The following is a 72089-nucleotide window of genomic DNA, read 5'->3' on the forward strand; positions in this document are numbered from 1 at the left end:
GCTGTTCTCCCCATTGCAACATTCCAGTGAATCCCAGATCCAACCTTTGGATCAGCAGAAAGTTTGAGAGCAAGGAGGATTTATTTGGGGTTTTGGATTTGTACAGTTCACCTATCCTAGAGTGATCCAACCTTCCCCCTATTGAACTCAATGGGATGCTTTCCATTCACTTCACTAAAACTTAAAGCAGCCCAAAGGTCTTTAAGATAAGATACAATGGGAGAGTTTCCAAAGCATCTAATGGATTTAGAAGCACAAGACCCACTGAAGGGCAGTGGGAGTTGGGTTCCTAAATAGCTTGGGCACTTTTAAAAATCTTCCTTATATTTATTTCCAAGAAAGAATACACAGGCTGGGAGGAAAAGAAAATGCACATGCGGATGCATTTAACAGCACGTCTAATAAGATTCCCCCTGCACCCAATAACAAGATTTCTCACACTGTTATCCCATTCTAGTCCAGAGGAAGATGCAAAGCATACGTGCCATCGTATATCTATTTCCAGAGTATATATGGAAAGCTGACCCACTTCACACATATAATAATATAGTCCCCAGTTCTGCAGTCTGACACACCTGACCACACTGACTTCCATGAGGCTCAATATTGGCACTAGGGTCTATACTAGAGCAGATATTTGTAGGAATAAGGTGTTAGTTCACATTTCTATAGTATCTCTTCTCTGAGGCTCTCATAGTACTTTCCAAGCTGTAGTGAATCAGGCACTATGACTTAGGTAAATATTATTATGCCCCTTTTACATCTGGGAAAGCTAAGGCACAGAGAGGTTAAGTAACTTGTCTGTGGCCACAAAGAAATTCAGTGGCAGAGCCTGGAATGGTACCCAGGAGTCTTGATTCCCAATCTTCTGCTCTTACTACTAGCCCATGCTGCTGCCAACCCCTTCCACCAGCCTATTTAGAGGAGACAGTCCATATCCATTTTTTTAGCAAAATATTTATGTTGCATTCTTTTACAGCGCTCTCCTGTTCCACTGGATTTCAATGGCGTTCAAAGGTGCATTCCTTTTTCCTACTTGTGCGCATGCTTGGCTAGTTATAGCTGTCAGATGTTGGCATGTGTAGGCATACAATAATAAATTAGTGTGCAAGGCTCAACACTCCAAGATCAATCACACTCATGAGGGATTATTTAGCTTTATTAAAGTAGGTAGAACTAGGAGAAATAGGGTGACATAAAAAAGAGTTCATTTAGGCTGAATATCAAGAAAAACTTCCCAACAGGGAGATAATGATCTCTCAAGGGGAATGGTGGCTACCCTGTTTCTTGGAACATTTAAAACTAGGGTGGGGGTACGGCATCCTAGTCAACTAGCATGCATGTATTAGTCAATGTACATTAGTGGCTGATCCTGCACCAGCAGGAAACAGAATTGGATCCTTACTCTACGGGTACGTCTACACTATGGGACTATTCCGAATTTGCATAAACCATTTTTGTAAAACAGATTGTATAAAATCGAGTGCGCGCGGCCACACCAAACACATTAAATCGGTGGTGTGCGTCCACGGTCCGAGGCTAGCATCGACTTCTGGAGCGTTGCACTGTGGGTAGCTATTCCATAGCTATCCCATAGTTCCCGCAGCCTCCTCCACCCCTTGGAATTTCCGGGTTGAGATCCCAGTGCCTGATGGGGCAAAAATCATTGTTGCGGGTGGTTCTGGGTACAGCCTCACCCCTCCCTCCCTGAAAGCAGCAGACAAGCGTTTCGCGCCTTTTTTGCTTGGTGAACTGTGCAGACGCCATAGCACAGCAAGCATGGACCCTGCTCAGCTCAATACCGCAATCGTGGATGTTTTAAACACCTCGCGTACTCTCGTGCAGTATATGGTGAACCAGGACCTTCACACCGAGGCGAGGAGGAGGCGGATACGGCAGCGATGACAGTGATGAGGACGTAGACACAGAATTCTCTCAAACCGCGGGCCCCTGCGCTTTGGAGATCCTGATGGTAATGGGGCAGATTCTATCCATTGAACGCCGATTTTGGGCCCGTGAAACAAGCACTGACTGGTGGGACCGCATTGTGTTGCAGGTATGGGACGATTCCCAGTGGCTGCGAAACTTTCGCATGCGTAAGGGCACTGTCATGGAACTTTGTGACTTGCTTTCCCCTGCCCTGAAACGCCATAATACCAAGATGAGAGCAGCCCTCACAGTAGAGAAGCGAGTGGCGATAGCCCTGTGGAAGCTTGCAACGCCAGACAGCTACCGGTCAGTCGGGAATCAATTTGGAGTTGGAAAATCTACTGTGGGGGCTGCTGTGATGCAAGTAGCCAAAGCAATCACTAAGCTGCTGCTACGAAACATTGTGACTCTGGGAAACGTGCAGGCCATAGTGGATGGCTTTGCTGCACTGGGATTCCCTAACTGTGGGGGGGCGATAGATGGAACCCATATCCCTATCTTGGCACCGCAGCACCAGGGCACCCAGTACGTAAACCGGAAGGGGTACTTTTCAATGGTGCTGCAAGCACTGGTGGATCACAAGGGACGTTTCACAAACATCCACGTGGGATGGCCAGGGAGGGTTCATGACGCTCGCGTATTCAGAAGCACTACTCTGTTTAAACGGCTGCAGCAAGGGAATTACTTCCCAGACCAGAAAATAACAGTTGGGGATGTTGAAATGCTTGTCGTTATCCTGGGGGACCCAGCCTACCCCTTGATGCCATGGCTCATGAAGCCATACACAGGCAGCCTGGACAGCGGTCAGGATCTGTTCAATTACAGGCTGAGCAAGTGCAGAATGGTGGTGGAATGTGCATTTGGCCGTTTAAAGGCATGCTGGCGCACATTACTGACTCGCTCAGACCTCAGCCAAACCAATGTCCCCTATGTTATTGCTGCTTCCTGTATTCTCCACAATCTCTGTGAGAGTAAGGGGGAGACCTTTATGGCGGGGTGGGAGGCTGAGGCAAATCACCTGGCTGCTGATTACGCGCAGCCAGACACCAGGGAGATTAGAAGAGCACACCAGGAAGCGGTGCGCATCAGAGAAGCTTTGAAAACGAGCTTCATCAATGGCGAGGGTACAGTGTGACTGCTGTGTTTGTTGATGAACACCCACCCCCCCTTGATTGACTCATTCCCTGTAAGCAACTCACCCTCCCCCTTCGAGTACAGCTTACTTATGCAAATAAAGTCACTCTCGTTTAAAAATCATATATTCTTTATTAATTCATTATAAAAAGAGGGAGAGAAGTAAGGGTGTGGTTTGGGAGGAGGATAGGAGGGATGGAGAAGGCCATTAAAAAAATTTCACAGTAATGACAGCCTTCTGGTTGGGCTGTCCACGAGGGTGGAGTGGGTGGGTGCACGGAGCCTCCCCCCACGCGTTCTTACACGTCTGGGTGAGGAGGATGTGGAACATGGTGAGGGTTGAGGGTGGTGATACAGGGGCTGCAGCGGCACTCTGTGATCCTGCTGCCGTTCCTGAAGCTCCACCAGACGCCAGAGTATGTCAGTTTGATCACGCAGCAGCCCCAGAGTTGCATCCCGCCACCGCTGATTTTCCTGCCGGTCTTCCTGCCGCCACCTCTCATCTCGGGTGTCCCTCCTGTCCTCACGTTCACTGGCCTCTTTCCTGTAATTTGATACCACGTCCTTACACTCATTCAGATGAGCTCTTTCATTGCGTGTAACTTCCATAATATCCAAGAACATTTCATCTCGCGTCTTCTTTTTCCTCCGCCTTATCTGTGCTAGCCTTTGGGATGGAGGAGGGACGCTTGAAAAATTTGCAGCTGCATGAGGGAGAGAAATATTTAAAAAGATACATTTTACAGAACAATGGTTATACTCTTTCACAGTGAACAGCACTATTCACGTTACATAGCACATGTGATTTCCCTACAAGGTCGCATTTTTCATCTTAATACTGAGTGCCTGCAGCTCTGGAGTTACAGATCTCACAGACACAGGTCCGGGCATCAAAATTCAGCTTGCATGCGGCCATGGTAAGCCACTGTCTTTCGGTGTCTGTAGTGATTTACCCCTCCCCCCAACGCATGGCTAATACTAGCTCCCTGCTAATCAACACCCTTCCCACCCCCACCCCCCCACCCACTGCGTGGCTGGTAGCTTGGGGAAGCCCCGCTGACCAAACACAAAAAAGATCATCGGCATTTCACTCCTTCCCTCCCCCCGCTTCGCTACGTGCAGGAAAGGATTTTTTTTAAGCTGCTGCAGTCCACGAACCCAGTAGGAAAATGGCCATCCCTCTTACTTAAATTCCTGATTTTTAACCAGGTTATCCTGAACGATATCACTTTGCTGAGGATAACACAGCGAGATAAAGAACGGATGCTTCTTGAATGCCAGCAATCACCGGGACCATACGCTGCTATGCTTTGCCATGCAATGATACCTGATTACTTGCTACATGCATGGCGTGGTAAAGTGTCCTACCATGGTGGGCGGAACAAGGCTGCCTTGCCCAGAAACCTTCTGCAAAGGCTTCTGGAGTACCTACAGGAGCGCTTCATCGAGATGTCCCTGGAGGATTTCCTCTCAATCCCTGGACATGTTAACAAACTTTTCTAAGTAACTATACTGTCTGCGAATGCATCCCAAGTCCTCAGGGCAAATCAATCATTAAAAAACGCTTGCTTAAAAAAAATGTTTGCTATTTGCAAAGGTACACTCACCAGAGGTCCCTTCCATGGCGTCAGGAGGAGGGTAATTCCGTCAGGGTGATAAAAAGCTCCTGGCTGCTGGGGCTCACGGAGTGCTGTGTGCTCTCTGCTAGGTCGTCCTCCTCTTCTTCATCTTCATCTTCCCCGTCTGCATAATCCTCAGCCATGGCACCCCCCACCTCGGAATCCACGGTCAGGGGTGGGGTACTTGTGGCGCAGCCCCCTAAAATTGCATGCAGCTCAGCATAGAAGCGGCATGTTTTTCGACCTGCCCCGGACCTTTCGTTTGCTTCTTTGGTTTTCTGGTAGGCTTGTCTGAGCTCCTTAACTTTCACTCTGCACTGCACTGAGTCTCTGCTGTGGCCTTTATCCGTCATAGCCTTAGAAATTCTTTCAAATACTTTTTCATTTCGTCTTTTGGAACGCAGTTCTGTTAGCACTGAATCCTCTCCCCATATAGCGATCAGATCCAGTACCTCCCGTGCAGTCCATGCTGGGGCTCTTTTTCGATTCTCAGGAGACTGCATTGTTACCTGTGCAGATGAGCTGTGCGTGGTCACCTGTGCTGATGAGCTCTCCACGCTGGGGAAGCAGGAAATGAATTTCAAAAGTTCGCGGGGCTTTTCCTGTCTGCCTGGCCAGTGCATCCGAGTTCAGAATGCTGTCCAGAGCGGTCACAATAGTGCACTGTGGGATACCGCCCGGAGGCCAATACTGTCGATTTGCGGCCACACTAACCCTATTCCGATATGTTAATCCTGATATTAGCGCTACTCCTCTCGTCGGGGAGGAGTACAGAAACCGATTTAAAGAGCCATTAAAATCGATATAAGGTGCCTCCTAGTGTGGACGGGTGTGGCGTTAAATCGGTTTTATGCTCCTAAAACCGGTTTAAACGCCTAGTGTAGACCAGGCTTAACATTGTGTAGAGACACCCTGTGACATCTGTGTGCATACAAACCCATTTCATACATAGCTGTGTGAGTCACTAAACTTATGCTGCAGACTGATTCACTGTTAGAACCTAATCTTTCAATGGAGTCCATCAATGGCTCCTGTGACATCAGTGAACAATACCCCATTCAGGTTACACTGTACTACACTATTGCATGCAAAAGAAAGTTGTTATAATTAGGCTCTTTCACATGCAGTTATTGTATGTCTATTCTGTACATAGAAAACAAATGTTCCATTCTGTGTGCCCTTTAGAAAGATGCAGTGATGTAGCCTGAGCAATGTCAAAGCTTGAAGGACAAGAGGAATTCAGTGTGATCCTCCTCCAATAACACTTTTAAGTCAAAATTGGCATGCAATTGGAGCTCTCTGAACACAATGCAGACTTCACTCTATGAAGCTTCAATGGCACTATGCCAGTTTAGTCCAGATGAAGATCTGGCCCATTACGTAGCCAACACCACGAATATTTTACAATACAGTCACAGATGGGTGGCCTGCCCCAAGGAGATTGCACTATCAACTGAGACCAGAACAAACAGGAAAATGACCCTAACTCTCTTGCTTGCAGTGCTGATCCCGGGATATGAGAGATACCAGGTGGGGGAGGTAATATCTGTTATTGGACCAGCTTCTGTTGGTGGAAGAGACAAGCTTTCATGCCTCCCACAACTGAAAGCTGAATGAGAGCTCTGTAAGCTCAAAAGTTTGTCTCTTCCATTCACAGAAGTTGGCCCAAGGAGAGAGATTACCTCACCCACCTGGTCTCACTTAGAACTCTCTGAACCTTCTCATCCTCAAAAACTCCCAGAATGCTTCTCAGTACCAGTTCAGGACAGGCCATGAAGAAGAATACTACATTCAACTGAAACTGCATAGGGAATTTTAAGGAGGAGGAATGGATTTAGCCAGGTTGGAATTTGGCCAGGACAACCAGGGCTAACACCCTGCTCTGGGGAAAAGAGTCAGAAGATCTTTCTTCACCACAGCTGGTCAGGCAAAGCCTCCATTTTACATCTTATCTGAACAAAAGCAGTCCACCTTCTCGTTTGTGTTTGCATATATGTCTCCCCTTAACATCAGCTGCCTGAGTGTGAGAGTGTGGCAGACTATTTAAGGAAAATGCCCAATAACATTACAATTATCTACCATAAAAGCCTCCTGTTTCCAATAATAGTTTTGTGTTCCAGGCAGCCATCCAGCAAGCTCAGAGCTCTCTTGCCTGCTCGTCTCAGGATTCATACCCCCAGGCTTTTCCCCAACAAGAACTGGATGCACAATCTCAGTGATATGGAAGTTCATCCACCGGAGGACTGGTCTGGCTCAAGGAGCTGACAATGGGGTATGAAACCTCACACCACTGGGTCTCATTCTGAATCTGGTCTAAATCAGCAGTGATCAGAATTTGTTGCCATAGGATGGCTATTCAATAGCATATGTGAAATGAGTTTATGTTAGAGATGTTTATCATGCCCAGGATTAAATGGGTGTGTTTTTAACAATATTATTACATAAAAACAATAGCCAGCAACTGGCCTCAAGCCAAACCAATCTCTTTCACTTGATGGCAGCTTCTGTCCAATTCCTAGTGGACATAGGCATCTGCCCTATGAACACACCTCACTTCTAGTAACAGCAATAACACCACACTGGTAGCAAAGACTTTGAGGACTGAAGGGCCCACTGAGACTGAATTCCACTTTCATTCCTAGATGTAGTCATCCAGGGCAGCATTGAGGCAGAAAATGAGTAAATGCAAGTGGGGGAAAGTCATAAATATAGTTATGATTAATACATGAGGATTCTTTTAGTGTTCAGTGTCTAGACATGATAAATCGATCCCTGAATCGACGCCTGTACTCCACCTCGGCAGGAGGAGTAAGTGGAGTTGAGGGGGAGGCCACGGCAGTCGACTCGCCGCCGTGAGGATGGCCAGGTAAGTTGAACTAAGAACTTATCTTAGTTCGAACCCGCCCCCCAGTGTAGCCCAGGCCTTAGACTGCATGCTCATTGGGGCAGGAACTGTCTCTTTGTTCTGTTTGCACAACACCTAGCACAGTGTGGGCAGGTCGGGGTTCCACAGGCTGAATAAGTTATTCATTATTGAATTATTCACTCAGCACTGAAGTCCACCAATGGAACAGTGTGAAGGGAAATTTCCTGCTGCTATGCATGCTATGTCTGTTCTGCAGACAACAGAGCACTTCACTCTCCAGGGCTGTAGGTCCATCATCTTTTACTAACACAAATTCATCCAGCAGAACTGAAAACAGAAACAAGTATGTGTACACATAAAATATTCAGTGTGTAGCCAGTACAAAACTAAGCCACTTTTTCCTATCATGCATAAGGATCTATGTATATCCTATGAAATTTACAATGTGATCTTGACCATATTCTATCTGTACTTTTCTAGATAAAAGACAGATGAGTATAAAGAAGGTACCAAAACCTTTACTTTCCATCCAGCCCATTTGGCAGACCCAAGAGGTGTGTGGAGTTCAAAGAAACATCTAACTTCTGGGGGCATAAATGAACTTAATAGCTGATCCCCTTTTGGTAAGTCAAGCATATTGCTATTCTATTTGGATTCTGTCCTACCCATTGGTAAAGTGACTTTTGAGAGGTTCTAAGCATGATGAACTGGGAAAAGAAGAGATTGGGGGGAACTTCCATTCTTGGATGCTTATCTTGAGATCCCTGAAAAGGATCCTGGGCAAAGGTAAGCAGAACTAGTGGCAGGAGCTTGGGAGCCAGGAACTAACACCGGGGGTCACAGCTGGCGTCAGAGTCAAGCTGAGGGTCAAAGCCAGAGTCAGAAGTCAAGGTGAGGTTCAGAGAAGGAATCAAGCTGAGGGTAATACTAGGTATCAAGGTACATGCTGAGGTTCTGGGGGTTGTTTGGGGTCAAGAGTCAAGTCAGGGCCAAGGTCAATGCCAGGAGTTCAGAGGCAGAGAACAGGGCAATCACAGCTTCTAGCTAAGGATCCACATTGCTACTAGACACTTCTATACCTGATGGGTTTATATGGGATAAAGGAGCCAATCAGGGATCGCTAAGACAACTTGTCAGCAGAACGTCCCACAGCGTGCAACCTATGTGACTTGTGGGTCACAGGGAGCAGTTAGCTTGCAGCTGCTGGATGGCAGAGTGAGGCTGTTGATTGCCAAGGAGCCCTACAGGGCTGGATTCAAGTCCGGTTAATCTTTACCTCACCCTTTGAAACCCACCCCCTTAAGGATGTCCTGAATTACCCTCAAAGCTCTACAATCCAAAGAGAGGGCTTGGCTGAGTGCTATATAAAATTACTTTCAGACTGCAATGAAATAGGATTCACTAGCAATAAGATAACACAACAGGGCCAGATCTGCAGCTGAGGTATATCAGCACAGCTCCTCTAGGTCAGTGTTCTAATGCTGATTTACTGCAGCTGAGGATCTGGTCTGACAACTGGAAAAGCTCATTTTAGAAGGTCAGCAAAAGAGTCTAAGAACCATTAACCCTAGTGCCCCAAGACTTCCTCTGACCTGCTCTGTCTAAGTGGAGAAAGTAAAACACTTGCCTCTGATTGTAGTAGGATGCCGAGGATATTAGTTCTGAAGGTGACAGATGGAAAGAACTTCAAGTATGCACTGGACACAGTACCTGGAGTTACCAGCTATCCCTAGTGAGACACACAGCAAAGTCAAAATAGCAATAGAGAACTTCTGTGAGTGATCATCTCTGGGCAGATTGTCAACAGATCCTAAGTGATTTAGGAGCACAAGTCCCAGGGAAAATCAATGGAATTTGTGCTCCCAAGTCATCAGGATCTTTTGAATGTCACCCTTCTGTCTCCCTTTCCTTTCCCTCCTTAGATGCTATCCCTCGTAAATCAGGAATGGTTGCATCCAACTCTGTGGAGTTACTCCAGGGTAAAAAGTCATTGAGCCCAGTGTCAGCAAAGTGCTTTGAGATCCTCTGATAGAAGCTCAGAGATACAGTATTTCAGTTACATCCATTATAGCCACTTCCCTTCCTGTGCTCAGAAATGAAAGGAAATCCCCTGTGTGCCGCACAGAGCATTGCCTATTAGTGAAGCACAAGCAGAGGAGATACCTAAAGCAATAAGGGAGTGTTTCTTGCCCTGGCAGACCTGTGGTAAAGTACAGATAAAATATTTGGGCTGAGTATGAAGGGTATATGGGGAAGCTGTTCCTCACAGGGGACTATGATAGCAAGAAATCTAAAGGCTGTGTGGTATTGCACATGGACTGTTTCACAACCCTGTTCAGATTAACATTGGAATTTGAACCCTGGGCTTTCAGCACAGCCTGCTGCTACTTGATCTATAGGATTAAGCTCTATACTTAGAAGCCCGATGAGACACATAAACCCTTTATGTGGTCCAGGTACTAAAGATGCTCAAAGACTCACAGCCTGCCACATGAGTTACAATAGCACAGCAGAGACAGCAAAGCCTCATGGAAGGCCTTAGCACAAAGGGTAGTTCTCATCCTTATTGCTGGAGATGTCCCAAGATGACAGCAGGGTAACACTGATATACCATAGCCACCTACTAACAACAGGGCTTCATCATTTGAGGCCCATTGTCTGTGTGTCCATGTCCTTTTGTCCTCAGTACTGAAGGGGATGGCAATCTGGTGATTACAAAGAGTTCCCACCACAGCTACAATATTGGGGATCCAGTGAGTATTTCCCAACCCTCACGCTTCTTTCCTGATTTTGTCTTTTATTGATTCTTTGCTCCAGAAGGGAGACTCCTATGCCCTTGATATGGGCTATGCAGTTGGCTGAAAAGAACTCACGTGTGGACCTGCCTGACCATGCCATTTGAACAACCTAGTAAATCTCAGCACTTAAAAATTCTATCCCAGGCTTTATGCAAGATCTAGTACATAGTTGGGAAAGGGACATTGGTTCATTCTAGGTTAGATGTCCAGCCAGAGCCAATGTGCTCAGCAAAGCTGCTAGTCCTTTCCATTCATATTGATTCTCTTAGGGTATGTCTACACTACAAGACTATTTCGAATCAACTTAAGTCGAATTTGTGGAATTGACCTTATGAAGTTGAATTTGTGTATCCACACTAAAAACACTAATTTGACTGTGTGAGTCCACAGTAACGGGGCCAGCGTCGAATTTGGAAGCGGTGCACTGTGGGAAGCTATCCCACAGTTCCCGCACTCCCCGCTGCCCATTGGAATTCTGGGATTTCCCCCCAATGCCTGCTGGGGGAAAAAATGTGTCGAGGGTGGTTTTGGGTAACTGTCATCATTGAACCGTCAATCATGCCCTCCCTCCCTCCCCGCAAGCGCCTGCAGGCAATCTGTTCATGCACTTTTCTGCTCAGTGACAGCACGGGCACCACAGCACTGCGAGCACGGAGCCCGCGGCAGTTATGGCCGTTGTCAACTCCTCGCACTTTATCGTCCACCTCTTCCACAGTCAGCTGCTGAGAAATCGGGCTACTTTTCAATGGTGCTGCGAGCACTGGTGGACCATGGGGGACGTTTTACCAACATCAACGTCGGGTGGCCAGGCAAAGTTCATGACGAGTGTGTTTTCAGGAACTCTGCTCTGTTTAGACGCCTGCAGGAAGGTAGTTTCTTCCTGGACCACAAAATAACTCTTGGGGATGTGCAGATGCCTATAGTGATCCTCGGGGACCCAGCCTACCCGCTAATGCCCTGCCTCGTGAAGCCCTATGCAGGCACCTTGCACAGCGACAAGGAACTCTTCAAGTACCAGCGAGCAGCGAGCAGCGTGACCTGTGACTGTTCAGTTTCTTTACAGAGAAGCTGAACCTGCCCCTGTTTCTTTACCAAGTTACTGTTGACCAGCATCTGCAGTTACATACCCCGTCCACCCCGCTTCCAACACACATTTAAAAATAAAATACATGTTCCACTGTAACTTTACAAAGGTTTCTTTATTGATGACTTTGCATTAAAGGGTTGAAACTGGGACGCAGACTGTGCTGGGTAGGGTGTGCGGTGATGTAAAGACCACCTCTAAACTCGAGTAATGACAGGCTCCTGCTCCCAGAGCGGTCTGCAGTGCCGGACTGGTTGTTTCAACGGAGCCTGCCATCCCTCCTTTTTGGGACTCTGTGTGCGGGGGCTATGTGGCCTTGTGGCGAAGGAGGACGGATACAGATTCCTCTGCTGCGTGGCTCTGTGGTCCAGGACAGGGACCGTTGCATGAGATCCCTCCCCCGCTACAAAGTCACGTACCCCCCCACCCACACAGAACCTGCAAACCACCTCCCATACTGACCAGGGTGACTACTGACTGCACTGTGTGTGTGACCTGCTGCTGATCCTGCCCCCGTCTCTGTACCCTGCTAAAGGTGACTGTCCTATGCAATACCCTACCCCCTTCCCCACCCACCCCTTCAAACGCAGTGTTGTGTAAAAAAGCATGACGGAAACAGTAATTAACAGCAAAGTATTTTTAATAATTAACCAGACAGTCAGGGGATGAAACTGGGATTGGGGCTAGGGTGAGTCAGGAAGGGAAGGAATTCTCAAAAATTACGGTATGAGAGCTTTTGGGTACTTGAGCACTCTGCTGGGGTGCAGTGACAGTTTTCACGGCCCCTGACGCCACTCCTTCTGGTTACTTTGGGTGACGGGAGGTATGGGACTTTGTAGCGGGGAAGGGCGGTTGCAGATACACTGCGGGGGGGCTCTGTCCTCCTGGCTGCGGTCCTGCTGAACATCCACAAGGCGGCGGAGCGTGTTCGTTTGCTCCCTCATTAGTCCAAGCAGCGTTTGAGTCGCCTGCTTGTCTTCCTCACGCCACCTCTCCTCCCGTTCGCTGTGTGAGTGCTGCTGCTGAGAGAGGGTCTCCCTCCACTGGCTCTGCTGGTCCGCCTCGGCTCGGGAGCACCCCATAAGTTCAGCGATCATCTCGTCCCGTGTCTTTCTCTTTCGCCGCCTAATCTTTGCCAGCCTCTGTGAGGGGGATGCTGTGGCAGGTCTGGAGACAGTCGAAGCTGTGTGATGGGAAAGAGGGAGTGAATTCCTTGCAAAGATACATTTCTGCGAACAATGAACACAGTCTAGTCTGTGTCTGTGAACACCATGCACAGCACCTATCTCGTCCGCACTCCTGCAGCAGGCAATCCGGAAAGCATAAACTCTGCCCCTGTTCTACCCCATCGCAGTGTCCCCCGACCCTTGCACTTCTGGGTTGAGATCCCAGTGCGTGATGGTGCAAATTTCATTGTCGCGGGTGGTTCTGAGTAAATGTAGTCAGTCATTCCTTCCTCCGGGAAAGCAACGGCAGACAATCATTTCAAGCCCGTTTTCCCTGGATTGCCCTGGCATACACCATAGCGTGGCAACCATGGAGCCTGTTTTGCCTTTTGTCACTGTCACCGTATGTGTACTAGATGCCGCGGACAGAGGCGATTCAGCAGCGCTACACAGCAGCATTCATTTGCTTTTGCATGACAGCAGAGATGGTTATCAGCCATATTGCACCATCAACCACGCCAATGTAAATTGGCAAGGTGATGACGGGTAGCTGTCCTATTGCACTACACCTTCTGCTGCTGTCATAGGTGCCCCTGGCCGAGATCGGCCGGGGGCACAAAAGACAAAACTGGGAATGACTCCCCGAGTCAATCCCTCCTTTATGGTATCTAAAAATAGAAACAGTCCCGCCTAGAATATGGGGCAACTGTACTAGGGTTTTAGTGTATCAGAGAACTACAGAGCACAGCCGCTCTGTGTCAGATCCCACAGGAATGACGAGCTGCGTGCCATTCACAGGGGGTGCCCCTGCAACAACCCTACCTGTTGCTTCCCTCCTCCTCCAGCCTTCCTGGGCTACCGTTGTAGTGTCCCCCCATTTGTATGCTGAAGTAATAAGGAATGCAGGAATAAGAAACAGTGACTTGTTAGGGAAATGAAATGAGGGTAAGGCAGCCTCCAGCTGCTATGATAGTCCAGGCATTACAGAATCTTTTCTTTACACATGAAGGGCGGGGGCTGATGGAGCTCAGCCCCCTGTTGCTATGATGAAGACGGTTAGCAGGCCGTCTACTTATGGGCTGATGATGAGGACAGGTAGCAGTCCTATTGCACTACATCATCTACCACAAGGCTGATGATGAGGACGGGTACCAGTCGTTTTGCACCATCAGTCACCCATAAGGCGGGGGAGGCGGGGCAAGGATGCTACCGTAGCGTGCCGCAGCATCGCGTCTACCAGCAGCATTCAGTACACATAGGGTGACATTTACAAGAGTCAAGAGACGATTTCTTTCCCTTTTCCTTCTGGGGGTGGGGGGTGGCTGTATATTGACGAGCTATGCCCTGAACCACCGCGGACCCTGTGTTTGACCCTAGAAGCATTTGGCGCTCAGCCAAGAATGCAAATGATTTTCGGACACAGCGGGAACTGTGGGATAGCTTGCGTCCTCAGCCCCCCCCCTCCTTCCCTCCATGAGCGTCCATTTGATTCTTTGGCTTCCCGTTACGCTTGTCACGCAGCAGCGTGCTGACTCTCTGCTACGCCGTCTGTCCGGAGATTTTTTTAAAATACTTTGGACCAGGCATAACATTATGGTAATTTTCCTAATTAGATGCAGGAGTCGCCAAGCGAGATCGCCCTGAGGAGGGTCACTGAAGGAGATAGAGAGCGCATGCTGCGTGAAAGCCAGCACAAACCAGGGGCCTATGCAGCCGTGCTCGGGGAGGCAATGCTCCCTGAGTACCTCATGAAAGCCTGGCGCGGAAAAGTGTGCTACCACGGAGCACCCAATAAGGCATCTCTCCCCAGGAACCTCCTGCGGAGGCTTTTCGATTACCTCCAGGACAGCTTCGTGGAGATCTCCCAGGAGGATTTCTGATTTATCCCCATATATATAGAGACCTCCTTTTCACATACTTCAGATTCCTGTTATATTAAGAATAAAAGTTTACATGTTTAAAGCACTTACCGAGTGATCCTTCCCCTGATTCAGGGTCCGGGTTAACGGCCGGGGAGGGTTGGTAGGGGCTCTCCGTGAGGGTGATGAAGAGATCCTGGCTGTCAGGGAAACCAGTGTTGTAAGCGCTGTCGCCTGCCTCGTCCTCCACAAACCCTTCCTCATCTTCCCCATCCCCGAACATCGCCGAGGAACTGGCCGTCGACACTGTCCCATCGTCAGAGTCCATGGTCACTGGTGGGGCAGTGGTGGCAGGCTCCATAGTGTCCGTTTGCCACTTTGATTTTTTGGTAGCCTTGTCTGGGGTCCTTGATTTTCACGCGGCGCTGCGTTGCATCCCGCCTGTATCCTCTGTCTCTCATGGCTTTGGAGACCTTCTCGTAGGTCTTTGCATTCCGTTTTTTGGAGCGCAGCTCCGAAAGCACAGACTCCTCGCCCCACACACCGATCAGATCCAAGACTTCCCGGTCAGTCTATGCTGGGTCCCTCTTTCTATTCAGAGATTACATGAACTCCTCTGCTGGAGAGCTCTGCATCGCTGCCGGTGCTGCTGAGCTCGCCCCGATGTCCAACCACGAAATGAGATTCTAACTGTCCAGACAGGAAAAGGAATTCAAATTTTCCCGGGGCTTTTCCTGTGTGGCTGGTCAGAACATCGAAGCTCGGACTGCTGTCCAGAGCGTCAACAGAGTGGTGCACTGTGGGATAGCTCCCGGAGCTACTAAGTTCGATTTGCATCCACACCTAGCCTAATTCGACATAGCCATGTCGAATTTAGCGCTACTCCCCTCATCGGGGAGGAGTACAGAATTCGAACTAAAGAGCCCTCTATGTCGAATTAAATGGCTTCCTGGTGTGGACGGGTGCACGGTTAATTCAAATTAACGCTGCTAAATTCGAATTAAAGTCCTAGTGTAGACCAGGCCTTAGTATATTAACCACAGGCATCCATTGCTCTGGGGCATAACAAGTGAGTCTCTTTTAGTGGCACACTGAACCAGCTCCAGAATGTCACAAGGTAAAGGAGAGAGAAAAGGTCCAGCTGGACTCTCCACTATGTCAGCAGAGTTGACTGTATCCAAAACAGGAAATGTGTCATGGTGTGGAAGACAAGAGACAGGAAGTGATGTCACAATAGTCCCATTGGCATCCCAAGTCTTTTCTTTCTCTTAGACACAAAGCCCTAGGGTGGACAGCGATAAAGCTTTCTTTGGTACACCTGACAACCTCCAAATAGAAAGTAGTACAATAGATAGAACCCTGAAATACACAGTAGAGTAACAAGAAAAGAAGTCTGCCCATCCTACGATAATCCAAGGCCAGGAGAGCCTCAGAATGGCACTTAAAGCCACATGCTAACACAGCTAGAAGTTTACTTAGACCTACAATATATTAATCAGGCTTAGCACTGAAAACATTGATTTACTCACCACCAAATGCCAAAATTTGCTCTGGCTTACGCAAGAGAGCCACATGGGTAGAATTGAGGGCAGAATCTGGCTCTCTCACTCTTCTAAGCACCTTGTTTTCATGAGTCCTGCTATACACTGCCTGATGGGATATTTAACTGGATAAAGTGATTCAGGGCGCAGTTTGCACAAAAAAAAAACACTCTACAAGGTAAATCTATTAAGAATTTTAACATGAGTCTTGCTTTGGCTTCTGCCATCTCTTAAATGAATTTATGTTCCTGTTGCTGAATCTGGCAGTTAGTTTGATATTCCAGCCATCCATTCAGTAAAGGCCTGTCACAACCCAAATGTATTGGATGCTAAAAAGATACATATTTCTTTCTTTCTTTCTTTCTTAGGGAAATCTATCTCTGGTGGATGGAAGTTCAAATGATGAAAGAAAAGAACACATATAGACACAGACCCACATATATATGTATATATACGTTCACACCCACCTTTACATGTATGCACATACACTTGCACACATTTGTATATCCATCCATCCCCAAGGTTTCAGTAAACCATTCCCTGGTGGTTTGAGACTCAGCCAAGCCATTTATTTTCCCTGCATTGTTTTTATGTTTATTTATTTATGTATTGACATTGTACAGACAATTCCATACCCAGCCTTTTACACTGTGATCTTTGACTTCCAGGGGTCAGGCGTTCAATCAGTACGTTCCACTCTTGCCCCCACTTAATTCTTTTTCAGCTGCTCTTTCTTTGCACCATGGTGCCATATGCCAGCCAAAAAGATTCCTGATCAATACTGTGTGACCAAGTTTCTGTGACCTTGCAACCTGCATCATAAAGGTCAAAGGGCAGCTCAGAATGTTGCCCATGTTTTCATTGCTAGACCAACTGGGTTTTATTTTTTTTTCTTTTCATTAAATCTAGCCCAGTCGGCCCCTGAAAGATTCTCTCTGTATCTTGACTTCTCTGGGCTATTTAAAGTTGGTGAAAGAGCCACTGAAAAATAAACAACCAAAGAAATCACGAGCACATCTCTATTTAAGACTGGAATTTGCAGTATCTGTCCTGTTCGTATTCTAAGTAAGGACATTAAAGTAGTAACCTCTCTAATGCCTGACAAGCCCAGTGGGAATGGCTAAGCTTTGCCAATTTGTGAACAAGCTTCCATTCCTGCCTGAAACTGAGCACCATAAATGCCATCAGTGGGAGTTTAGGGCACCTGGCATTTCTCAACAGGTGCTCAGCATCTTGCAGGATTGAGCCCTCAATGAACACACACAATTATAGAGCAAAGCTGGTGCATCACCAACAACTATAATCAAGCTCTATTTGTTTGCAGTTGTGCTCTGTGGATGCACTGTGGTGTGGTTTGTAAGGAAGTCACAGTACTATGAGATCTCACTGTGACTCTTAGCTATTCAGTGTTTGTAAATGGGCTGGTGAGGCCACCCAATTTTGGTGCAGATTATAAACCATGTGGATTAGTGACATTCTAATGTGTGTAAACATTTTTAATCCACATCCTGTACCTGCTTTCTGAGTGTTATTTTTTTTCCATTTGCAACAAGCAAACACATGTCCATACAGTCTAGATTGCTTTCAATTTAGTTTAAGGAGAAAAAACCAAAGAAAGACTAAATAGAAAGGTTGCGCTTGCCAAAGACAGAGCGTGGTCTATCAGATAGGACAATGGTCTAAGAGTCAGAAGACCTTGCATCTCTTCTTGGCTCTGCATTGACTTGCTGTGTGACATGGGGTAAATCAATTCACCTCTCCGTGCCTCTGTATCTCTTCTTAGCCTTTGTCTCTTGAGATTTTGAGCTGTCTGGGTGAGGACCTGTTTCACCATGTGTTTGTATAGCACCTAGCACAGCTTCAATCTTGGCTGGGACCTCTAGGAGCTACTGTAATATATGCACTAATACTAATGGATTAGGGTCATAAAACAAAGTTTTCTAAAGTGACTAGTCATTGAGTACCTCAGGTTTTGGGTGCCACCTTGAAGGGGGTTGATTTTCAGGCAGTTCAGCAATCCACACCCTGAAACTGAGACACCTCAAATTAGTGATCACTTCTGAGACTCTTGGCCATGATCTCTTTTGAACCCCCTACATGGCTTCAGAGCTCTCACCCAATGTCAATAGAAGATCTCATCCTGTGAGGTTCTTCATCATAGATGAAATGGGGAGATAGAGTAGATGACCTCCTGAAGTCCCTGCCAGCTATACATTTCCATGACCCTGTTGTTCATTAATCTGACAGCCCTGCCTAACAGCAGATAGACAGGCAGACTCCTCCTATTTAAAAGGTGCAGTACACAGAAAACAGAATAATGGTTATGAACTGTGTGTCTTTAAATCCTAGCTATTTACTTTGCTGACACAAACAAGTTCTTAGTTCTGTTAGCCTGAAAGAACCAATAAAGCTATGGGAGAGCCAGCTGGCTTCTGTTCATCAGCTAAGTTCCCCTTGGGGAATGTAAACTACATGTAACTAAAAGAAAGGGGAGGGATAGCTTAGTGGTTTGAGCATTGGCCTGCTTAAACCCAGGGTTATGAGCTCAATCCTTGAGGGGGCCATTTAGGGATATGGGGCAAAAATCTGCTGGGGATTGGACTATATGAGGTCCCTTACACCATGATATTCTGTGATCCTAAAGCAGGGAACTTATTCTAATAATTTGTGCAAAGGGTTGAGCACTCTGATCCCTACTGAAGCTGGGGGAGTGGGTAGCACTCAGCATATTTCAGAATCAAGCCTGCTAAGAAGATTTCCAGATGACAAGTTGGGTTTGTGACACTGGCAAGTTGAAAAAAACATCATCTTTTGGTTTGTAGAGTGAGATAATTTGATGTGGGATCACTATGAGATGACAACTGTGGGAACTCACCATGTCCATACCATTCTTCCAGTCATTTCCTCTTGTTCAGTTTTCTAAGGCAGCTCTTGGGGTGCTCTGAAGATTTCTATGTGGGATGCTATCCACTTAAAAAAAAATGGGTACCAGGCATCATTGCATCAAAAAAGAGACTTACCCAAAATTAACCACAGTTTGGGGAGATGGGGAAGAAAACCCAATGCTTGGGTCTAAACTCTACAGTTAAACAAAAATATTAAACCTAAATGTGCTCCAAGGAAAGGCCAACCTCTAAGTGATGGTGGGAGGGAACTTTCCCTCTGGGCAAGTTATTCCACAACTGCCAACATAGCTGGGTTTCTTGTATTGTCCCATGAAGTACCTACTGCTGGCTACTGTCAGAGAGAGGCTACTGGACTGGATGGGCCAACTGGTTGATCCAGTACGGCCCTCCCTATGTTCCTTCCAATATTCAATTAATTGGCCCTTACATGGGTGTAAATCAGGAGTAACACAATGTAAACCAGTGCAAAGGAGAAGAGAATCAGATATGGGGTCTATCACAAAGTTAAAGAGCAAAAGACACAAAACTACAAACAAAAAGCTGCAACAAATGCCCAGACTAAGCTTTGAGAGGCTCTAGATCTGAGCTTCACAGCTCACCCCTATTTCTGTAATAGGCTGAACCCAAACCCTGGATCCAACCCCCACTGAACTTTAAAGAAGTTCATATCCAGCTCCCAGTGTTGCAGCTTGGAACGATTGTTGCAAAACAGACGGAACCAGATCTTCAGCTAGGGTAAATCAGCATAGTGCCATTCACATCAGCCAGAACAACGCAAAGTGTTTAGCCCTATGACCATGGGGATCTAGTGCAGTGGTAAGCATCTAAATCTATATTTAGACCTCAAAATAAAAAGATCCTGATTTTTCAGTGATCTGAGCACTTGCATCTCCTCCTGAAGTTAGTGGGAGTTGTGTGTATGCAGCAGCTTTGAAAATCAGGCCATGTATCAGCACTAAAACTCAGAGAAGCTGGGGGTAGTCTGGTAGCTACAAGGTTATGCTGGCCTCCAAAAGAGCTGGGTTCAATTCCTTGCTTTTTCACTAGTTTGTTACATGACGTTGGACAAACTATTTATGTTCATACATTCTCTGTGTTGTCTCTTACTCTGTACAGTGAATAGCTCAATGGGGCCCTGATCTTGGTTAGGGCCTCTAGGCTACAATAATATTAATGAATTTAGGCTCCTGTGATTGAAAATGTTGGCTTATATAACCACATAGTATAGGGTCAATTTGCATATATGGGCCCCCGAAGAGAATGTCTATTTCTTGCATTCAGACTGTCATTTAGGTGTGATGTGGCTAAGTGGTGATCTGAGAGCTCATACAGGTGGAGGGACTTCCTATGAGTGGCACCCAGTTTGAAGAATCAACTTTGAATGTGCAAACTGTAAAAATGAAAAGAAAAGAAACCTAGCCCTTTAAATCTCCCCTTTGAATGAGACACCGAGGCCACAGGAACCGAAAGAGCAGCCAACCATACAAAAGTGATTAGGGGGCTTTCAAGCTTAGAGGGCAGACTGGTTAAGAAACATACTCATCACTCATGTTAACCTAAACCCTATTAGGGTGAGAGCAACACAACTGTCCTCTTGTAGAGGTGTCTAGTCATTAGACGCAAGGCTGGCAGAGCTAGGGATCTGCAAGCGAGAGAGAGAGGCAAACAGAAGGAGTTTGCCTGGGATCCCTCTGAGCAGAGGTACGCTAAGTGCTGCAGTAGGGGGACTGCGCTGGTGAGTATCTGAGTGTCTGTTGGGGGGGCAGTTTGGCAGTTTGACTGTGTGCTTGATTGTTTTATTGCTTGTTTGACCAGTTTGATTTGGGAGTGCTTTGTTCCAGCTGGGCCTGACTGTTATAAAAAGGCAGTCAGCTGCGAACCAGCTGAGCAGCGAACAGCAGAGAGGCAAACAGAAGGAGTTTGCCTGGAGAGAGCTCTTAGAAGGAAGAGACCATGGATGCTGAGCAATCTGCCGTTGTGACCTGCACAGGATGCGCCATGTTTGTCTTCCTTCCACAGGATAGAAGTGACTTTGTCTGTACAAAGTGCAAGCTGATCTCCATCTTGGAAGAGAAGATTCAAGGTCTGGAGAAACGAATAACAACCCTGCATTCAATAAAAGAAAATGAGGATTTCCTGGATAGACGTCAGGACCAGCTTCAGCGGGCACAATGTTCTGAAGATTCAGAGCAGGCTACGCAGCGGGGACAGAAGGCCAGCGAGGATCATTGGCGGCATGTGACTTCCAGAAGGGGAAAGAGTACCAGAAACATCCATGTACCAGAAACACAGATGCAGGTGAGCAACCGTTTTCATGTTCTCTCCGCAGGTACTAGTGCAGAGAGTGGAGTGGATGATACACCTGAGGGAACAGAGCAGAAGGAGACTCCACTGATTGGAAGGCATGAGATGCGCCATCCTAGGGATGGGGGTTCCACGACCACCACTCCCAAGAGGAGGAGGAGGAGGGTGGTGGTGGTCGGGGACTCTCTCCTCAGGGGGACTGAGTCATCTATCTGCCGCCCTGACCGGGAAAACCGAGAGGTGTGCTGCTTGCCAGGGGCTAGGATTCACGATGTGACGGAGAGACTGCCGAGACTCATCAAGCCCTTGGATCGCTACCCCTTCCTGCTTCTCCACGTGGGCACCAATGATACTGCCAAGAATGACCTTGAGCGTATCACTGCAGACTACGTGGCTCTGGGAAGAAGGATAAAGGAGTTTGAGGTGCAAGTGGTGTTCTCGTCTATCCTCCCTGTGGCAGGAAAAGGCCAGGGTAGAGACCGTCGAATCGTGGAAATCAACGAATGGCTATGCAGATGGTGTTGGAGAGAAGGGTTTGGATTCTTTGACCATGGGATGGTCTTCCAAGAAGAAGGATTGCTAGGCAGAGACGGGCTCCACCTCACGAAGAGAGGGAAGAGTATCTTTGCAAGCAGGCTGGCTAACCTAGTGAGGAGGGCTTTAAACTAGGTTCACCGGGGGAAGGAGACCAAAGCCCCGAGGTAAGTGGGGAAGTGGGATTCCGGGAGGAAGCACAAGCAGGAGACTGCAAGAGGGGAGGACTCCTGTCTCAGACTGAGAAAGCGGAACAATCAGCGAGTTATCTTAAGTGCCTATACACAAATGCAAGAAGCCTGGGGAACAAGCAGGGAGAACTAGAAGTCCTGGCACAGTCAAGGAATTATGATGTAATTGGAATAACAGAGACTTGGTGGGATAACTCACATGATTGGAGTACTGTCATGGATGGATATAAACTGTTCAGGAAGGACAGGCAGGGCAGAAAAGGTGGGGGAGTTGCGTTGTACGTAAGAGAGCAGTATGACTGCTCAGAGCTCCAGTATGAAACTGCAGAAAAACCTGAGAGTCTCTGGATTAAATTTAGAAGTATGAACAACAAGGGTGATGTCGTGGTGGGAGTCTGCTACAGACCACCGGACCAGGGGGATGAGGTGGACGAGGCTTTCTTCCAGCAACTAACAGAACTTGCTAGATCACAGGCCCTGGTTCTCATAGGTGACTTTAATCACCCCAATATCTGCTGGGAGAGCAATACAGCAGTGCACAGACAATCCAGGAAGTTTCTGGAAAGTGTAGGGGACAATTTCCTGGTGCAAGTGCTGGAGGAACCAACTAGGGGAAAAGCTCTTCTTGACCTGTTGCTCACAAACAGGGAAGAAATAGTAGAGGAAGTAACAGTGGATGGGAACCTGGGAGGCAGTGACCATGAGATGGTTGAGTTCAGGATCCTGACACAAGGAAGAAAGGAAAGCAGTAGAACAGAGACCCTGGACTTCAGAAAAGCAGACTTCGACTCCCTCAGGGAACTGATGGGCAAGGTCCACTGGGAGAATAACATGATGGGGAAAGGAGTCGAGGGAAGCTGGCTGTATTTTAAAGAATCCTTATTGAGGTTGCAGGAACAAACCATCCCGATGTGTAGGAAGAAAAGTAAATATGGCAGGCGACCAGCTTGGCTCAACAGTGAAATCCTTGCTCGTCTTAAACACAAAAAAACAGCTTACAAGAAGTGGAAGATTGGACAAATAACCAGGGAGGAGTATAAAAGTATTGCTCAGGCATGCAGGTGTGAAATTAGGAAGGCCAAATCACACTTGGAGTTGCAGCTAGCCGGAGATGTTAGGAGTAACAAGAAGGGTTTCTTCAGATATGTTAGCAACAAAAAGAAAGTCAAGGAAAGTGTGGGCCCCTTGCTGAATGAGGGAGGGAACCTAGTGACAGAGGATGTGGAGAAAGCTAGTGTACTCAATGCTTTTTTTGCCTCTGTCTTCACAGACAAGGTCAGCTCCCAGACAGCTGCACTCTGCAGCACGGTATGGGGAGGAGGTGACCAGCTCTCTGTGGGGAAAGAAGTAGTTCAGGACTATTTAGAAAAGCTGGACAAGCACAAGTCCATGGGGCCGGATGCGCTGCATCCGAGGGTGCTAAAGGAGTTGGCCGATGAGATTGCAAAGCCATTGGCCATTATCTTTGAAAAATCATGGCGATCGGGGGAGGTCCCGGATGACTGGAAAAAGGCTAATGTAGTGCCCATCTTTAAAAAAGGGAAAAAGGAAGATCCAGGGAACTACAGGCCAGTCAGTCTCACCTCAGTCCCTGGAAAAATCATGGAACAGGTCCTCAAGGAATCAATTCTGAACCACTTAAAGGAGGGGAAAGTGATCAGGAACAGTCAGCATGGATTCACCAAGGGCAAGTTATGCCTGACTAACCTAATTGCCTTCTATGAGGAGATAACCGGCTCTGTGGATGAGGGGAAAGCAGTGGATGTGCTATTTCTGGACTTTAGCAAAGCTTTTGATACAGTCTCCCACAGTATTCTTGCCAGCAAGTTAAAGAAGTCTGGGCTGGATGAATGGACGGTAAGGTGGATAGAAAACTGGCTAGATGGTCGGGCTCAACGGGTAGTGATCAAGTGGAGTGCCCCAAGGGTCGGTGCTGGGGCCAGTTTTATTCAAAATCTTCATTAACAATCTGGAGGATGGTGTGGACTGCACCCTTAGCAAGTTTGCAGATGACACTAAACTGGGAGGAGTGGTTGATACGCTAGAGGGTAGGGATAGGATACAGAGGGACCTAGACAAATTAGAGGATTGGGCCAAAAGAAATATGATGAGGTTCAACAAGGACAAGTGCAGAGTCCTGCACTTAGCACGGAAGAATCCCATGCACTGCTACAGACTAGGGACCGAATGGCTGGGCAGCAGTTCTGCAGAAAAGGACCTAGGGGTTACGGTGGACAAAAAGCTGAATATGAGTCAACAGTGTGCCCTTGTTGCCAAGAAGGCTAATGGCATTTTGGGTTGTATAAGTAGGGGCATTTCCAGCAGATCGAGGGATGTGATCATTCCCCTCTACTCAGCACTGGTGAGGCCTCATTTGGAGTACTGTGTCCAGTTTGGGGCCCCACACTACAAGATGGATGTGGATAAATTGGAGAGAGTCCAGCGGAGGGCAACAAAAATGATTAGGGGGCTGGAACACATGACTTATGAGGAGAGGCTGAGGGAACTGGGATTGTTTAGCCTGCAGAAGAGAAGAATGAGGGGGGATTTGATAGTTGCTTTCAACTACCTGAAAGGGGGTTCCAAAGAGGATGGATCTAGACTGTTCTCAGTGGTAGAAGATGACAGAACAAGGACTAATGGTCTCAAGTTGCAGAGGGGGAGGTTTAGGTTGGACATTAGGAAAAACTTTTTCACTAGTAGGGTGGTGAAGCACTGGAATGGGTTACCTAGGGAGGTGGTGGAATCTCCTTCCTTAGAGGTTTTTAAGGTCAGGCTTGACAAAGCCCTGGCTGGGATGATTTAGTTGGGTTTGGTCCTGCTTTGAGCAGGGGGTTGGACTAGATGACCTCCTGAGGTCCCTTCCAACCCTGAGATTCTATGATTCTATGAGCATTATCCTTGCTACACAGAAATACCTGAGAACTTTTTTTAGGTCAAAAGCACAATATACTGGGCCATCTAACACCCTTGATCCATATGCATGATTTCCACTGATGTCAATGAGAGCTGGTCATGCAGGTAGAGTGCAGGGTTGGGGCCATTTCTAATTAACCCTTGTGGTGTCTTCAGTTAGTAATAAAGGGACTTTCCGTTCCCTGCTGGAGTGGCCTATTTTATGTATATATCTCTGGTTTCGCTTTGGCATATGACGTGCAGTAGGCAGTTATTTTGGGAAAGGTAAGCTATAGTTATCTGATCTGCAAGCAAGGTGTCATGTTCCTTAATTTATTTTCAATTAGTTTGTATAGTTATCTCCAGTGAGAATTTCCTGATGTCAATTCATTTGGTCACCCTGAACCTGATGCACAGAAGGCACCTCTGCAGAGTGGTGTGGTCTGTTCCCTGTGTGCAAACGTGACAAATCCATTACCTTTCAATTTCACATTTTTTCTTTCCTCAGGCTTCAAGCCCTATCCAAACTTAGTTTGCTCCAGCCAGAGCAGCAGGTCATTGGTGGGGACAATTACAATACTAGCAAGATTATAAGAAAAGCTCCTTAAATCTGATGATCTCAAAGCTCTTTGCAAACACCGATGAAGCCTCAGAGTCCTGCTGTAATAGTATCAGTGCAGTCAGTGTCAGGATGCCTTGGCTGGGTCAGCTGTTGGAGCTGAATGCTGGATCTCTGGAGCTAAATGCATGAACTTCTACTGCTCAAGCTAAAACAGCTGCTCCTTCAGTTTGAGGGTAGTCAGTCTCATCAATCTTGCTACGTGGTCTGGCCCCCAGGTGCAGTACCCAGCACAAAGGGACCTCACTCCCAGCTGGAGCCTTTGGGCACTACCACAATATACACATTAGAGGAGTACAAAGAGCCCCATGGCTAATTAAGTATATTAACTGTGTTCTGTAGGGGAAGGGTACCAAGGCACAGGGACTTGCTAAGAGCCCCGTGGTGAGCCAGTGGCAGAACCTAGATCTCTGAGGCCCAAATCAGCCACAAGATTTTCCTTGTTCAGGCAACGTTCTCAAAGGCTTCAGAGCAAAGACAGCAGGGTCAGCCCCTCAGAGGAGTGAGGACAAGTATATTTCTTCTTGGCACTCTCAGCTGAAGGACAGGATGGAAAAAATTCTCTCTTCCCACTGCAAGGAGCTTACACCTTCTTTCTCTTCCTTTTCTGCTCCCCACTGACACCAATGGAGTGCTCCCCCACCTCTCCACCAGTGCCAAAAGGCAGATCCTGACCTTCCCTGCCATTCAGCATCTCAGCCAAGAGGTTCTTCCAGGCTCAATGCCTATTCTACACTCTCTGGCTGTGGCAGCCTGCTCCCTAGCATGCAGCAGGGGGCAGGACTGCCAACAGGGAGAGACAAGGCAGAAAGACAAGTAATCTGGGGAGATGAGGCTATTCCCGGCCAGGGTGAGAAACAGGTGTCACCGGATGTGCCTAGAAGAGACAATTCAGGCCTCTGGCTTTCAGCCAGAGACTCTTCCTCATCTCTGGTACAGCATGCTCTAATTATAGATGGTCTGCGCTTCCCCAAAGCCCCCTGTGTTCAGATCTGGGGTTAGAGCATATCTCCAGCTAAAACCTCTCATGATTAGCCAGTGTCCTAATGGTTAAAGTACCTTTATGTTCACATAAGCAATCTGGCACCTTCTTACCCAACTGCTCCACTCCCTGTGTGTCTTTGAGTCAGAGCTGATTTACTACTGATGAAAGCAAATTCTGACTCCTGTTGGCAGCATTGCCAAGTTAAAACAGCTACAGGAGGGAGACAGGTTGTGAATCTGCCTGGGATACCATTAACAGAGCTGCCAGCTAAGTGCTGGTGGTGGGATATCTATCACTGCCAGTGACTACATCAAAAGCAAAAAGGAGTGTGGCTGTGTTTTCAGATTCTTGGTGGAGTTTGCAGAACTGGTAGCTGGAAAAATCATTTAGCTTTTGAAAGGGGCAAATTTGTTCTGGTTTCAGCGAGAGAAACATAAATAGAACCCCCCCTCAGTGACATTCCTTAATTTTTAGAGTCATTTTTTCAGCTGATAATTTGCACATCAAGAGCCAAAGATCTTGCTGCCACATGCGAAGTCCTTCATCACAGCACCAGCCCAGGAGGGAAGCAAATGGCAGGAAATAGATTGCCTTGAAGCAGCCCATGTGAGCCTAGGGCTGTGGCTTTAATCTGGAACAACAGCAGCACTTTGAACACACACAGAAAACACTTTGTCATCCTCAGACACTTTCCTAATTCCCAGCAGTGACAGATGCATCTGGAAAGAAATGCTGTCACAAGAGTGTTAACTGGACTGGAGTACATAGAATCATAGAATATCAGGGTTGGAAGGGATTTCAGGAGGTCATCTAGTCCAACCCCCCTGCTCAAAGCAGGACCAATCCCCATACATGCAAAGGAAAGGCCCAGACTGATTTCCCCAAACAACGGCAGAGAACTTGTATGTGCGACCGTTCAGAACAATTGGAGAAGGAGTCTTAATGTATGCATATTTCAGTAGTCCCTAGGCACCCCAGCTGAGATCAGGGGCCCATAGCTAGGTGCTGTATGTACATATGGTATTTGACAATGACTTTCCTGAAGAAATTACAACCTAAGTAAACAAGATCAAGGGTGGGGAACCAGCACTTCCAAAATGTTAAGTGTGGAGTCTTAGTTTAGGAGAATAATACTTGCTTAGTGCACCTGGGTTCAAAGCCTGGCTCAGCTCAGATTTTTAGGCCTTGTCTACACTACAAGACTATTTCGAATCAACTTAGTTCGAATTTGTGGATTCGACCTTGTCAGAGTCTACCCTCACTTGAAACTGGGGGGTTTCAAGGTGAGGACCCGCATGCCACCATGTCCTAGGGTCTCACCCCCACTTTGAGCTTGTGAGTTCAAAGATGGGGACCTGCAGGTATTCTCCCCCCACCCTAACCTTTAGGGTAGGTTTCCTTCTCGCTGCCACCACTCGATTATTTCGGTGAATCGAGACACCCCTCTGTCCCCCCCCCCCCGTCTCCCTTCAAAGACACTCCCTGGGAACACAGATCCACTCACGGAGGAGGAACCTTCCCCCTCCCTTCTCTTCCCTCTCTCCAGCCTGCTCCGGAGAGAGAGATACCTTGATTCAAACTCCTTGAATCTCTACACACAGGGAAGCAGCCCACTTCCCCCCTCCCTCTCCTCCTTCCAGAGACTTTCCCGGGGAAGCACAGATCAAATCACAGAGGGAGAAAGATTTCTTTCCTTCCCTCTCCCTTCCCTGCTTTCTCTGCTTGGAGACAACCCTTGTCTCCACAGAGTGGCGCCTAGCTTCCTTCCCCTGAATCCACAGGTAAGGAACTTAACCAAGTCCTGAACTTAAAAGAGTTTATTAAAAGAATAAAAAAAAGAAAAAAAAAGTACACAATCTCTATGAATCCAAGATAGACATTCATAGGGTCTAATCTTATTAATCCCTGGAGAAATTTCTCCCTTTTCCTCAGTACAAACAATACAGGCAAAATTACGAATAATCAATAACAAACACACAGAATTGCAGACACAGGATTCCTATATGAAATTACCCAGTACTTCTAATACTCACTAGCTTGAATAGAAGAAATTAGTTCAGAGAGATGAGCAGACTTGATTAAGCATCTGGACTGGTGTACTTCCAGATGGCTAAGAACACAGAACAAAGAACACAGAGACCCAAGTTCCCGCTCTCTGGGATTTTCAAATTCTCTTCCCTGATTGGTCCTTTGGTCAGGTGTTTCACCAGGTCTGTGTTAACCCTTTACAGGTAGAATTTAACCCTTAACTAACTACCTATGACAGACCTTATGAAGTCGAATTTGTGTATCCATACTAAATACACTAATTCGAATTTCTGAGTCCACATTCACGGGGCCAGCGTCGACTTTGGAAGCGGTGCACTGTGGGAAGCTATCCCACAGTTCCCGCAGTCCCCGCTGCCCATTGGAATGCTGGGTAGAGCCCCCAATGCCTGCTGGGGGGAGAAATGTGTCGAGGGTGGTTTTGGGTAAGTGTCGTCATTGAACCGTCAATCACAACCTCCCTCCCTCCCTCCTTGAAAGCGCCTGCAGGCAATCTGTTCGTGCACTTTTCTGGTCAGTGACAGCGCGGACGCCACAGCACTGCAAGCATGGAGCCCGCTGCGATCATCGCCGTTTTCTCCTCCTCGCACTTTATCGTCCACCTCTTCCACAGTCAGCTGCTGAGAAATTGGGCTACTTTTCAATGGTGCTGCAAGCACTGGGGGACCATAGGGGACGTTTTACAAACATCAACGTCGGGTGGCCGGGCAAGGTTCATGATGCGTGTGTTTTCAGGAACTGTGGGCTGCTCAGACGCCTGCAGGAAGGTAGTTTCTTCCCGGACCACGAAATAACTGTTGTGGATGTGCAGATGCCTATAGTCATCCTCGGGGACCCAGCCTGCCCGCTAATGCACTTGCTCATGAAGCCCTATACAGGCGCCTGGGACAGCGACAAGGAACTCTTCAAATACCAGCGAGCAGCGAGCAGCGTGACCTGTGACTGTTCAGTTTCTTTACAGAGAAGCTGAACCTGCCCCTGTTTCTTTACCCAGTTACTGTTGACTCTCCTCTTCGGTTACATACCCCGTTCACCCCGTTACCCCCACTTCCAGCACACGTGTAAAAATAAAATACATGTCCCATTATTACTTAACAAAGGTTTCTTTATTCATGACTTTTCGTGAAAAGGTTGAAACTGGGACGCAGGCTGTGCTGGGTAGGGTGTGCGGTGATGTAAAGACCACCTCTGAACTCAAGGAATGACAGGTTCCTGCTCCTAGAGCGGTCCGCAGTGCCGGAATGCTTCTTTCAACGGAGCCTGCCATCCCTCTTTATGGAATTCTGTATGCGGGCGGATATGTGACCTTGTGGTGGAGGAGGACGGATACAGATTCCTCAGCTGCGTGACTCAGCGGTCCAGGACAAGGACCGCTGTATAAGATCTGTAACCGCCCTCATTCCCCCCTCCCTCCATGAGCGTCCATTATATTCTTTGGCTTTCCGTTACGCTCGTCACGCAGCTGCGTGATGAGTCTGTGCTATGCCGTCTGTCCGTAGATTTTTTAAAAATACTTTGGACCAGGCGTAAAATTACAGTAATTACCCTAATTAGATGCAGGAGTCTCCGAGCGAGATCACCCTGAGGAGGGTCACTGAAGGAGATAGAGAGCGCATGCTGCGTGAAAGCTAGCACGAACCAGGGCCCGATGCAGCCGTGCTCGGGGAGGCAGTGCTCCCTGAGTTCCTCATGAAGGCCTTGCGCGGAAAACTGTGCTACCACGGAGCACCAAATAAGGCAGCTCTCCCCAGGAACCTCCTGCTGATGCTTTTCGATTAACGCAAGGAGAGCTTTGTGGAGATCTCCAAGGATGATTTCTGTTCTATCCCCATATCTAGAGAGACCTCCTTTTCACACAGTTAAGATTCCTGTTATATTAAGAATAAAAGTTAACATGGTTAAAGCACTTACCGACTGCTCCTTCCCCTGATTCAGGGTCCGGGTTAATGGCCGGGGAGGGTTGTTGGGGGATCTCCGTGACGGTGATGAATAGATCCTGGCTGTCGGGGAAACCAGCGTTGTAAGCGCTCTCGCCTGCCTCGTCCTCCACAAACCCTTCCTCATCTTCCCCGTCCGCGAACATCACCGAGGAACTGGCCGTCGACACTGTCCCATCGTCAGAGTCCACGGTCACTGGTGGGGCAGTGGTGGCAGGCTCCGTAGCGTCCGTTTGCCGCTTTGATTTTTTGGTAGCCTTGTCTGGGGTCCTTGATTTTCACGCGGCGCTGCGTTGCATCCCGCCTGTATCCTCTGTCTCTCATGGCTTTGGAGACCTTCTCGTAGGTCTTCGCATTCCCTGTTTTGGAGCGCAGCTCCGAAAGCACAGACTCCTCGCCCCACACACCGATCAGATCGAAGAGTTCCCAGTCAGTCTATGCTCTTTCTATTCACAGATAACATGAACTCCTCTGCTGGAGAGCTCTGCATCGCTGCAGGTGCTGCGGAGCTCGCCCCGATGTCCAGCCAGGACGTCAGATTCAAAGTGCCCAGACAGGAAAATGAATTCAAATTTTCCCGGGTCATTTCCTGTGTGGCTGGTCAGAGAATCCAAGCTCGGACTGCTGTCCAGAGCGTCAACAGAGTGGTGCACTGTGGGATAGCTCCTGGAGCTACTAAGTTCGATTTGCATCCACACCTAGCCTAATTCGAGCTAGCCATGTCGAATGTAGCGTTACTCCACCTGTCGGGGTGGAGTACCAAATTCGAACTAAAGAGCCCTCTAGTTCGAATTAAATGGCTTCCTGGTGTGGACGGTTGAGCAGTTAGTTCGAATTAACGCTGCTAAATTCGAATTAAAGTCCTAGTGTAGACCAGGCCTTAGATGGGCTGGTGGTGGAGGATAAGGCACCTACTTCTGTTGCTTAAGGTCATAGGGTCAAATCCATGTGACAATATCAGAGAGAGTGAAAATCACTGTACAATTACATTTTCTATTGGTACCTTCTGGCCTGAAACTCTGTGAATCTATTAAAGTGACTCATCAGCGGCTGAACTGAGAATAGGCCCCAGGGCATTCCCCTGTTTACCAGCCCACACTGCCTCTGGCTACTGATCAGAACTGAACCCAGTTTGGTAGGCACTGACTGTACTGTTGGCTGGACCACGTGAAATGAATTCAGTGTTGCCCAGTCTCTTTCCTTTATCATGAGGCTTGTGATATTTGGTGTTTCCCTTAAAGCCCCAGCTCCTGGAGCCAGGGGATTACATGAGAATCTCAGCTTTCATTTGAAAAAATTTTCTGGTCATCATGGTTGGAGAGAAAAGCTTGAAAATACGACTCATAAAGACTCAAAAAGGAGAAAGCAAATAATAAGCATCCAACATTAATTATTCTTTTAAAATGTCATGAGTTTTATGATAATCTCATGATTCTGGGGGAGTCTGATGTGTGATTTTTGAACTCTCAAGACAAGCAACACTCTGAATTGTGATGGCCTCCCATTACCTGTGAGCTAGTGTCCAGTGCTCAGAATGACCATATATATTGTCACCATCTGGTAGTTACAAACAGAAAGAGCCATGGAGACACAATTCCCTTCTTGCCCGTATAGGGTGCTTGTCCTCGTCCCTGCCAATTCTGGGGCTTTGTGGATAACTCAGAAGACTTCAAATTTCTGAATGAGATGAGATAGATAGATAGATAGAATTTATCTCATCTAAAACAATCTACTTAGCTAGCTATAGAATCATAGACTCATAGAATATCAGGGTTGGAAGGGACCTAAGGAGGTCATCTAGTCCAACCCCCTGCTCAAAGCAGGACCAATTCCCAACTAAATCATCCCAGCCAAGGCTTTGTCAAGCTGGGCCTTAAAAACCTCTAAGGATGGAGATTCCACCACCTCCCTAGGTAACCCATTCCAGTGCTTCACCACTCTCTGAGTGAAAAAGTTTTTCCTAATATCCAACCTAAACCTCCCCCACTGCAACTTGAGACCAACTCCTTGTTCTGTCATCTGGTACCACTGAGAACAGTCTAGATCCATTCTCTTTGGAACCCCCTTTCAGGTAGCTGAAAGCAGCTATCAAATCCCCCCTCATTCTTCTCTTCTGCAGACTAAACAATCCCAGTTCATGCAGCCTCTCCTCATAAGTCATGTGCTCCAGCCCCCTAATCATTTTTGTTGCCCTCCGCTGGACTCTTTCCAATTTTTTCACATCCTTCTTGTAGTATGGGGCCCAAAACTGGACACAGTACTCCAGAGGAGGCCTCACCAGTGCAGAATAGAGGGGAATGATCACATCCCTCGATCTGCTGGCAATGCCCCTACATATACAGCCCAAAATGCCGTTAGCCTTCTTGACAACAAAGGCACACTGTTGACTCATATCCAGCTTCTCATCCACCGTAACCCCTAGGTTCTTTTCTGCAGAACTGCTTCCTAGCCATTCGGTCCCTAGTCTGTAACAGTGAATGGGATTCTTCCATCCTAAGTGCAGGACTCTGAACTTGTCCATGTTGAACCTCATCAGGTTTCTTTTGGCCCAGTCCTCTAATTTGTCTAGGTTCTTCTATATCCTATCCCTGCCTTCCAGCGTATCTACCACTCCTCCAAGTTTAGTGTCATCTGCAAACTTGCTAAGAGTGCAGTCCACGCCATCCTCCAGATCATTAATGAAAATATTGAACAAAATCAGCCCCAGGACCGACCTTTGGGGAACTCCACTTGAAACCAGCTGCCAACTAGACATGGAACCGTTGATCACTACCTGTTGAGCCTGACGATCTAGCCAGCTTTCTATCCACCTTATAGTCCATTCATCCAGCCCAGACTTCTTTAACTTGCTGGCAAGAATACTGTGGGAGACCGTATCAAAAGCTTTGCTAAAGTCAAGGAATAACACATCCACTGCTTTCCCCTCATCCACAGACCCAGTTATCTCCTCATAGAAGGCAATTAGGTTAGTCAGGCATGAATTGCCATTGGTGAATCCATGCTGACTGTTCCTGATCACTTTCCTCTCCTCTAAGTGCTTCAGAATTGATTCCTTGAGGACCTGCTCCATGATTTTTCCAGGGACTGAGGTGAGGCTGACTGGCCTGTAGTTCCCTGGATCCTCCTTCTTCCCTTTTTTAAAGATGGGCACTACATTAGCCTTTTTCCAGTCATCCGGGACCTCCCTCGATTGCCATGAGTTTTCAAAGATAATGGCCAATGGCTCAGCAATCACATCTGCCAACTCCTTTAGCACCCTTGGATGTAGCACATCCGGCCCCATGGACTTGTACTCGTCTAGTTTTTCTAAATAGTCCCGAACCACTTCTTTCTCCACAGAAGGCTGGTCACCTTCTCCCCATACTGTGCTGCCCAGTACAGCAGTCTGAGAGCTGACCTTGTTTGTGAAGACAGAGGCAAAAAAATCATTGAGTACATTAGCTTTTTCCACATCCTCTGTCACTAGGTTGCCTCCCTCATTCAGTAAGGGGCCCACACTTTCCTTGACTTTCTTCTTCTTGCTAACATACCTGAAGAAACCCTTCTGTTACTCTTAACATCTCTTGCTAGCTGCAACTCCAAGTGTGATTTGGCCTTCCTGATTTCACTCCTGCATGCCTGAGCAATATTTTTATAGTCCTCCCTGGTCATTTGTCCAATCTTCCACTTCTTGTAAGCTTCCTTTAACATTTATCTACAAAATCACTGTGCATAAAATCTGGATATGACACAAAGACTGGCAAAGTGGTAAATAATGATGAGGCCAGGGCAGACATACAATGCAATCTGGATTGTTAGGTAAGATGAGCCTGTTTTAACAAAATGTGTTTTAATACAGCCAATAGCAAAGTTAGCCACCTGGGAACAAGGAAGACAGGCCATACCTAGAGACTAGCGGACCGTGTCTTGGAAAGCAGTGACTCTAAAAAGGGGTCACAGCAAGTCAACATGAGATCCCAGCAGGGCCATCGAGAGCAGGTTCGGTCCCCGGTGAAAAATTTTTTGGGGGTGGACCGGCTAAACAGGGCCAACGAAGCTGGGGAAGCCGGGGCCCAGGCCCCCTTCCGGACTGCCGGGCCCCAGTAATTTGTACTGGCTTCCCCCCACCCTCTCATCAGCCATGGACCCCAGTAGGATTCTTGGATGTATAAGCATCTTAATGAATAGGAGTAAGTGAGGGTGATTTTACCTCTTTATACAGTATTAGTGATGCTGTAATATTGCATCCAGATCTGGTGTCCATGTTTTAAAAAGGATGTTGAAAAATTGGAGCAAGTGCAGAAAAGAGCCACAAAAAATTATTTGAGGTCTGGAGAAAATGCCTTACAGTGAAAGACGTAAAGAGCAAAAATAAATGTGATAGGTGACTTCATTACAGTGTATAAGTACCCTCAAAAGGAAATGATATTGGGGACTAATAGCTTTTTAACCTAGCAGAACAAGAATGTATGACTGGAAGATGAAGCCAGACAAATTTAAATTAGAGATTATGCACAGAGCTTTAACACGAGGGTGATTAACCACCGGAATAAACTACCAATTGAAGTGGTGGACTGTCCATCTCTTGATGTCTTCACATCAAGACTGGATGCCTTTCCAGAAGATGCTTTAGCCAAACACAAGTTATGGGTTGCAATACAAGGGCATCTGGGTGAAATGTACCAAAGGAGGTCAGACTACATGATCTAATGGTCCCTTCTGGCCATAAATGCTATGAACTGTGACTCTCTAGTCTACTCTTTCTCTCTGTCTAGTCATCCACTCACAGTTGCCAACTTTCACATGGTAAACAAGCACCCCAACTTTTACAATCAGCCAAAAATCAAGCTAATCCCATTTCAAAACAAGGCCAGAACAAGACAATCCCTAAGAACCCAGCAGAGGGAGTTCTGTTGGAGAAGCAGGTTTTTGTATTTTGTGTATTGTATTTTGTAGTTTGTATGTGTGGAGGCTGCTAGGGGCAGTGTGCTGGGGGAGAAGCTGAGCCCTCTTTAGGGGCCGGGGCTTGTCTGCTTAGGGGTCCTATAAAAGTAGCCAGCCAGTCAGGCAGCGGCATAGACAGCTGCAGCGGCACAGCAGCCAGCAAACAGAACTGTAAACAGGGGCGTTTCAGAGGGAGTTTGCAGGGGAGACTAAGAGACCTAGGCAGAGGAACCGACAGGCTAGTGAAGGGAGTAGGTGGTGGTCTGCCAGTGTTCTGGTGCCTGTTGGGGGTTTGTTTTGTTTCTTGGACTAACAGGTTTTGTGTGGGAAGGCTATGACCGATACAGAGGCAGCAGTGAAAGACACAATGAGGATGACTGGATGTGGAAGCTGCGGCATGTACATGATCCTGGAGGGGGTACCTGAAAAGAGTTTTGTCTGCATGAAGTGCCGCCTGATAAAGCTGATGGAAGAAAAGATCCGAGGACTGGAGATGCAGGTGGAAACTCTGGTCGAGTTTAGAAGGGGGTTTGAGCAGATGATGGAGCAAAGACATGAGGAGGCTGAAGGGATAAGCTCAGACTTGCAGATTGCAGCAGGACCAAAGAATTCTGAGGAGAGACTGCTGGGTGAGGAAAGTGGACGGTGGAAGCATGTGACTAAGAGAACCAGGCAGAGGAAAAGACAGGCCAGTGAAGGAGAAATAGAACTCAGGAACAGGTTTGCAGAGTTGGAAAATGAAGAAGGGGCACAGCAGGTGGCTGCTGAAGGTGAGAGGGCAAGGAAAAAGAGAAGAGCTGCTAGTCCTACAGGAAGAGGGGAAGAGTCAATGGAGACAACACCAAATATGAGCCCCAGGAGGATACGGGATGGGTTGCGGAGGATTGCACGGGTGAATAGGAATCGAGAGGACTTGCAGCCAGTGGGTGCAGGAGAATCACACTGTCACCAGGAAAAGGCAGGTCTACGTGATTGGGGACTCCTTACTGAGAAGAATAGACAGGCCTGTAACTAGAGCTGATCTGGAGAACAGAAGAGTGTGATGTCTGCCGGGTGCTAAGATATGGGATGTGGGCCTGAGGCTGAAAAGGATCCTAACAGGAGCGGGAAAGAATCCGTTGATTGTCCTTCATGTGGGAACGAATGATACAGCTAGATTCTCGCTGGAACGTATCAAGGGAGACTGTGCCAGACTGGGGAAGACACTTAAGGAAATCAAGGCTCAGGTGATCTTCAGTGGGATTCTGCCGGTTCCTAGAGAAGGGCAACAAAGGTGTGACAAGATTATGGCGATCAACAGATGGCTCAGGCAGTGGTGCTATAAGGAGGGCTTTGGGATGTACAGCCACTAGGAAGCATTTATGGACAGAAGACTGTTTTCTCGGGATGAACTTCACCTGAGTAAGGAGGGAAATAGACTTCTAGGATGGAGGCTCGCCCAACTGATTAAGAGAGCTTTAAACTAGGAATTTGGGGGAGATGGTTGGGAAATGTCCAGGTAATCTCCACGCCGGAATTTAACCTTGAGAGGGAAGAAAACAAAGAAAGAGAGGATACAGCCGTGGGCAGAAGAATTGACATAAGGAGGAAGGGTAGTGTAGATACCAGTCTAATAGGTGATGCTGGTGGTAGAATGTCTGTGCCTAACAGGGTAAAGAATGTCAGTGAAGCCAAACGGCAAAAATTAAGATGTCTGTACACTAATGCGAGGAGCCTAGGTAACAAAATGGAGGAACTAGAGCTATTGGTGCAGGAAGTGAAACCGGATATTATAGGGATAACAGAAACATGGTGGAATAGTAGTCATGACTGGAATACAGGTATTGAAGGCTATGTGCTGTTTAGGAAAGACAGAAATAAAGGCAAAGGTGGTTGAGTAGCATTGTATATCAATGATGAGGTTAACTGTAAAGAAATAAGAAGTGATGGAATGGATAAGACAGAGTCTGTCTGGGCAAAAATCACACTGGGAAAGAAAGCTACTAGAGCCTCCCCTGAGATAGTGCTTGGGGTGTGCTACAGACCGCCGGGATCTGATTTGGATATGGATAGAGACCTCTTTAATGTTTTTAATGAAGTAAACACTAATGAGAATTGTGTGATCATGGGAGACTTTAACTTCCCAGATATAGACTGGAGAACAAGTGCTAGTAACAATAATAGGGCTCAGATTTTTCTGGATGTGATAGCTGATGGATTTCTTCACCAAGTAGTTGAAGAACCAACAAGAGGGGATGCCATTTTAGATTTGGTTTTGGTGAGTAGTGAGGACCTCATAGAAGAAATGGTTGTAGGGGACAACCTTGGTTCGAGTGATCATGAGCTAATTCAGTTCAAACTAGATGGAAGGATAAACAAAAATAGATCTGGGACTAGGGTTTTTTATTTCAAAAGGGCTAACTTTAAAGAATTAAGGAAATTAGTTAGGGAAGTGGATTGGACTGAAGAACTTGTGGATCTAAAGGCGGAGGAGGCCTGGAATTACTTTAAATCGAAGTTGCAGAAACTATCAGAAGCCTGCATCCCAAGAAAGGGGGGGGAAAAACTATAGGCAGGAGTTGTAGACCAAGCTGGATGAACAAGCATCTCAGAGAGGTGATTAAGAAAAATCAGAATACCTACAAGGAGTGGAAGATGGGTGAGATTAGCAAGGAAAGCTACCTTATTGAGGTCAGAACATGTAGGGATGAAGTGAGAAAGGCTAAAAGCCATGTAGAGTTGCACCTTCCAAAGGGAATTAAAACCAATAGTAAAAGGTTCTATAGCCATATAAATAAGAAGAAAACAAAAAAAGAAGAAGTGGGACCGCTAAACACTGAGGATGGAATGGAGGTTAAGGATAACCTAGGCATGGCCCAATATCTAAATAAATACTTTGCCTCAGTCTTTAATAAGGCTAATGAGGAGCTTAGGGATAATGGACGGATGACAAATGGGAATGAGGATATGGAGGTAGATATTACCACATCTGAGGTAGAAGCCAAACTCAAACAGCTTAATGGGACGAAATTGGAGGGCCCAGATAATCTTCATCCAAGAATATTAAAGGAACTGGCACATGAAATTGCAAGCCCATTAGCAAGAATTTTTAATAAATCGGTAAACTCAGGGGTTGTACCGTACGACTGGAGAATTGCTAACATAGTTCCTATTTTTAAGAAAGGGAAAAAAGGTGATCCGAGTAACTATAGGCCTGTTAGTTTGACATCTGTACTATGTAAGGTCTTGGAAAAATTTTTGAAGGAGAAAGTAGTTAAGGACATTGAGGTCAATAGTAATTGGGACAAATTACAACATGGTTTTACAAAAGATAGATCGTGCCAAACCAACCTGATCTCCTTCTTTGAGAAGGTAACAGATTATTTAGACAAAGGAAATGCAGTAGATCTAATTTACCTCGATTTCAGTAAGGCATTTGACATGGTTCCGCATGGGGAATTATTAGTTAAATTGGTAAAGATGGGGATCAATATGAAAATTGAAAGGTGGATAAGGAACTGGTTAAAGGGGAGACTACAACGGGTCGTACTGAAGGGTGAACTGTCAGGCTGGAAGGAGGTTACTAGTGGAGTTCCTCAGGGATCAGTTTTGGGACCAATCTTATTTAACCTTTTTATTACTGACCTTGGCACAAAAAGCGGGAATGTGCTAATAAAGTTTGCGGATGACACAAAGCTGGGAGGTATTGCTAACACAGAGAAGGGATATCATAGAGGAAGATCTGGATGACCTTGTAAACTGGAGTAATAGTAATAGGATGAAATTCAATAGTGAAAAGTGCAAGGTCATGCATTTAGGGATTAATAATAAGTTTAGTTATAAATTGGGGACACATCAGTTGGAAGAAACAGAGGAGGAGAAGGACCTCGGAGTATTGGTTGATCACAGGATGACTATGAGCCGCCAATGTGATAGTGCCATTAAAAAAGCTAATGCAGTTTTAGGATGCATCAGGCAAGGTATTTCCAGCAAAGATAAGGAGGTGTTAGTACCATTATATAAGGCACTGGTGAGACCTCATCTGGAATACTGTGTGCAGTTCTGGTCTCCCATGTTTAAGAAGGATGAATTCAAACCGGAACAGGTTCAGAGATGGGCTACTAGGATGATCCGAGGAATGAAAAACCTGTCTTATGAAAGGAGACTCAAAGAGCTTGGCTTGTTTAGCCTAACCAAAAGAAGGTTGAGGGGGGATATGATTGCTCTCTATAAATATATCAGAGGGATTAATATTAGGGAGGGAAAGGAATTATTTAAGCTTAGTACCAATGTGGACACAAGAACAAATGGGTATAAACTGGACACTAGGAAGTTTAGACTTGAAATTAGATGAAGGTTTCTAACCACTAGAGGAGTGAAGTTCTGGAACAGCCTTCCAAGGGGAGAAGTGGGGGCAAAAGACATATCTGGCTTTAAGACTAAGCTTGATAAGTTTATGGAAGGGATGGTATGATGGGATAGCCTAATTTTGGCAATTAATTTTGGCAATTGATCTTTGATTATCAGCAGGTAAGTATGCCCAGTGGTCTGTGATGGGATGTTAGATGGGGTGGGATCTGAGTTACTGCAGAAAATTCTTTCCTGGATGCTGGCAGGTGAGTCTTGCCCACATGCTCAGGGTTTAACTGATCGCCATATTTGGGGTCTGGAAGGAATTTTCCTCCAGGGCAGATTGGCAGAGGCCCTGGAGGGTTTTCGCCTTCCTCTGCAGCATGGGGCATGGGTCACTTGCTGGAGGATTCTCTGCAGCTTTGCAAACCACAATTTGAAGACTTCAATAACTCAGACATAGGTTAGGGGTTTGTTATAGAAGTGGATGGGTAAGATTCTGTGGCCTGGTTTGTGCAGGAGGTCAGACTAGATGATCATAATGGTCCCTTCTGACCTTAAAGTCTATGAGTCTATAACCTCAAGACTCTATGTGACTAGATCCCCCCGGCGTGCAGTCTGGGACTGTGGTGGGCCCGCTATGCACCCCTGACTCTCTCCTGCCCTTGCCCCTGCTTGCCAGGACCTGATAAAAAAAAAGAAGCAACAAGCTACAAACCAAACAAGCAACAAGCTACAAGCCAAGAACTAGCCAACAAGCAACTCACAAGCTAATTAAGCCAAAAACAAGCCCAATCTCTGCTTTATTTTTGTGTGGGTTTGGCATGTCTGCATCCAATCACCATGGTATCTAGTCACTGTGGTATCCACTGTGCCATGAGGTTGCAGAAACAAAAATCTGCCTGGAGCATTTATGCAGCCCACAGGGACTCAGATAAGTTGAAGCCTTTAGGCATGTGATTGTCAGTGTTTCTTTTAAACTGTTATATACCATTTGAGGTTATAAAATAGCTTAAACCCCCCAAACACCGACGCCCTATCAGTGCCAGCTCCCTGATAATGCCAGCATGAACTCCAACAGTCAGTGCAGCATACGATAGTGCACAGCCACCGTAGCAGAAGTTCAGGCTCAGGTCTGCATACAGGTGTGAAGCCTGGGTTTCCATTGCACTGTGGACACTCAAATGTGGGCTTGGAAACTCGAGTCCACAAGCCTGGGTCCCACAGACCCGGGCTTAGTGTGCCATGTAGACCTACCACTAGTGTACCAGCTTGTCCTTTGCCAAGGCAGCAGCAGACTGAGTCATGCCCATGCCCTGCCTCTCCCCACCCCTCCCCCTGGGACAAGAACAATAGAAGTTTCAAAATTAATATATATATTTTATTGAATAGTTGCTTTCAGTGGCCTGGAAAGCCACCCATAAAATTACTTCTTTTATTTCAGCAGTGGTTCAGTAAGTTATTAGCTTGCAAGAGAAGAAAACCAAATGGAAGAGGGTGCTTTAAAATAAATAGGTAGTTTTTTTATCTTTAAAATAAACTTTTCAAATAAATACTTTATTTTTTCATAACTGGTACAAGAGTATTGTCAAAAAACAGTAACAGGGTTATGGCCAGGTATTATACTGTCTAGAAAGGCAAAAGAATCTCAATATGACAATTGGGGGAGGGGCTCTCTTTATACACTGTACAGTATCTTTTGTACCAGATAAACAGAGAGTTAGATGCTTCAGTCCTTGGTACTGGGCTTTCCTTTGAAGTCAAGAGGGAATGAGTCTTCAAAGGAGTTTATGCTACAGACATCTGGGGTATGAGGAGGCAGCAGAATGTGTGAGGGAGCCTTTGAACAAAGGCTGGGAGTTGGGGAAAGACAAGAGGGGGGATTGGCGCAGTAGTGTGGGGGAACTGAATGGGCCGCATCCACAAATAACAATGCTCATCACTTGAGGTTGGGGTTAGCACAGCCTAGGTCTTCAGTGTGCATAAGAACTATGCCCTGATGCTAGGCGGGCAACATAAGCTGCATTCACCACAAATCCCTGAGTTTGCTGTTGACAGATTCCATCCTGCTCCCCTTGAAGTTGGTGCATGTCTCACTGCTGATTTCAGTAGCAGTGGGGCCTGGCCCTTTTTCTCCAAACCCAGTTGCATCATGTGCAAAACTTGATTCCCTTTTGGTCAGCACTGATACATTCAATGGTCTGCATTGTGAAAGGTTTCCTGCAAGGGACTGATTGAAAGAGACTTAGTTCGACTTGGCTCCCATCTATCCGAAGTCTTTCCTGACCGCACTCCACACAAAAATGAAAGATCTTTGGCACCGTTTCCTATCATCGTCTTTCTAGACATGTGCCCTTTGGGCATCTTCTGAAGTAGCTTGTAAGGGGTGGAACAAAGAATCCATTTCAGGTGGGCCCAGAAATGCAGGCTGGGTTTGATTACAGGTTATCAGTGACAGAAAGCATTTGCTAATGAGCTCTGCATTAGTGTCTAGTGTCTCACACTAAGAAGAACCCCTAATCGGATTGGAATAAGGCGGTGGATGCTAAGTAGTATTGCTTTGCCCACCTAGAATGGAGGCTGGGTACTGTATTACAACTGCATGTGAGCACCCAGCAGAAATGGACTGTGGATACTTCATGCAGAAGAAGATCCTGAACTAGATTTGCTTGACCACCTGGAATGGGATGTTGAGCACCTCCGCTCTCCCTTTTCCCAGGTGTGGCGCTCCCCTGGCTTCTGCAGGCTCTGTCAGACTGGAAATGCAACAGTTGCAAGCAGCAGCTAGAGAGATCAGTAACAAAGTGTGTGCTGGGGAGTGAGGAAAATTATAAACGTGCCATCTGCTTATCCTCAGACCAGTCTAGCCATGCAAACTCAGTGGGGTTTATTGCGCTAATGCAGTTGTTCTGAAATTGCTCTTTTGTGCTTTTGGCCACAAGTGGGGATAGAAAGAGGTCAGGCCAGTGGGCTTAGGGCAAAGGGTAGGGAGTGAGTGAATCTGAGACTAGCCATCAGCTAGAAACCCCTTGGAGATATTCTGTTCAAAGGGGTCATGCTTCTGGAATGAGACTAAAGGTGTTTCAGGTGCTGGGTGTGGTGGGGACAGGGATGTGGTTCTTTGTCTCTTAGCCTGCCCTCATAGTGCTGTGGCAGGAAGGGGCACTTCACATCACTCTGCAGTGCCCCCTTCTGGCCAGTGCAGGAGTGTGGGAGGTGAGCAGCACCTCGCCTTCCTGTGAAAAAGAGAGGAGAGCTGCAAGGTGCGAACTTCCAAGTGGTGTTTGGAGCTCATATAAAGAGGAGCATACGCAAAGCAAGAGGCTATTAAAGGCCTGGCTCTTTTGGGGCCCTTTTGTCTCATGCAAGTTTTGCAACTCACAGGCCAGCTCTGTCTCCCTTTCTAGCAGTGGAATCAGATGGGGAGGCAAGAAGCCACAGCAGATTCCTTTCCTTTCTCTGCTCCAACAGAGACCAGACAGGAAGGCAGCTCAGACCCCTGCATCTCCCCCTTTCAGCAGCTTGGAGCCCTACAGGGTCCTTTGACATAAATTCCTTTTCCCCCATCTAAGTACACTGTAATGCACTTTGCCTATTCTAATTTCAGCTGGAAAACTTATCCCATCCAGCTTTTATTTTCTGAATGAGATCAGATGCAGAACACCACATGAACTGAGCATAGCTTTGCATATATGGAGCTGTCTAACATTCAAACTCTGGGAATAAGCCACAGTAAAATCCCAGGTGCACAGAGAGATCTGGGGAATCCCAGTCAAAGCTCTTACTCTCTGTCACAGGTCAACTGTAACTTACACTTGGACATCGAGGTAAATCAAACATTAAACACTAGAACAACCTGCTGCACACATTTGGAGCCGATCTCATCCCTCCCACTTTGCGGTGGTCCCAGCAGGCACTAGATCCATATCTGATGGTAAACTGCATGTTTTGACAGAAAAGAAGAAAGCTCTACCAAGCTGGAGATCTTGGGAAACTCACAGGGAGACCCAGTTTGAAGATTGGTTAATTAATAACAAGTAGCCTATTAGCTCATGTTGTTCACCTTCAGACAGATTTTGGTAAATCCTGGCCTGGTGTTTTCTGTCCGTGTGTAATAAGTAGATTCTCCTGCTGCCCCTCCCCTGGAAGACGAAATTGATAGTTTTCAATAGAGATGAGGTGAGTCCCTACTAAGCCCCTGGATCCAAATAAATCTGAACTTTGAAGGGGGGTACAACTCAGATTCTGAACCTGGTTCTGATGTTTTGTGACTCAGTCCAATCTCTGGTTTCCACTCAAGTGTTCCATATTTTACAGAATGTATTGCTAAAAAATTGACAAATTACAAAATATTTCTAAAATATTACAAAATAGGCCAGCTTTCCTGATCCATAACACCCATGATATGGCACAATGTGCTCTTAGAGCGGGAACATTCACACTGGCACAGAAGAAAACATGTAAACAGAAATCACCATGACCTACCACTAATCTTCTGACAATTATTGGAGGTATCTGTGGTGGAATAACAGAAGCATAATGCCCATAGACTCATACTCCATAGGCATGTTGCCTGCACAGGGACTGGAAGATCAGGTCCTTCCTCTCACCAGGCAACTTCTCCAGCACTCTGATTAGTTCACCATTGTGTTTTCATGACATCATGATTCTTCTCCATGGAAACATTCAAAAAGTCACACCCATTATCAAGTCATTCCATGAGCAAGTGAGAGGAAAAGATGGACCTTGAAGGAAGAAAGGCATTGACTGAATGGACATGCCCACCCCTTTAAAGGAAACCATGAAAAGCAAAGCTGATCAGGGAGGTGAGGGAGGGATGTTTGTTTTTTCCCCCAATGAAAAATTACACTGAGTTTTCATCAAATAAATCTTTTCTAAATATTTTGGGTTCTTATTAAAATAACAAAACAGAACATTTTTCCATGAAAAGGGGTGTTTTACTTAAAAATTCTCATTTTGTGGAAGAAGTCATTTTCCATTAAAAAAAAAAGTCTTATGACAGTAAATGTTTGACTAACTCTGGTGACAAGTGAATGGTGCTAGCGAAGAAGTAAGGTGTGTCTCATTATGGAAGTCCCTCCAATATACATGTTTCTGTACCTAACTCTTTATCTGACAGCAGAAATTAGAATTATAAATCTGACCAATCATCATATAAATAAATATATGTTTGCAATACATTATATAATTTATGGAACAGAGATGTGGACTAATCATCTATACACACACAGATCCACACACCTCTAGTGGAACTCTCACAGGGAAGACCTGGTGTTTTTCAGAGATCACTCTGAATAGTGTTGCTATCCTTGGAATTGCACATTCTGAAGCATTAAAACAATTCATGACTCTCCTCCTTCGCTGTAAGTTGAATTTCACTATAAGTGAGTTACTGTGTGTGTGTGTGTGTGTGTGTGTGTGTGTGTGTGTGTGTGTGTGTGTCATATGGATGCCACAGCTTGTATAAATGCATTTCCCAGCTTTGAAGGGGACAAGCAAACTCCCACAACATGGTTCTGGACTTGGCTGGAAGGGAGGACCCTCACCAATGAGCAAACTTTCATCTAGGGATAGAACTCCTGACTTCTCCTGTCTTCTATACCTACCCTTCCCATTCACCAGCCCACTCAGAACAGAGCCCTGTTAGGAGAGCCTATAAAATACCCCAGATTACCTATAAACCAAGATCTAGGATTAGCATAACAAAGTTGAGATATTCCTTTGGAGTTTGTAAATGTACCAGGAAGCCAAACCTTGCATATGGCACCATTCACAGCAATATCATGAATATTATTATAATAGTCCTAGCCATCGTAACATTATACTTATATATACAAAAATATATCAAAGTAATTCTAAACAAAGAGGAGGAGTCAGTGGATAGGTGTGTGCAATGTCTGTGCCCTAAACATTGGAGTGCCTTGGAGGAAGATTTGGGACAGTTGAGGGATTCATTGCATGTATTTCTCCAGCTCTCGCACATCCTGTAGCCCTCCTGAACCTTTACTCCAATGGAACAGGAAGGTTATTATGCCTTCTTCTTACACACACACACACACACACACACCCACCCCTCCGAGGATGGATGTGATGGTGGGATATAGCACTGAAGGGTCAACCTGGCTTTCATTCCACAGGCCAAGTTTCTGAAGTCATTGGGGTTGTAACTGAGAGTTTGGCACCGTGTTTTTACAGCAGAGATGAGTGAGCTGGAAATTTCAGATTACAATCTGGATCTGAACTTCCTCAAGGACCAGGAACATTCAGATACAGGGGTTTGATTTGGTTTATTATAGGTGTTGACCATGAACCATCACCCAGATCCAAAACTCCCCATAGTCTGAAGATTTCCAGACCTCTGGATTTGGTTCAGACCCATCTCTAGTTTGCAGAAGGTGTCTCCTGTCTCAGAACACCTGTGTCAAGATCAGGCTTGCCTATAGGATGCATAGCTGTGCAGCCAATCTGCTTTTGTGTAGCTTTCTCTATAACATGTGGAGATGAGTGAGGACGCTGAGGCGCTTTGGCTGGGGAGGGAAGGCTGGCTTCATGCATTACCCATCCCATTCTGCTTTCTAACACACAGATCTCCCTTTTCCCACCAGCCCAAAGCTGGAGCCTCAGCTAAGCACCATTTTCAGGGCCAGGCAAGGATGTGATCATTTTTACAGCATCAGCACAAGGAGAGAAGTTGGGGTTCTTAATTGTTTTTAAGGTTCAGCTTTCCTTTTCTTTTATTAAAGTGAATTCAGTGCTGGTGAAAGGTACCAGATTGGCAGCCCCAGAGACTGAAGGACTCTGTTGATCTACTGGGCAGGGCAGAAGGGCAAGCTTCCTACACATTGACCTACTCATATACCTCTCTCTGACATCCAGAGGTAAGGAGGAAGGCCAGGTTCCATGGCCCACCCAGTTCTTGGCCTCTACACTGAGCCTGCCAACAGGAGTATCACTTGTGGTAGAGGCTTACCACCAATGGATGGACAGAAACCACCAAGTCACCACTAAACAGATGGTGTCACCTGTCAGTCACCACCAACCTGGGCTAGAGTCACAGTGACACCTTACATGTTGTAAGGCTCTGCAAGCAGACCTTTACCACTCCCTCAGGGTATCCAGTCCCCCTGCGCCTCAGCCTGGGATTTAACCTGCTTCATGTTCTTAGCCAAATCTACTTTGAAATACCAATTACTACAGTGATTTCCCCTTGCTGAAGACCCACTGATGTCCAAAAGTGGGAGTGGGACTCCTTTCTGTCCACATCACCCTTTCACACCCTTTCCATGCCAGCATGATCCTTAATCTATCCATGTCCTATTTCCACTGACCAGTGAGCCCCTAAAAACTGGATATTTGGGATCACTTATTTTCCTTTTTACCTTGAAATTATTGAAAGCTTCATCTCTTGATCTGCTAAGGGGAGTAAGGTGTTGCCATTGGTTGGAACATTGCAGTGGCTTGTCTCCCTTTGCAGGGAATGGCCTATAGCACAACAGCAAAGAAAACTGAGGAAAAGCCTGTGGGAGGTGCCACTTAGGAAAGCTGCAGAGAGAAAATGGATGAAAGAGACGTGGGGGGTTCTGTGGTCTAGTCCCCAGAGGATTCTAGTGCTTGGACATGTCACCCTTTTGAAACCCACCACAGAAAAACAGCTCCTAAGGCATTCTGAGGTCACAGAGTCCTGAGCCAGTTCCCATGTTGAAAGCTCCCTGTTGATCACTAGTGCATTGTCAGCATCCGATTCCCTCTGTCCTAGTCCTTTGCCAAAATGTGCAAACCCCGTCATGTTTGGCTTGGACACAAAAGCACGATTCCTTTGTCTCAAGAACGTGCTTCACACTCCCTTTGTGGGGCTTGGTGGCTCGCAGATTGTTCATCTGTTTGCTTTGTGCCCAAAGCGGGTATGCAGCGGAGGGAGGTGAAGGAGAAGAATAGCCAATTCCGCTCCCTGGGAAGGTCATACCGGCTTATCCAGAGTCTTAGGGAAAGGCGTGCCACTGGAGGAGGAGATCTTCCTGCAGACTGTGTTGGTGTGGTTCTGGCAGCGGCAGCCAGGACGTTTCAGACTATCGTAGCCCTGCTGGCAAAGTTTGAGGCACCCCAGGGTAGGGAAGTAGCAGCAGAGGCAGGGCATGAGGAGAGAGAGGAAGCTCATAGCAGCCCAGCGGGCGCAGCAGGACCCCGAGCCGCAGGAGCAGGGGTCATCAGCACAGGTGTCCTCATCGTCAGTGGAGCAATGGTAGAAGAGACCCTTGACACAGCACAGGCAAGTCCCATAGTCGATGAGACTCTCTGGGGAGCAGAGGCAGCGCTGGTTGCAGACCCAGCAGGAGGGCAAGCTGCGAGCGGCTGTGCAGCGGGCACACTTGCAACGCCCACACTCCTCGCAGATGAAGAGGTGTCCAGAGTGGAGGGTGGCCTTCTCCACCACACCTTTCAGTGGTTCCTCAGGCTTCAGGTCGCCTGCTCTGGGCTGTGTCCGGATGAGGGAGTGCCCAGAATGTGAGGGCGTGACCCCACTCAGCAGCCGCTGGTCCGAGGTGGTGGTGCTGTGAGACACAGAGCTGGCAGTGCTGGAATGACTCAGGTGCTGCTGCAAGGCCGACATCTGGTGGTGGTGGCTATGGCTGCGGTGCAGGTCCTGGAAGGTGGAAGACACCAGGCAGTCCTGAGACCACTCTTGCTTGTGGGCCTGCTGTGAGAGGGATGGGTTGGACTGAGCTTGCTTGAAGGAGATGGCAGGTCTCTCCACATAGTCATTACTGGCACGGATGGAGCAGATCTGGTCAATGGAGAGGACTTGTTGGAAGTCCTCAGCAGGCAGATCCATTGTCTCGTCACTGTTGAGTTCAGACACGCTGAATGAGAGCAACAAGGGCTTGCAGCATCAGGGCACATCAGAAAATCCTAGGGAAGAGAGAGAGCAGGAGAGAGAGAAAAGACACCTGAATTACAGCCGTAACCCCAGCATTGAAACAAACCAGGAAGCAAAGGGTGATGGGAAAGCCACAGACAAGCTACCACAGGAACATAAACACCAGAGAGGGAGAGGAATTATTCCACTGGGCATAACTGGGAGGACTGGAGCGAGTATGAGGACAGGAAGACTTAGTCAGCTAATAAACATTTCTCAATGGTGAGATCTATTGCCCTGTCACAGGGTCACTCAAGCAAAAAGTAATACTTTGATCTTTGCTAGTGCCTCCCAGCAGCAGATCTCAAAGCACTTCACAAATACTGAGAAGTTAAGTCCCACACCTCCAATATAGGGAAGTATTGTCCTTGTTTTAGAGAGGTGGCAACGGAAGCCCAGAGATGTGAAGTGACTTCTCCAAGCTACACAGAGAGCCTGGGACACAGCTGGGAAGAGAATGATGATCTGTCCTGTGGTTTCCACCCCACCCCACCCTTCCCTCTCTTGCACAAAATGCTGAACATATACTTTATGGATCAATCCCTGCACTGGTCAGGGGATGAACAAGATGAGCCAACATCTAAATCTCTGATGTCTTTGATTCAGACTTAGTTTCCCATTGTTTTTTGCTGGAGTCTTCAGAGCATTTCCATTTATACTCCATGACACATAAAGATCATGCTTACCTCCTTCATGAGCACTCAGAGAAAAGCATTTTTTTTCCCCCAATAGTGACAAAATGTTCATGCTAACCAGATCTGCTCCAGGCCATCGGGGTTTGTTAGAGGATATGCTACCTGCATAGAGGCTGCCAGGATTTTGTTTTCAGAAAGCAGTACTTCCTGATTCTCACTGCAGCACTGGAAACACATTCTGGCTTTATGCCAAGTGGTCGCAGGGTTGGGAATGGCCTCCAACCATGCTGTTTAAGGGAGCCTCAAGGTGAGACCAATATTCAGGGGAAGATCCATGGGTGGAAGGTATTTGCCATCTGACTCAGCTTCAGGGATTGATGCTCTCTCATGATGACAGCATTTCTGGACCTGGGTATGGCCTGTAGGAAGAACAATAACCTGAGCGAGACACCTGTGACCATAGAATATTGGCAGTCCTTGGGGAGGAGGAAGAAAAATGTGAACAGGATTTGTGTGCCTATGGATTCTAGTTACAGCCTCATGGCAGGGAAAACCAAAACTAGATAGTTCTTATACTGCTGCTATGTGCAAATTGGGGTACAGGAAGTGACCCAACAACACGTAAGGAGGGAAAGTTAATTGTTTTGTGTTGTACACTGAAAACAACACCAGCCTGCGTTGCAAATCATTTTAAGTCATGATCTTTTACTGTACCTATTGGTGGTACCTATCAACAATATGTATTTTCCATTGACAGCTGGGTTGCTGTGTAGTATTTTCTGGCTTTCTTATGACAGTCTGTCCTCATCTTGCAAGTTCTACAGGCAACCATATGCTGCATGGATGTTTTCACAGCCCACAGTTCTGCAGAAGGAAGCTATTTAAATACTGACCCTCTTCACTGGCTTTAGACATATTCAGAAAACCAGTCTGATGATGGTAGAGGAGACTTGCCTGTAGGCCAGGAACTGTGGGTAAAATACTACCCATGCAGTACACAAAATGGAGAGAAGATTGATTTTCATTAGCTAGGCTGACCTTGAAAGAACAGACAAGAGCAAGGCAACTTACTTTGATTGTTAAAGTGAGATCTGTCCTGTCCCTAGACTCCAGAAGGAAAGAAAAGGCAACCAATCTGATTTCATTGTATTGTATTGTGCTGCTAAAATATCTAGTCTGCTTTGTGGGAAGAAGGGATAAGGATCAGCTGCTTAAAGAGACTTCAAAGATGCGCCAGGACTGCCTTTGCCCAACAGTGGATTTTCAACATTTCTTAATAAGCGTTGGACAAGTGGTTTCAGTATCTTTATAATGCCTTCTCTCTAGCCATCATCCCACCGGGGGAGGATGGGGGGGAGAAAGGGGGGGCTGTTCTGGCTAATGAGCCAGCCCAGGTAGCACTGACAGTAAATGTGGGGTTTTCTCAGACAGGTGGTCCCTAGTCAGATGGGCAGCCAGGAATAAGACCAGAAGAAACTAATTTAAGAGGGAGGGGTTAAGTGGGGGGAAGGGCAATAAGATCCAGCAAATGTCAGGATGAATACAGAATGGCCATGAAATGCACCAGACTAACGAGATGTGCTCACCATGTCCACTGTGTAATGGACAGTCTGAATGAGGTTCTCCACAGAAGTGTACATTATTGACTGAATGGGTTCAGAAGGGTACAGAGTCATTAGGTGTAAATAGCAGTCTGAGCTAGTGAAGCACAACTATGCTGAGCCATTGGGATGGCTAATTCAAGGGGGTTTCTGTGCGACACCCAACCCAGTAGATGGGAGCAAACAGCTGGCCCTAAGGAACCCAAGGTAGGCTTGGATGTCTAGAGAAAGCTGGGTAGGGAAGGCACATGGGCTCATAGGACTTCTATGCTGCACCATTAATGTGTAGGCTGGACAGCTACAGTCCTTGAGACCACGGATTATGAACAACCAGTTGAACTGATAATACAGTATGTAGGATCACAAAGAGTGAACTTGGAGAATGAATTTGGAGAACATAAGAGCCTGGAGGACAGGCTGAATGAGAGGGGACTGAACTTAGGATGGAAGAATCCCATGCACCGCTACAGGCTGGGGACCAACTGGCTAAGTGGTAGTTCTGCAGAAAAGGACCTGGAGATTACAGTGAATGAGAAGCTGGATATGAGTCAGCAGTGTGCCCTTGTTGCCAAGAAGGCGAACGTCATATTGGGCTGCATTAGTAGGAGCATTGCCAGCAGATTGAGGGAAGTGATTATTCCCCTATCTTCAGCACTGGTGAGGCCACATCTAAAGTACTGTGTCCAGTTTTGGGCCCCCCACTACAGAAAGGATGTGGACAAATTGGAGAGACTCCAGCAGAGGGCAACAAAAATTATTAGGGGGCTGGGGCACTTGACTTATGAGGAGATGCTGAGGGAACTGAGGTTATTTAGTCTGCAGAAGAGAAAGGGGGGGCGGAATTTGATAACAGCCTTCAACTATCTGAAAGGGGGCTCCAAAGAGGATGGAGTTAGACTGTTCTCAGTGGTGGCAGATGACAGGACAAGGGACAATGGTCTCAAGTTGCACTGGGGGAGGTCTAGGTTGGATATTAGGAAAAACTATTTCACTCAGAGAGTGGTGAAGCACTGGAATGGGTTACCTAGGGAGGTGGTGGAATCTCCATTCTTAGAGGTTTTTAAGGCCCGGCTTGACGTAGCCCTGGCTAGGATGATTTACTTGGGGTTGGTCCTGCTTTGAGCAGGGGCTTGGACTAGATGGCTTTCTGATGTCTCTTCCAATCTTAATCTTCTATGACCTTCTATGATTCTATGACTTTGTCCAGGGCATGTGAGCAGTACTGCTGCTAATTCCATGGCTGTGTGTCAGTATAGGGCCTGGCCCAGTGGATCACACTCAGGATCTAGAAAGGCACCAGAGGGTAGGATATGGGTCCCATAGGACACTAGACCCCATGCAGGTAGCTTGAGCTAGCTGGAGAGAAACAGGACCCAGAGAGCATAGAGTTTGGAACCAAGACCCAAAAGGTAGGATGTGAGGGTTGAGATGACAGTAGAACCCAGCAGTTTTGAGGGCAGTATGACTGGGTGCTAGGACACAGAACTTGGAAGTTACTATAACCCACAGGAAAGGACATGGAAACTGGACAGCACTGGGATCAGCAGGACTACGATAAGGGACTTGGAAGGCAATGGGACCTGCAGGGCTTGGACACTGGGGCCTAATGGCTAGGTTCTGGGACCCAGTGGGCACTAGGATCTTGTGGACAGGACTTTGTACTCAGATGATAGAATTCAGGAACCAGCGAGATCAAGGATCCAGCAGGTTTCAGGACCTGCTGGGGACTGGGATCTGGCAGGTAGGATTCAGGATACTCAGACACATTGGAGAGGATTCCAGATCCCTGGGCAGAAGCCTCAGCAGAGAGGATTTCAGACCCAGTGTTTGCTAGGACCCAGTGACTACAGTGCACTTCCAGACCTACCTGGTCACTGGGGCTCAGTGGAGTTGATTCTAGACCTGTTAGAATCTAGCATTCAGTAGCTATAATGCCAAACCCGGTGGGTGCCAGGGCCAAGAGGATGTGATTCAAGGCTTGCTGGAGGCTGGGCTCAGAAAATACGATTCTGGACAGAATGGGCACTAGGACCCAGCAGGGCTCCCGATGCCCAACAGGATAAAAATGGATTGAATGACAATAAATTGTTTGCCATTCCGGATGTGATGAATCCAATCCAGCCGGCAGGATGGACTGAAATAGATACTGCAGGCGAAGGTAAAGGAAAAAAGTCAGGGATGAATAGGCAGGGAACTGGCAGCCACTGAGAGAAAAAAAACTACTACAGCCTGTTTCAGATCAAGAGAACAGCCCATTCAGCAGGGAGCAGCAGCAGCAACAGGAGCTGGGAAATTTACCGGGGTGGGGTGAGCTTGAGACGCATACACACGCACTTCTGTCTATTGATGTATCTACCAAGCCATACCCATGCCACCACAGATCAGTGTGGCAAAAGATTCACAGGCCAGATCCTCCACTGGGGTGAATCGGCAGAGCTCAGCTGAATTCAGTGGAGCTGCACTGATTCACACCAGCTGAGGAGGTGATCCCAATACTGTGTATTTAGATGCCACTGGGGCTTAGGGTGACCAGATGTCCCAATTCTATAGGGATGGTCTTGATTTTGGGGTCTTTTTCTTATATAGGCTCCTATTACCCCCCACCCCCTGTCCCAATTTTTCACATTTGCTGTCTGATCACCCTACTGGGGCTTGCTTTCCTCTGGATCCAAGGGTACTGGAACAATTTGTATAGTGGGGGTGCTGAGAGCCATTGAACTCTAAACCCTAGATATGATAGAAACCACATCAGGCCTCCTAGTTCCAGCATCTGTCTGGTCCTATAAGACTATCTGTGCTAGTGTTACGGGGCCATGTCCTGCAAAGGGCTGGGGACTTGCAACTCCCGGCAGGTTCAGAGACAGCTGCAGGAGTTCAGCCCAGCTGGGGATTTGGCCCCTGGTTGAAGTTGCAAACCCACTGCCATAACAAATTCCTCATAGCTGTAGGGAGGGGTTATTGTCAGCTGAACTTTTCCAGTCTGGGTCTCAACCCAAAGGTGAATTATATGGGAAAATATGAGCAAAATCCATGCACCTATTTATGAGCTCTACCTAGCTCTCTGTCTGTCTATTTGTCTACCCCATACACATCTCTCTATCTGTGTGTCTATATATCCCCATAACACCCCTCTATCTCTCTGTATGTCTTTCTAGCCCTGTACAAGCTCCTTGGTCTGTCTGTTTATCCCCATACCCATTCTTTTATGTGTGTGTGTGCGCATGTATGTCTAGCCCTGTCTGTCTGTCCACCCCATATACATTAGATAGATAGATAGATAGATAGATAGATCGATCGATCAATCTAGCCTCATACCTCTCTCTCTCTCAGGAGTTTGTATAGTATTCTTCACGAGAGTGTCTAAGCTAGGGGTAGGCAACCTATAGCACGCGTGCCGAAGGCGGCACGTGAGCTAATTTTCAGTGGCATGCACACTGCCCGGGTCCTGGCCACTGGTCCAGGGGGCTCTGCGTTTTAATTTAATTTTAAATGAAGCTTCTTAAGCATTTTAAAAACCTTATTTACTTTACATACAACAATAGTTTAGTTATATATGATAGACTTGTAGAAAGAGACCTTCTAAAAACGTTAAAATGTATTACTGGCATGCTAAACCTTAAATTAGAGTGAATAAATGAAGACTCGGCACAGCACTTCTGAAAGGTTGCCGACCCCTGGTCTAAGCTTTTCAGAGCATGAAAAAAAAATCACTTTTTCCATCAAAAATATTTGTTCATTGGTGTCATCATTTAAATTGCCAGTTTTCTTCTCCAACCCCCTCTTGCACTCCAGAACACCTGGGTCTTGTCTGGCACCACGCCATCCCCCACCCCAACTCCAGCTGAGGTGATACCCATTGCCTGCCTTCTAGTTCAGCCCTTCCCTGGCAGAGGAAAAGGGGAGGCAGAAGGAGGGGGGGGGCAAGGCCATGGCTTTGAAGGACAGCACTCCCACTCCCTTGTCCAGGAGGCCCACAGCCCACTGAAGCCTGCTTGCTGCTGTCACGTTCGCCTTACAGCTGATTTTTCCTGTACCAAAGGAGCTAGGTATCTCCTCTGGGCCTTGAAATACCCACTTTCCCCAAACCTGGTGCCAGTGCAGTTCCCATGGCTGCCTGAGAGTTTCACTGTTGACTTAAGCAGGTCTAGTCCCATTTCCACACACACATCCCCATAACCCCATTAAAAACCTGAGTGCGCACAGCCATTCATGCCTCTGTTCTGAGTCTGCTTTCCCTCCTGCCTACAGTATTGTGTGTATTTCATATCATTAGCTCCTTAGTGAAGAGCCCAGACCAACCACCTGGCTAACAGGCAGGGGCCAGCTGGCTATTCAGCCGCGCTGGTTCGCTAATGAGACCCTTTGCCCCAGGTTTCCCTCCCGCAGGCCCGACGACGCTATCTCCCAGCCTGATGATCGCTGCCTGACAAGCCCCGGAAGCCGGGCAGTTTTATGGCCCCGGGCTACCCAAAACCCTGTGAAGTGTGTGCGATAATGGGCCATAGGGCGAGATTGTAAAGGCAAATGATTCACAGGCGCTTTCAGCCGCAGGAAACATGCCGAGCAGCCAGGAACGAGTTTCACAGGGGCCGGGCGAAGAGATCGCTTCTACCCCGGATTGAGACTGGCGGTGCCGGGCTCCTTTCTCTCCTTCACTATCCCGCGCCTCCTGCAAAGGCTCCCTCCCTGCGTTCCTGGGGAGGGACCGTGGGCCGGTGCCCCGTGGTTCAGCTCCCGCAGCCACCCCCAGAGCGGGGACCCTATCCTGGCGGCAGTGCACCTTCTCCAGCCAGCGCCTCCGCCCAGCCTGGCTCCCAGAGCGGGGCTTGCTTGGGAACCGGGCGAGGTTCCAGGACCTGTCGAGCACTGAGTGATCTGCTCCCGGCGTCTCGGACACAGCGGCCGGACTAACACACGCCTCCAGCCGTGGTGCCCGGGAGCTGCCGTGCTGGGTGTGCGAGGCGAGCCCGGGAGCTCGCAGCCCGCGAGGACACACCAGGCTTCTCCCTCTGCTCCTCGCCGAGTTGCCACAGCCCCTGCAGGGCGGCGCTACCGGTGCACGCCGCGTCCCGGCACACACTGGCTCCGCAGGCTTTGCGCGGCTCAGCTCTCCAGCGCGCGCCCTTGCGCCAGCGGCGCATCCCCGCAGGGCGGCGAGGAGCCCGAGAGGTAGCTCCCAGAGATCGCTCGCTGAGCCCCCCCCCCCCAGGCCGGCGCCCAGCAGCCTGCTCCGCTCCGCTCCGCTCCGGGAGACAGCCGGGGGTCTCCGCGGGCAGCCCGCATGGCAATGAGCGAGACGCGCTTACCTCGAGGCCAGTGCAGGTCCATGCTGCTAACGGTACCTTCCCAGCTGGGGCCAGAGCCCCGCAAGCTCCCGGCCCGCCTCTCGCTGGAGAAAGTCTGAATGAAAACTCCTTCTCGGTCCTCCTCAGAGCCAGGGCAAGCCCCGCTCCTGCCGCCTCTCCCTGCGCTGACTGGAGCTCGGGGTCTATGTGTGCGCGGCTAAGGGCTAGCGAGATCCCGCGCTACAGCTAGCAGCCCGGACGCCCAGGTTCCCTGCCCAGATCCGGCCCGTCCTCCCGCTGCAGCCTGCTGGGCGGTGCGGGGAGCCAGCGTGAGCTGAGCAAGGCTGCGGGGGCTAGTCAGGTAGGTGCTGGGGGTGGCTCTGGGCAGTGGGGGGGCTGGGGCTGCCGGCTGGCGATTTGTGAATGCAGCTCTCCGCCGCGCTCGTCTTGTGAATGGGTGAGAGGGGAGGGGTTTGCTGCTCCTTAGTACAAGCTCGCTCCGACCCCCTGTTCGCTCCCTCTGTCGTTCGCCTTCCCGGAGCTGGAGCTCTTAATGCCTTGGCTAAGTGGCGTCATCCAGCTGAAATTGAATCGGCCCATTAGAACTCCCCATAGGGCTCCGTGTATCCGCTCTCTGGATAATGACTGCAACAGAATTAAAAAAGAGAGAGAGGAAAAAAACCTAACCGTATTAAGGAGGCTCCATTTCAATATTTCCGTCTGGAGAGCGCTGCCTCTCCCCCCCGCCCTTCCCCAAAACTGCCCCGGCAGCGGTTCTGGACCAGGCTTACCCCCGCCACTTAACCCCTGAGTGGCTGAGCTCTGCTGGCTACCCCGATGGTCTGACCACCCTCTTTTCTCCATTGTCCCCCTTCAACTCTTCTCTTTCTCCAACCATCTTCCCAGCCTGCCAGAAACGGGGTGGCTGATCACCTAGAACTCATAGACTCTAAGATCAGAAGGGACCATCCTGATCATCTAGTCTGACCTCCTGCACAATGCAGGCCATAGAACCTCACCTGCCCACTCCTAAAATAGACCCAAAACCTCTGGCTCAGTTACTGCTCTCCTCATATCATAGTTTAAAGACTTCACATTACAGAGAATCCACTGTTTACACTACTTTGAACCTGATGGTGATTAGTTAGACCCTGAGCAAGACCCACTAGCCAGACACCTGGGAAAGAATTCTCCACAGTAACTCAGAGCCCTCCCCATCTACTGTCCTGTCTCTAGCCACTGGGAATTTTTACTACTACGAGTGGCTGATGGGCCACATGCCATTGTAGGCAGTCCCATCACACCATCTCCTCCATAAACTTACCAAGTTCAGTCTTGAAGCCAGTTAGAGTTTTTAACCCCACTGGTCCCCTTGGGATTCTGTTCCAGAACTTCATCTAATTTCGAGTCTAAACTTGTTGATGAACAATTTATAGCCATTTGTTCTTGTGTCCACATTGGTGCTTAACTTAAATAACTTCTCTCCCACCCAGGTGTTTATCCCTCTGGTGTATTTATAGAGAGCAATGATATCTCCCCTCAGCCTTCTTTTAGTTAGGCTAAATAAGCCAAGCTCTTTGAGTCTCCTCTCATAAAGTAGGTTCTCCATTCCTCCGATCATCCTGTAGCCTCTTCCAGTCTGAATTCATCTTTCTTAAAAATTCATCCATTGCTCACGCCTCTGTACAGCTCAGAGGTGTCAACCCCTGCCAGACTCTAGACTTGGCCACTTAGGGCCAGGTTTTCAAACACTGGCCTCTGGTTCTGTTCCTCCACATGTGAGCACCCTCAATAATCTACAGTTTTGCACCCTCAGCGATCTACAGTTCAGGGCCTGATCGCCAGCTCACTGGCAGCAGTGACTTCAGTGGAATGGATCCTGATTCAGAGCCATGGAAGTGGGATGAGAAGTGCTTGGAAGCCAGCATAGGTTGGTCTGGGGAGGATGGCCTTGAGATTAAGGCACTGGCCGCACACTCAGAAGAACTGGGTTCTAGAGCCTGGCAACCTGCCTCCAACCTGATGGGATCCTACTACAAGGTTCAGTTGAGGAAACAGTGGGACCCTCTTGGGCTCAGGTTGGGTCAGGTTGGCTCTTCTCCACGCACCTGTGGGGGCATCTGTGCACCCTGGCAGCTGGCACCTCATTGTGCTGCACTCCAGAGTGGGTGTGCCAGCTGCAGAGTCATTGCACAGCACATCCACCACACCAGGGGCTGCAGATGGCAGGAGCCTGTGCCAGCTCTGGCAGGAGGAGGAGAGAGAAGCCCATGGGCAGGAAATGGTGATGCTGACTCAAGGTTGGGGGATGGGGTGGGGGAGAGGAGAGCTGTGTTGGAAAACCTTGTCTGGGTTGAGCCTAAAAATTAGGCCTGAGCAGATCTCTGCTACTGACCTGCTGTGTGACTTTAGGTAAATCACTTAATCCATCTCAGTGCCAGTTCCCTGTCTGTCAAATGGGGATGATGCTCTCTCCTTTCTTCCACCCATGTCTATTTAGAGTGTAAGCTCTTCAGGGCTCATGCTGTGTGCACGTTCAGTGCCCAACAGACCGAGGGCCTGATCATGGAGGGCTGCTTCTGTAATACAAATAAGTACTAAATTAAACCTGAAAACCTGCAGCCGCAAGCACAGATGCTCATCTAAAGCCACCCTGGAAATGAGTTCATTCTGCTCTTCCACCACTCTAGAGTTGCCAATCCTCCTGGTTTCTTTGGTAGTCTCCCGGAATCAGGCTATATCTCCCAGAGGCCACTGGAGCCAAACCAGGAGATTTTAGGCTACTAAAAGTCCAGTGGTGCAGCGTGGCTAAGGCAGGCTCCCTACCTGCCCTGGCTCCATGCTGCTCCTGGAAACGGCCGTCATGTCCCTGCAGCCCCTGGGGGGCTGGGAATTGTGGCCAATGGAAGCTACGGGGGCAGTGCCTGCAGACAGGGGCAGTGCACGGAGCCCCTTGCCCACTCCAGGGGCCGCAGTGACATGCCAGCCGGGAGCGGCATGGGGCCAGGGCAGGTAGGGAGCCTGCCTTAGCCATGCTGCACCGCCAACTGGGAGCTGCCCGAGGTAAGTGCCACCCGGATGGAGCCCACACCCCTCACCACCTCCTGCACCCTCTGCCCCAGCCCTGAGCCCCCTCCTGAAGACAGGACCCCAACCCCCCTCCAGCACCCCAACCCTGTGCCCTAGCCCTGAGCGCCCTCCAGCACCCAAACTCCTTCCCAGAGCCTGCACCCTCTCCCACACCCCAACCCCCTGCCCCAGCCCAGTGAAAGTGAGTGAGGGTGGGGGAGAGCAAGCCACAGAGGGAGGGGGGATGGAGTGAGTGGGGTGAGGCCTGGGAGAAGGGGCTGGCAGGGGCGGGGTAGGGGGCAGGGCAAAAGTGTTTGGGTTTGTGTGATTAGACAGTTGGCAACCCTACAACACTCTCACATAGGCCAAGCCAGCAACGTACAACAATCTAGCCACTCCCACCCCCTCCAGAAATGAGAGGAAACACTTAAATCAAAGTCTGAATGAGATCTAGACCATCCTGTCCATCACATTTCACCCTAGCTGAGAAAGTTTCCTCCTCACTCCAAAGCTTTTATGCTCCCACTCATCACCTTGGCCTCTACTATTAGCATGTCAGCAGTGCAATGACAGGCTGTAAACGGGGACAGTTGTGATGGTATCTCAACCCAATTTTGTATGAAATGTGGATTGATAGCTCCAGAGACAAGAGCCCTATCTTGACCTACACAAGAGGTGCAGTATGAACAGTGCTTGCTATTTTCACAGCACACTGTCAACCCACTTCACCCCTGTTTTAACAGGAGTGCCTCTAAGGGCTGGTTGCACATCCCCTCCTGGTACCTCTGCAGAGGCTGCTAAGGACATCAGTCATGCTAGTGGCTTTTGGGAGCTGGATTAATGTCTCCTAGGAACTGGACTGAGGCCATAGCCTCACAGCCATCCCTCAAGTAGCCATCTGAAGGTAACCACATGCAGCCACTCTTGACCTGAGTTGGGTTTGAACCACTGATACACAAAGCTCCATAGGTACTTGTCAGTCCCTGAGCCATCCAGTCACTGTTGCCTAGCTCCCCTTTTGATGGTCCCCATCTTCTGAACCCTCCCCTGAGGCTGATCACTATCACTGCTGATGTCTCAGCAGCATCTGGACCACATGTGGACATACACGTACTTGTCGTTTGCCACTGGTGTCTTGAGAGAGTCTTGCCAGGAGAGTGCAGAACACAAGTTGCATGGACTTTGAGGGCTGGACAGAGGATTAATAATGAAAGCAGGGATTGTGAAAGTGAGCTGCTGGTTAGAGAATCCAAGGAGCCTGTATAAGGGTGTGGAGTTTAACTTGTAGACACACAACCAGGTCCTCAGCTGGCTGCTCTAAACTGATGTAACCCCACTGACTCCAGTGGAGCTCTACCAATTTATTTCAACTCAGTATGTCCAGATTCACCTCCATGGGAGCAAGGAGGCCCAGGTTGCACCTCTAAGCAAATTCACCCCTGGGACCACTACTACATTCCCCCAGAGGTTCTGCCAAGGGAGGAGCAGCTTCAGATTCTGGCCAGGGCTCCCCAGGAGCTCGGCAGGTGGAGGCTGTCCAGCATAATCACTGAACCAGGGTCAGTTCTGCCCAGCCTGGCTCCAACACTCCTGGGGCTGCATTAGATCCCTCTGGGCCCAGGGCTCTTGCACCAGTGAGGACCCTTTTCCTCTGGAACTTACCCCCACTGCACTAGCATCCTTCAAAACTCTTCCCCCTCCCTCTCCTATGTGCATCAAGCTAAAATGGGATTTTCAAAGAGGGCTAAGTGTCCGGATCCTATTGACTTTCAATGGGACTTGGGCATCTAGCTTCCCAAGGTGACTTTGAAAGCCACAGCCTAAATCGACCACTCCCACTGTGGGATTCTGGCCATTCAAGCTTTCCTTTCAGCTCACAATGTCCCTTTTACAGCATACTTTGTGCTCAGCTAGAGATCCATGATTCCTCATGCTCTAAGGAGAGAGGGAGAGGAGATGAATGCAGAGATATTAACACCAGCGGGAGGGGTGGGAATAGGAGGGAGAATAGCAGCCTCCTGGTGAGATATTGAACTTCTCTTTCTGAGAAGTAGGGCTGGGAGTCAGAGATGAATTTACAAAGCAAGAAAGTTCAGAGACACTGTCAAAACAGAAATCTAGAGCCAGATCCTGAGCTACCACAAACTCACAGAGCTTCAGCGCCAAAGGAGCATAGGCACTTCCAGACCTGGTCAGACCCATCTAGTCCAGTGTCCTGTCACCAACAGTGGCCAGTATCCATTGCTTCAGAGGAAGGTGGCAACTGTGGGATTATCTGCTCCTCACATTAGGTCTCATCCTGATCCCTACTAGTTAGAGTTGGTTTAAACCCTGAAGCATGAGGTTTAATATCTCTTCCACAACTTGTTAGCCTTAACTATTATAACTGAATATTCTTGTTATTTTTAGAAATATCCATTCCCTTTTTTAATCTTGCTGAATTCTTGGCCTCAACGACTTCCTGTGGCAGTGAGTTCCACAGCCTAATTGTGCATTATGTGAAAAAGGATTTCCTTTATTCGGTTTTCAATTTGCCACCTTTTAATTTCCTTAAATGTCTCCTTCTTGTGCTATGAAAAAGGGCACTTATTTCCCTTCTGTCTACCTTCTTCAGCCATTCATGTTTTATATCCTTTATCGTTTTCCCCATCATGCCAATTTATACCATCTGAGAATCTGGCCCCTAATATATATACACGTGTGTGTTAGTGTGTTAATAACTCCTGAGATTAGCAATACTGAATCAACCCTGAAATCTCAGTTACTTTCCTTCACCTGTTGCTGAGCCCTCCAATGGGACAATGAAACTAGACCAGTCAGTTTCACTGTAAGTTTCTAATCATTTTCACTTTCTGATTCTTATCTACTTCCTGTGTTTGGATTTCCAATCCTTCAGGGAGTGGATTAATTCCCCCTCCCCACAAAAATATTTTCATTGCTTTTTTTTTCCTTTTTAATCCATGAAATTGTTAAAAAAACAAAATAGCTAAATTTGGAGCCTAAACTACTTAGTTATGAGTTTCCATTTTAACATAACAAGGCTAAGGCAGAGTTTAGCGTTTTTTTCTACACATGTTGTCCATCCACTCCCAGTCTAACCATCTTTGCAGACAGTCTAATAATTAACCACCATGAATCAGCCCGGAAGCACTGAAGAGTAGCAGGCAGTGCAGGGGGGAGGGAGAATATCCCACACTGAAGCAGAAGATGTCTGGTTAAGTGGGTTCTGCTGACCCATTAAGGCAGGTGGCTCAATTTGCTACTTATAGAAGGGAGGTGGGAGGGGCTATTTGGGAAAAGAGGATCCAGGGTGTGGGCTGAGAGAGAGGAGGTATAGCAGCACCCAATCCTGGGGAGTAGGTTTGAGCTGAATTTTTTCTTATTGTTGCTTTGTTGATAAAGCCAACCCGGGGTAGGAGGATTATTTTACACAGTGTGTGGGCTATGGTTGTAGGGCAGGTGGGGAAAGGCCCTGCTCGCCTTTTTTTAACAGATTTCTACATCTGTTCACAGCATTTCAGTTCCTCTGTACAAACACACAAGCAGCAGCTGAGTGTATAATGATGATGATGATGTGTAGGTAGCTGTAGTTGCTGTGCTTTCCCCATGCCTTGTTGTGGGTATCTGACAGCTTGCTCAAGGCTTTGCAAGAACATGAAGAATCAAACACAAAACATCCCTCTGCTAACCTGCCTCTTTGTCCTGTTTGTGATATTGTTGGTGCTATGACACTTTGCACTTATGTAGCCCCTCCTCTGAGGATCTCGTGGCACATTACAGACATGAACAAGTTTAGCCTCGCAGTGCCCGCACGCAGTAAGTTAACATTAGCATCCCCATCTTACAGATGGGATAGCTGAGACACAGAGAGAGGATGTGACCTGCACAAGATCACACAGCTAGTCTGTAGAGACCCTGATAAGGAACCCAGAGCTTCACACTCTGAGTCACCTACTTTAACCACCCAAGACCCAAACATGCTTTCTGCCTGAATACCTGCTGGTACTGGCTCTCACTGAGTCTCCCTAACTGTAGTAGGGTGGTCATGAGAGGGTTAACTGGGTTACCAGAGTATTACGGGATGGAGCCCAGTGCCACCCCTCTCTTACCTACTGTTTAATCAGGCAGTGTTTTCTCCCCCCACTCCTACACTGTTGTGATGCAATTAAATAAAGCAGCAAGTTCCCAGTCCGCAGTCCTGCAAATAGACTTATTTCTGTTGCACTGAGTGGTCCTTTTACAAAACTAACTATGCACTAATGCAATGGACTGTGGCAACCAAGGGATTAGGACTCCCTGAGGCATGTAGTATGTTGCCAAAATGGATGGTGCCGTAAGGGGTCCTTCTGTAGAAATGTGTCACTGCTGGGAGATTTCTGAACCACATCTTCCAGCCCACCTTTCCAGGGTGGGCACACCATAGGGCGGCAGTTCTTCCACAATGCTTGCAGCATCCAGCTCTATCCATTAGGCATCTGTGACAAACTCATTAGCACCACAATGCCATGACCGTCTCTTGGTGCCCTCTTTTTATTTCACTCATGTAGTGCTGGGGAAGGGTCCCAGACTGGCCACCCCTGTAAACAGAAGGCCTCTGGTTACCACAGAGCAGGTAGGCTGCAACAAAGCAAGCTTCCTCCACATTGTCCTGCCCATATGCCCAACCCTGATCCGATGAGGCCACCTCTACCATGCAGAAGGGAATAGCATTTACATATCCCAGTCAGCTCTTGGCCTCTCCTCTCAGACTGCCAGTGCTGGTGCCAAATAACATCACTTGTGATGCTTTTCTGATGGGGATGATTGTTTCCACTAGGACAGGGATCGGCAACCTTTGGCACACGGCTCGCCAGGGTAAGCACCCTGGCGACCGGGCCGGTTTGTTTACCTGCCACATCCGCAGGTTTGGCCAATCCTGGCTCCCACTGGCCGCTCCAGGCCAATGAGGGTGGCGGGAAGTGGTGACCAGCACATCCCTCGGCCCGCGCCACTTCCCGCAGCCCCCATTGGCCTGGGATGGCAAACCGCAACCAGTGGGAGCCGGGATCGGCCAAACCTGCGGACACAGCAGGTAAACAAACAGGCCTAGTCTGCCAGGGTGCTTACCCTAGCGAGCCACGTGCCAAAGGTTGCTGATCCTTGCTCTAGGAAATGGATCACAACTGTCCTTGATAAGAAGTCAAAGGTGGAGGGAGAGGGACAGAAGATGCAGGCAAAAGGAAGATAATGTGTTCTGTGCAGAGGACATGGCAAGGTTTCCCAAGAGGTGCTTTAACCTTAGATAACAGGCTGTTTCTTAGGTGGATGGGCTCTAGCAGGCCTGAAAGTTTCACAGTATGAGCCACTGGGAGTGCTACTGGAGAGCATTTTCTAGCAACAGTCCCCAGTGCCTAGCATGCATCCCTTTCACATGACCCAATTCACCTCTGCACCTTCCAGGCATGCTTGCTGATTTCTGTGCACACGTTCTTCCCAGGAGGCCTGCCTCTCTGCTGTTTGACTCCCTCTCTGACCCACATGTGGCCTAACTCCTGACTACTGTTCCCCTCCTGACTGCCAGGGATGTGCTCTGCTCACAGCTAGCTGTCCCCGTGAATCATTGGGCCTGAACTTCCCAAGCATCCCTCTCTCCAGCTGCCAATCCCACCAGTGAATCCAGGAGACATGCACTTCCCATGCAAATGGCCTCCCCATTGCCTGCTCTAATCCCCCACTCCTATAGCTTTGTCCTCCTACATGACCTGCCTCCCTGCTGCTGCTTACATCCCTAACTCCTATGGACATGAACTCTCTGCATGAGCTAGCTACCCAGTGCTGGATCCCTCTTCGGTTCCCACAGCATAGCCTCCCCATGCAACCTGCCTCCCTGCTCCTTGTTCTGTCTCCAGCCCTAAGAGACATGGAACTTGCTCCTCTGCCTCCAGCTCCAGTCCTTATGCACATCAATCCACCTCCCCAACTTTCTGCCAGTCCCCTAAAGCCAGGGGTGGCTGATAATGTCACTCAGGCTGGCGTGGGGGCATTTCTAAATTTCCTTGCTTTCAGCACTCTAAGTTCCAGCCTCAATGTGACTTTAACTTCAGTGTGTGTGAGAGAGAGTTGGTATTAAATTGCCAATCTGGTCACATGTTGCTGGAGATTTGGCAGTAGCTTAGCAGCACCGCCCCCACATTCATTTTTTTGGCCAGTGCAACTCCTCTGCTTAACGTAAGGCAGAAGAAGTTAAGAATAGGAGAAACCGGAAAATGAAAAAGGACGAGTCATTGTGAATGTCAGGAGCTCCTCATCTGCAGGTGTGATTGTGTTCCAGCCCTCCCCTGCCCGCTCTATGTGACAGAGGGAGAGAGGATTTCATTAACAGGCTATTTTCAGAACTGACATCCTACCCAACACTAAATATAGCTGGTCCCCTCCTCTCAAACTGGGGTTTCTTTTCTGTTAAACTTTAATAAACCTCTCCCTTATGTATCACAGACCTTCCGTCCTTGTTCTTCTCCCTCCTGCCTAGCTTTTGCTTTCATGTCTTTCCTTCCCTAGTCACTTCTTTCTTTCTTTCTTTCTTCTTTTTGCCCTCCTTTCTACCATCCTTTCTTTCCTTCTCCTTCCCCTCCCCACAGCCCCCTCTCATGGCCACCTTTGCAGGATGTCATGAGCCACAGGAAGGACAATCACAGCCAATGAAGCTGTCTGACTGGGGGGAAAGTGAAGGGTTGTTACCTGGGCTGGCTGTGCAGGGGACACCCAGGATGCACTCTGGGCCCTGCATACCTGATGATAGGTTGAAATGTGGCATGACTGAGGTTGCCTAGTAGCCTGCCAAGTACAGGAGTGGGTACCCAAATCTTCCAGCATGGGGATTCAGCACCTTTTTGTGGCAGCCAGCCAAGCAAACACCGAAGGCCACTGCCAGTCTAGCCTCCTGCCCAAAAGACAAGGGTAAAAGGAGCCAGGAAGATGGGCTCAGGAGGCTGGGCTGAAACACCTTCTTTAGAATTGTATTTGCATTCCAAACACAGCTGTTTCCTATTGTCCTCAGCAGTTCTGCTCGCAGCCAGACTTGGGGGCTCACCACTGTGCCCAGGAAAGGGGATCCCCCTGGGGGAATTGGGGAAGCCCTAATGCTGCACCCCCAGCAGAGAGACATGGCCCCACCTCTCAGGAGCTCACTATGGCTCCACGAGAAAGATGACACCCAGCAGAAAACGGTGGGAGTGCAATGGCACACCTTGCTAAAAGGGAGGCCCTGCACCTCACCCCAGGAGCAAATGAGGAAGCTGCCGGCTGGGGCCAAGGATGAGGGAGACCCAACTCCAACGCCCCTGGAGGAATTGGAGGATATGAATGCTGTGCCCCAGGGAAAACAAGGGTCAGCCCTAGGAGGAACTGGGGAAGCCCAGCAGTGCATGCTGATATCAGATAATCACTTAGAAAATTCCTTGAATAAAAATCCGTGAATATTATGAACAATGTCTATTACAGCAGTGCCTGAGGGCCAGCTGAGACCAGGGCCCTATGTGCTCAGCCATGTGGCCCAGATCCTCAGGGACTTAGGCAATGAGTTCAGTTGGTGTTAGGTACCTAAATCTCTTTGAGGATCTGGCCCTGTGCAAACACAGGGCAGCGGGTGGTCCCTGCCCCAAAGACCAGACAGACGCAAGGTGCGGGAAGGGGTGGAACACACCAGCCTAGTGACCAATGAGATGGCAGCAAACATCCTGTGTTCAGCCCTTGACATTGGAGAGTGATGCATTCTGGGAGCATCCCAGCTGAACTGAGCCGAGGTTGGCTGGCCTGACTATAGGGGAAGCCAGCACAAAGTTTGGAATAACACCTTTGCCCACCTCAGTGTGCAGCATTCTGCACATGGCTGCAGTCACCTCTAAGGACTTTCTTCTATGACTACAGCTAGCCTACAAACTTGTCCTTCCCTGCCTACGAGCCTTTGCCCCTTTGCCTAGCCATCTCCAGGGGCTGTGTGCAATTCCCTTCCTTCATTAATACTGTTACCTTGAAGGTATTTATAGATTGTGAGCCTGTCCCCACCTGCAGTGTTCATTTTTCTAAAGGACAGAAATTTAACTCATTCCATTGCTTTTACCCCCGTGTTACTGGGCCTGTCTGCCCCCCATCCAGACTGAAGAGGTACAGTGTGGAAAGCAAAGAGATGTCTGGCTGTTAGCAGGGAGGCTGTGGTGTACGGGACAGTGCCCTGGGCTGCGATTAAATAACCTGGGTTCTATTCCTAGACCTGCTATGGGGTGACCCTGGGCAAGTCACTTCACTTTCATGTGCCTCAGTTTCCCCATCTGTGAAATGGGGATGATGCTACTGGCCGGCTTTGTAAAGTCCTCTGAGAACAACGGATGACAAGCACCAAAGATGAGCTGGACTCAGATAAATGTTATATGTTACCTCCACCACCCCCCCCAGAAGGGAAAACATGTGGTGACCTGGCTCCAGGGCTGAGTCACAAAGAGGTGCCCCCAAGTGGCAGATGGCTAGAGGATGCTGGGAGAGACACTGCCAGAAGAGGGGGCAACGCCTGGCCAGTGCTAATTCCCAGAGCCACCAGGAGGCAGCGTCACTAGCAGTGAGTGCACCCCGTCACACCAACCTATTTGGTCTTTGTGCATCGTCTGATTTTACTGACCCAGAAAAAGACCTAACTCTTGCTAGTCCTGGAGAGATCAGACAGCTGAGGGCTGGGTTTTAACCTTTGTAATCCCTCTTATAGAAGTGCTGTAGGCTCATTACTGACTGCCCCTTAGCAGGGGAGGAAGAATGCACCTGGTGCTAAGGTGCGAGATGGGGATCCAGGGTTCAGGCCTCAGCTCTATCACAGGTGAGCTTGGACAGACATTTCGTCTTTCTGGGCCTTAGTCTCCCTGTCTGTGAAATGAGGCTAATGAGACTTCTCAGCCTCAGCCAGTGTTGTAAAGATAACTGACAGCTAGGCGAGAATCTCCAGCAGTGCAGTCCCTTCCTGTTAACCAGCCACTGGCCTGGAATAGCCCAGCCAGTTCTGCACACCTCCAGCAAGCTCTACATCTGGCCAAAGTGATGTTAAGGAGATTTTGGCCCCAACGTACTTTATTAAGACCATGAATTAATAACAGAGCCGACTGTGATTCTCTCAATACCACCACTTCTGTTCTATTTAGGTTCTTGTACTCTGCCCATCACCATGGTATCTGGGGGCCAGCATGTAGGGCATACCTCTGGATCTGAGCCAGTGGGTTTAGGTCAAGATGGAGGTCCATTGGCAGAGTGGTATATGGGGCCAGGACTGGAATAGCAGGAGCTGTGGTGGAGGATTGCATTGGCAGAGCTGTACTGGGCACCCACAGCTGGATTAGTCACGTGGGCTGCAGGTGAGAGGACTGAGGAGCATCCATAGAGCTGCATGGAGGACGTTTACTGATCTCCTCCCATTCAACTCCTTCCCCTGGCTCTACCAGTGCTCTCAGTGAGTTGCTTTCACAAAGCCCAGATTCATCCAAAAATAAGTAAATGGAACAAGCCAAACCCATCCTTTCCCCTTTCACACGCCCGCTATCCACTACCAGTGCGGGAGCATTTCCAGCCAGAGAGTGACTCGGCTTCCTGGTGTCTCTGCTACATGTGAGTTTACATCTGCATTCAAGTGTCCAGATGCTCTCTCTCTCTCCTCAGTCCCCACCCCCATTCTGAGTGGCAGCTGCTGGTACTTACAGTGGCTCAGAAATGTGTCCATTAGACCAGTGCAGCTCTCTTGCTCTTGTTCTCCCCATCTTCCTTTGGGTGTGTGCTGCCCTTTAAGTAAGAGGCCGTGGCTGCCTGCCAGACAGCCATTTCCTGGTAAGCTAATAGCTGCAGCAGATGAACTGAAAATGCATTTCCTGCCACCGTGCTGTAAAATTTTTATTAATGTAACAGGAGAATGCATTTCTGTCTCTAGCTGCACTGATGTTTGCAGGGGTGGAAGGTGCATTAGGGTATGGATTAGCAATGGTGCAATAGCATGGGTCTTGGGTCCAGCAAGGTTCTAGATAACACAGAGCACACACAATGCACTGCTGGAGATTCCCCCATCCATGTGGTGGTGTTCTAGAAGCATAGACAATGCAGTCATGTCCCAGAGCTGGGGCTTCCAGTGCTGTGAGACTGTAGGGGTGATATACTGGTAGTTCTGTACTGTGATACAGCAGAGGAGATGCAGTAGGGTCTGGGTACAACGGTTCCTGGGTGCCGTGTGCAGTGATCCAGCAGAAGGGATGCAGTGGGGTCTTGGTGCTGGTGGTTTCTGGGTGCCATATGCTGTGATCCAGCAGAGGGAATTCAGTGGAGTCTCAGTGCTGGCAGTTCCTGGATGCCATGTGCTGTGATCCAGCAGAGGGGATTCAGTGGGGTCTCGGTGCTGGCAGTTCTTGGGTGCCATGTGCAGTGATTCGGCAGAGGGGATGCAGTGGGGTCTCAGGTCTGGGGGTTTCGAGAAGGTGGGGTTAGAGCGCTGGCTGGAATGCTGTTGTGAGTGTGCAGAAGGGATATGGTTCTGTTGGAGATTGGTTAAATTTGTTGCATAATTAACACAAGAACAAGGTTAACGCTGGGGTGCAGATATGGATCTGGAGTGTGACTTCCCCCAGACACTGAGATACCATGGCAATGGGCATGTGGAACAGCCTGACCAGAATAGCACAAACGAGGGGTTATTTTATTTCTTTTTAATAGTCAGCCTTTTGCTAGTCCTAGCCAGGTTCAAAGCCCCATGGAGACATTATGCATGGCTTCCCCCAGAAGAGGCCTCTACTGCCACTGCCAGACATGAAGGCCACATAACACCCCATCCCCAGCACCAAAGAGCAAAGATGGGAGAACACACTCATGAATGTATGGGAAGCATGGTCCCTTTAGAAGGTGTTGTGAGGATGAGGAGATGGAAGGCTGTGGGGATGTGATGGGACAGAGAAGAAAAGGTGCCTCTGATGTGCCTAAAGTACCTACGTCACAGTGTCCTCGACTTATCTACAGCACCCTCCATTCTGTAGGCTAACCCGCACACCACTGAAATGCAGCGTCCTCTGGGGTGGGACAGAGCAGCTGAGCTAGAACACATTCTCCCTCTCTCTCTCTCATCTACTGCCTTTCTCCCTCCCTTAGCTTGACTTTTGCACAGGTTTAGTGTGTTAACAAATTCGGCAGTAGCCCTGCCAGGCAGAAGGTGAATCTCCTGTGGCCGTCTCAGTTACTCCATAGCAAGGGGGCAGAGGGAGCGATTTTCTTTATTTAATGTTATTAATCTGGTTGCTTTGCTTATCATGGCCCATTCTACTGGGGGAAGATAGATTGGGCTGAAGCTCCTCATTGTCAGTCATGAATAATTTAGTACTGGCTGCTAGCAGGGCAGGAAAGCTTTCCAGTCTGCGGCATGCAGAAGCTGATTCAAAAATTCCAGTTTAAGCAAGAGAAAGATAGAGAGAGAAAATAACAACACTGAGCCCTTCACAGCCACATGCTTTGCAAAGCCAGGTCAGCAGCAGCATCCCCATTTCACAGATGGGGGAAACTGAGGCACAAAGAGGGGATGGGACTTGTCCAGTGGCAGAGCTGGGAATAGAAACAAAGCTCCTGAATCTCTCCTGTAGGATACAAGTGACTCCCACTGAGGTATCCTATGAGGCAAGAATCAGGCCCAGGTCTCCGTACTCCAGAGGTACTGAGGAGGTGAAAGAGAAACACTTAAAGGAACAAACCAGATGTATTTCAACCAGGTCCAAGGGTGTGAGGCAGATGAGGGGGATGCCTCCGGGGCCTCGTCCAAAGCCCAAGGAGGCACTGGAAAGACCTTTGTTGACTGCAGTGAACTTTGAAGTAATAAGGACAGCATTCCGCCTGCCCCTGAGTGAGGCCAGTCCAGAGCAGAGGGGAATGCTGGTAAGGGCAGGAAAAGCAGGGTAAGTTAGAGGAGAAGCTTGTGACTTGGGCAGACAGATGGGTGGATCTGGCTCATGTATGATCTCTGGTGGCACCACAGGGCATTCCTGCATGGACACAGCCTCTGTGTCCCCATTCCTGCTAGGAGATGAGGAGGGGCCTGGACCAGATTTGCTTGATTGCAGCAGCAATTGATTCTCACAGGCTTCTGCGTCAGGACCATGAAAGGGTGGGAGTCCCAGAACTCAAATATGACCAGTGCCACTCACAACTCAGGCGCCCACCCTGGAGATGGCTGCCCTTGCTGAATAAGCTCAGCTACTACCTGCCACAGTCACCCAGAGAGCCCCTCTTGTGGAGCTTTCCTGAGTGAGACAGCAGAAACTTTGAGTGCTGCCACATAACTTGCTGGTCGGGGGAAAAGCTCCCCTGAGACTATTGGCGTTGGAGGTGCTGCCCTGGGACAGGCAGGTTGGGCACTGGCTTGGGCCATGAGGGATTTGGATTTAATTCCTGGCTCAGCCATAGCCACGCTAGCCTTGGGCAGACCACGCAATCTACCGTGGGCCTTGGTTCCCCATCTGGAATGGGGGGATAATCATAGAATCATAGAATAGCGGGGTTGGAAGGGACCTCAGAAGGTCATCTAGTCTAACCTCCTTCTCAAAGCAGGACCAGTCCCCAACTAAATCATCCCAGCCAGGGCTTTTTCAAGCCTGACCTTAAAAACCTTGAAGGAAGGAGATTCCAGATCCTCCCTAGGTAACCCATTCCAATGCTTCACCACCCTCCTATTGAAAAAGTTTTTCCTAATATCCAACCTAAACCTCCCCCACTGCAACTTGAGACCATTACTCCTTGTTCTGTCATCTGGTACCACTGAGAACAGTCTAGATCCATCCTCATTGGAACCCCCTTTCAGGTAGTTGAAAGCAGCTATCAAATCCCCCCTCATTCTTCTTTTCTGCAGACTAAATAATCCCAGT

At 48.2% G+C, this 72089-nt stretch overlaps 1 protein-coding gene across 2 annotated transcripts; it reads right to left on the reverse strand.

Moving 5' to 3' along the window:
* Positions 1-41491: 41491 nt before the first annotated feature.
* Positions 41492-56766, reverse strand: SPRY3 (sprouty RTK signaling antagonist 3). 2 transcript variants are annotated; one of them, XM_039489287.1, is made up of 2 exons: positions 56143-56766; positions 41492-48593 (listed from the first exon to the last, which is right to left on the reverse strand). In XM_039489287.1, exon 2 carries the CDS (start codon positions 48514-48516, stop codon positions 47644-47646), a length of 873 nt encoding a protein of 290 aa, XP_039345221.1. In that variant the 5' UTR covers positions 48517-48593; positions 56143-56766; the 3' UTR covers positions 41492-47643. The 2 variants fall into 2 exon arrangements, with proteins under 2 accessions (XP_039345221.1, XP_039345222.1); XM_039489288.1 differs by lacking the exon at positions 56143-56766 and adding an exon at positions 55617-55635.
* Between the last annotated feature and the right edge of the window lie 15323 nt (positions 56767-72089).

This window comes from Mauremys reevesii, linkage group 9, assembly GCF_016161935.1.
Source record: "Mauremys reevesii isolate NIE-2019 linkage group 9, ASM1616193v1, whole genome shotgun sequence".
Classification (NCBI taxonomy): domain Eukaryota; kingdom Metazoa; phylum Chordata; order Testudines; family Geoemydidae; genus Mauremys; species Mauremys reevesii.

What these genes read in the sequence shown, in the direction of transcription:
- SPRY3 (XM_039489287.1), bottom strand. Translation starts at nt 48,516, where the DNA reads ATGGATCTGCCTGCTGAGGACTTCCAACAAGTCCTCTCCATTGACCAG.